General features: G+C 41.4%; 1 protein-coding gene, 1 non-coding gene and 1 pseudogene across 2 annotated transcripts; 2 read left to right on the forward strand and 1 right to left on the reverse strand.

Annotated features, from left to right (window-relative positions):
- Positions 1-3,077: 3,077 nt before the first annotated feature.
- On the forward strand, positions 3,078-6,530 carry LOC140586890 (HMG domain-containing protein 3-like; annotated as a pseudogene).
- An 11,816-nt stretch (positions 6,531-18,346) lies between these two features.
- On the reverse strand, positions 18,347-58,656 carry LOC140586891 (protein O-mannosyl-transferase TMTC2-like; the record flags this gene model as incomplete). Its single annotated transcript, XM_072708380.1, has 3 exons — positions 18,347-22,917; positions 38,421-38,484; positions 58,542-58,656. Coding segments are annotated over 3 exons (374 nt in total), but the record flags the coding sequence as incomplete, so codon positions are not given.
- On the forward strand, positions 28,589-28,751 carry LOC140586892 (U1 spliceosomal RNA). Its single transcript, XR_011988684.1, has one exon. It is a non-coding gene; the product is annotated as a U1 spliceosomal RNA (small nuclear RNA).
- Positions 58,657-61,668: the final 3,012 nt, after the last annotated feature.

Genomic DNA, 61,668 nt, shown 5'->3' on the forward strand with positions numbered 1-61,668 from the left:
TTTTAGAATGAACCCCCCCCCTTTTCATCATGCCCTGCTTTAAGCTATATTCTCCTTTTCCTCTATTCATTGTATGTTCTTTATAATTCTATTGAATCCCACACCACCCAAGGAAAGGAACCCTTCGGGTTGTGTTTGATTGTGGACCCACGTTTCAGGGTGCGTCCTTGAATAAAGAGCTGCTTCAGGGCCCTAATTTTACCAGCTCACTGCTTGGGGTCCTGCTTCGCTTTAGGGAGGAACCTGTGGCATTTATGGGTGACATACAGGACATGTTCCACCAGGTAAAGGTTGCTGAGGAAGACCGGGACTTTCTCCGTTTTCTGTGGTGGCCTAATGGAGATGTCATTCAAGACCTGGTGCAATACAGGATGACCATGCACCTGTTTGGAGCTGTGTCTTCTCCAAGTTGCGCAAGCTATGCGCTGAGGAAAAGTGCTGATGATCATCAGTCTGAGTTTGCGGTCTGTGTATGTCAAGCGGTCAAGGAAAACTTCTATGTAGACAATGTTTTGAAGAGCTCAGCCACTGAAGGGGATGCTATCCAGATGATCAAAGGCCTAACGGGATTGTGTCAGAGGGGAGGTTTTGCCTTGCAAAAGTGGATCAGCAACAGCCGCGCTGTTTTGCAGGCCATCGCAACAGAACAAAGGGCTAAGGATTTAAAGGAATTAGATTTGGATCGAGACAAGCTCCCAATGGAGAGAGCTCTGGGTCTGCTATGGTGCGTAGAAACTGACTCTTTCAGATTCTGGATTGAGATAAACCAAAGGGCATTTACCAGACGTGGTATGCTATCAACCATCTGCTCAGTGTACGATCCTCTAGGCTTACTGGCACCTGTGACACTGCCTGCAAAGGTGATGCAGCAGGAATTATGTAGAAGAGGTTGTGCATGGGACGATTCCTTGCCACATGTTATCTTAAGCCTATGGAAAACATGGTTGGAAGATTTAAATAAGCTTAATACAGTCGAACTTCGTTACAGCGTACCTCGGGGGACATTAAGAATTTGTACGTTATAACCATAGTACGTTGTAACCAAGTCCCTCAAAAAGAATGATAGAACACAAAATGTATATAAAAAAACTTTTATGAAACACCCCTCAAGTTGACACTATGACATACAGCTTGTATAGTTTGAAAAATATAGTTCCTATTCTGAATAGGAACTATATACTTCAAACTAGGTTAATATCAGTTACTCATAGACAGCCGACATAACGCAAAATCCACTGCCGGCTTATCGTTCAAATCGCCTTACTGTAACCTAATGTCAAACCGAAATTATGCACCTGTATGATTCAATTGGCTGAAATAAATTTCGATACATGTGTTAGACATCTGTCTTTTGTTAATTTCTTTCACTATATGTCACACAATTACCCCAATAACCACACAGTTTCAGAACTTAGTTCGCGTCGGCAGTATAAGGCTGCCATGTATAATTCTGAATTATTTGAGAAGGGTCTGGCTGCAGACATCCACTGAGGCTCACGTCCACTGAGACGCAGGAAGTCCACTGAGCGCCCGGAAATGACATCACGCATAAAGTTTGGTGGATACTTCACTCACGAGCGTTAGCAGCGCGTCCATTGTTTAGCAAGACATTAGCGAAGGAAAGTAGAACGGTAAGTTCAGTTTTAATTGTTTAAATATGTTCAGTTATTAGTTATTCAGGAAGGATGGGAACTTTGCTATGTTTAGAACGGTTGGAATTGTTTTTTTGTTCGCTATTGTTTGGCTGCTATAAAACACAATTCGTGCTTAGGTTGTTGCTACATTAAGTTAATAAACTTATTTTCATGCGTGGATTACTCTGATCAGTTGAACGGTTTTCATGCAACTGAAATGCATATATACAGTAAATGTAAGTTAGCCAGACTCAAATCGCTGTGTTGCTTAATTGCATTCAAGTACTCACACTTCAAAAGCCCATAAATGCATACACAATCGTTTTCACGGTGTTTTGTTTTTCATTTTAACCAACAGATGCAAAGGTCAATTTGGCGAAGGAATGCCGTGCCTCAGTTAGCAAGATGTGCTAACTGTTGCAATAGTTTCCTTTGCCCTTTGTGCCCAGTAACGATGTTTAAACCGACAACGTTACTGCGAGCCCAGGTGCATTTAGATTCACACGCAAAGAATGGAATTTCATTCCAAGGTATGTAATCTGTAGGAATTTCTGGTTTGTAAAATCATATTAACATAACTAGAATTTCCTAAACTCTGGTGTATGAAGTAGATATGTTCTCAGAACAGTGTTTATTTAACTACATCTTACTAACATTTAGCATTCCTTGGTACCCATTTGTGTTTGTATCCATTTGTACCATTTCATGCATCGTATGTTTTGATCTCCTTAATTAAGACCGACCTGCAACTTTTTGCAAGTAATGTTCTATAAAAGTCTGTCAAACTGACAATGTATTCCTTTGTTAAATTAAATTCCTTCAACAGAATTCATAATAAATAGGTGCAACCTTGTCTGCAGGCATGCTGGCCATTACCACTGTCCCTTTTGCTCAAAGACAATTATTCGGAAAGATGCAACACTGGAGCATTTGAAAATTTGCCAAACAACCACATCAGATGCATCTTTACCCTCACCTATCAAGATCACAGAGTCAGCCACTTTGAAGGACTCTTCGCTACCCCCACCCCCCCCTCTCAGGATCACGGAGCCAGCCACTGTGGTAGAAGCTTCACAACCCCCACCCCTCAGGATCACGGAGCCAGCCACCGTGGTAGACCCCTCACAACCCCCACCCCTCAGGATCACAAAGCCAGCTACTTCAGAGCACGGGCACATCCCCTTTCAGCACTCTTCTCCATTTCCCACGGCACTTGAGAAGGTTAAATGCCCTCACTGTTCATGTACTCTTCTACAGAAGAACCTGGCAGTTCACATTTCCAGGAAACATCTAGATGTACAAATGGATGTGACTGCTGCGTCACATTTGCAGAGTGTTTGTGTAGATGAAGCTCTGGGCAGATCTGCTGTACAAAGGAGCAAACATGGATTTTCTGTACCTGTACACGTTCAAAGGAAGGTTTGGGGCAAAAAACACTCTGTCATGTGTGACCTTGACATCTGCATCCAGTACCATCAGCTGGCTCGGAGAAGTGGGTTGATTTTTAGTCTTTGTGAACACATCCGTTCCCTTGATTATTGTTCTGTGACTGCAGCTGAGGAAATTCTGGATCCACTAATCCTGACTGAAATGGTTGAGCTCAAGCTTTTTAGTGAACAGAGGAAAAATGTTCTTTTGAAAAGACAGAAGATGGCTCTGCAGACTCATGTCCCATTTTCTGTGAAGGTCCCACTGACTTGGTCCTCGAAAAATGTATGCCTGTCCGTCCATGAGCCTTCTAGAAAGCACTATAATCACATTGGCAGAGTCATTGTGACTTATAATGTTACAAACAATACATGGCACTGTCCCTGTGCAAAACCAAGGAAGTCATGCATCCACAAATCCACAGCCAAATGGCATCTTTTTCAAACACAAAGGGACTTGTTTGCAGAAACGTCTGTTCCAAGTCAAGCATCTACAATGTTAAAACCTTGCACATTATATCCACCATTGAGCAACCTAGAGCAACTTCTTGCATACATCTACAATTACAAGAAAATTCCATACGACCTTCCAGATGATGTGAAAGTTTTCAATCCCTCGCACCATTATTCTGGATTGCTTGTTCCAGCAGAGATCACATGTACCTTTTGTACTGGGCACCCCAGCCTTGGACAGTCAGTCCTCATAACAAACAAAGCCAAGATTGTTGGCATTGGTGGAGTTATTAATGGTAAGTGTGGTGTTTTTATAATTCAGCATGTTATGTTTTTACCATGACACTTTGTATGATGTGTAACACATTGTGCTGTATCCCCTCGCCCCCCAGATGTGTCAACATACTTCAAGCAATGCTTGTTGTGCCAGAGGTTGTATCGCTATTGAGTGGAAGGCAGGACTACACAACTTTGACGACCACGTCATACTTACACTGGAGCTTTGCCTTTTTCTGAGGCACTCCCTGCAGGTATCTTATATTGTCTTTGGGTGTTTTTTTTTTAATTTCAAGTCAATCTTTGACTATTATGTTTAATAGCCAAGGTTGATCTTTTTGTCATACAGAATCACACTGCAGTTTCAAGAACTGATGAGATCCTTGGAGGCCCTGCGAAATGTTAGGTTTCCATCGAATGACACCATTTTGCATGGCTACTGTCATTTTGAAGCTCTTACTAGCCATGATTACACATATACATGTGTAAACTGTGGCTATTACCCTCCACTAGTTGTGATGGACCTCCATAAGAAGGGTGTATTTAGCATGGCTGGTAAGTAACCAGTAATTTGTCTTATACTAGAGATTCCAGTGAGGTTGTGACTTGGTTGTTGTTAATAAATTCATGCATGATGTTCTTCACAATCGCTTTCTGGATGTGTTGTAAAAATATGCTACTGTCAACATATTTACTGCAGTTTGATTTGCCCATAATTTACATTTTTAGTCCATGAAAGTTATTTTTCATTTACAGTCAGTGACCTTAAAGAACCTGCCAAGAGTTTCAATGGAGAAGTGAACATTGAAGAATTCTGGGAGTCGATTAATATGGAAATGAGAGCTCGTGCCTTCTTCCCAAGTAAGTGTGAAATATCTTTTCTTCTATTATTTAGGACTATAAGACAATATCATTTGTTTGTGTGTGTGTGTGTGTGTGTGTGTGTGTGTGTAGAAGGCCATTCATAGTTTTATTTATTTTATTCTAGGTCGCGCAAGAAATTCTTATGCTGTTCATCCAAAATACGAATACTGGGCTACTTGGATTGGCAGGCATACCCGAAAAGGCACATTTGTGTTACACACTGAATTTGAAAAAGTTTCAACAACTCAGACAAGTTCAGAGGCTCAACTCACTTTGGTGACAGAGGAGCGCCTTTTGGATGAGTTGAGAAAGCAGAAGGTAAAATTACAAAATCACCTGAAAAGCATGTCAGCATTTCGCCTGAAAGTTGAATGAATGTGAGACTTGAATATTTGTTTTGTAGGTTGGCACTGTGCGTAAATTATGCAAGGCATGCTGGATTGACTCAAGGGGATCCCGTGATGACCTTATTTTAAGATTGCACAAAGAAATGGCAAGCAGGTATGCATACGATAAGATCTTCCAGAAGATCTGGGGTGCTTCCTGTGAGAATTTTGCTGATGTATACGCACTATATGGCATGTACAGTTCTTGTAATGAGTAAAAAGTGTTTGCCTTTGCTTATGGTCCTATTCCTCTTGGTGTTTCTAATAGGTGGCTGGTGTGTGATCATGTGCCCTCATGGAGTAGTGTATTCTCTGAAGTTTACTTTACGAGCAGAGAGCCTAAGGGACTTCACCGATCTACTTATGTCTTGGAAGCACATTCCCAACATTTGTGTGTATGACTTTGCTCGAGGGTTGGCTACTCATGCCAATCTGAGATTCCCCAACATAATCCCCTTCAGGCCACATGAAGGGAGACTCATTGAGCCAACTCCAGAAAACATACATGCTGCTCAGAGTGGAAGACTTCAGGTGTCACTTCCTTGGCTCATCACAAAGACTCAAAGTACAGACCCTGATGCCCATCCCATAACAGGATCTACGTGCCATTTCGTTTTGTATGACCGACTTCATGAAGCCAACACAAAGGATAAGCGAGATGTCCTGCGGAGGATCAATCTTGTTCCTGAGCTCCAGGGATTGGTTAATACTCAAGTGGCAGAGCAGATGTTTTCCACCATGCGGAAGAACAATTATTTCCTTAACATGGCCTCTTCCACCCATGTGTTCATGATGAGGAATATAATTCATATTAGAAACAACAGCACAAACCAGAGCTTCTTGGAGGGACAGCTAAAAAGTGGATTATTGGAACAGCAATTTGCCAACATTGGTTTCAATGACCTTGGTCAAGCTGTAAGGAACTACGTTTTAAAAAAATAAAATTTGCTCTCAAATGTTGAACAGGAAGTTTTATTTATGTATTGTATTTCACAGCACAAATTCTGGGCACTGAAATCTCAGATGTAGAGCCAAGAGCAGGTGACATGGAGGAGGTTCCCTCATCTAGTTCTGGTAGGAAACTAGATGGTCATTTAAAGTTTATTCTGTTCTTCTAGCAAGTAAGTTGTCATTTTGATGGAATCTAATGTCACATGCTTGATTATAAACTACAGTTGAACCACAAGGTGCCAGTGGAGCTGTTGGACAGCCCACAACTGCTATTTGGGACAGGGAGACGACAAAGGATGAAGAAACCATGGTATGTATTATACCTATAATATTCGTCTCAATTGAAATGTAAAGGATGTGTGTGTGTATGTATGTGTGTATGTATGTATATATGTATGTGTGTGTGTGTATATATATATATATATATATATATATATATATATATATATATATATAAATATGCTTGCTTATTCTATTTTGTCAGCTGGCTTATATTCTGGACTCCAAAAGAAGCCTCAGTGAGCCTTTATGCCAGATTGAGTCTACTGTCCTACAAAGAGACTTCCTGACCCTTGGCTTGCCAGAGGAGTTGGAGGCAACAGTACGTGGGCTGTAATATTGTGTTTGTCAGCAGTGACCATGGAACATTATGACATGTCAAGCATTTATATTTTAGGTTGCCAACTGCTGCATGAAGATTATTGTCCAGATGGCAGCACAAAGGGTATTTTAATGACTGTTTATTGATCTGTTTTGACTGAACACACTGGAAGTGCATTCACAATACTAGCTACTATAAATACATTGGAATGCTTAATAGTTCACCAGTTTCCATGTACATAAAATGTTTTATCTTATTTATAGGACAGATGTGTCTTCCGGGTTGATGCTTATGTGGTTGTCACCTGGTTACCTCCATACAATCAAGACCCATTTCTGTCTTTCCCAGTAAGTGAACACTTTATAATATTGTGTGTATGACACATTTGTATCGGGATAAGTGTGTACCTTGTTTTGATAGTAATTACATAATGTATACTCCACCTACAGGTGGATGTGGCATCGAAGGACCTTATCATAATTCCATCCTGGCAGCCAGGCCATTGGACACTTTGTGTGAGTACAGAATTGTGCATCCTTTTTTTGGTTTGTGTTTTCCTTGACTGGTTTCCATTTATATGTTCATTTTCTGCATTGTACCTGAAAGTTTTGATGTCTCCATTCTGTATCTGCACCATATCTATGCATTGACCTATTATTTTGCTGTGCATGAAATGAAATTCACAGGTAATGAATCCCAAACTGCGATTCATCCGCTTTTTTGACTCTACAAACCTTCATGGGTTTGGAGATGGCCGTTATGTCGATTTATACAGGTTGTTCAACTGTAAAGTTCCTGCGCAGCTGCGCATCTGTATTCACTTCCTTTGCCTTATTGATACTAAATGTTCCACATTGTTTCATGCCATTCATAAATAATGAATAATTGGACCGACATAATACCAGAAACTTGGTGTACTACCATTGTTAAGTCATTGTGGAACATTTTTCTGCGGTTGCAGACCAGGACTGTGTGTGTATGTGCATGTGACAGAAGGTGTTCTGTGTGTCCATTAATTCTTGCATAAAGTTTTAATCTTGCTTGCATGATAAGCTGTAGTCATAATGCCACTGACAATTCCAAATTTCTAATTGTAGCAAACTGGCAAACCAAATTGCCACAGGAGACTGGAAGCTACTGAAAAACATGGTAAGGTGGATTTCAGCATTTTCTATTGCTACATTTCTATTGGAAACAACTGTCCTTAGTATCATGCATTGTATTTTGTAGGATGTTCCAAAACAGATTGGATCTGTGGACTGTGGTGTGTTCATGTTGATGGTAAGAAGGACCACCTTGAATTGTCGGGTGTAACACTTGTGATATACTTTCAATTGATGGTTTTACCCCCCTTCCCTCCCTTTTGTCAGTATGCACTCTGCATGGCCTTGGGGGAACCATTCCACTTTACTGCTGTAAGTACGTCATTAAGAAGATATTCTTTGTGACGCTGTAGAATGTTGCATAGTTATCTATACGAGAAAAAGGTGCCCTTTCTAACATTCTGAATGCATGGTTTTTCTCTTTTTATATTCAGTCTAACATGCAAAGGATAAGGAAATGGTGGTGCCTAACTCTGACGAACAGTGGTCTGGAAAAGTATGTATGGAAAGCATCGTGTTCTACATTGAGATGCATTCAGATGCAGAATCAAGTGCCCTTTCTTTGCAGTGAAGGTGGTTTCTGTCAGATATAGAATACCGGGTAAAGCTCAGCAGGGAGGCTTTTTAAGGTGATATTCCATTAATTCATCAGTGGTAGTGCATTCAGCTAATGGAGAGGTTTTGCATATATGGGTATTAACACCATTGATGATACATTGAGATATTGAAACATTATGTCTTGGTAGTGTAAATGATGTGTACTTGTACTACTCAGACATGGACTGAGGAAGACTGAGGAAGCTTCACACCTGCTGAAAGCAAACTTGGAGCCTCTCTCGAGGGTGAGCACTCCTGCTGTTCTCAGACCTGGTGGGCAAGCTGTAACTGACTGCTCTACAAAGTGTAATAGTGGTGTGTGTGTCCCTCATTTTTCTTAGGTGGTTTCCTGTTGATTACCAGCTGCACCTGATTAACTTATTCGATCCCTGATATTCACTTCCAATGTCATATAGGAGTCGCACATCATGAGGGACCTCTGCAGTGCCGTGTGCTGGATTCACAAGAATCACTCCCTCTTCCGTGGAGAGGTGACTGAACCTGCTGTTTTCCAGATGGAGGCTGAGGATCAGCGGGAAGCACTAAGGGAGGTCCTGGAGGGTCAAAGTGACAACAGGAATGACCCATTCATGTTTATTTTTAATAATAAGGAGGACATGGAAACCTTGCTCTCCAATTGCGTTGATAGGATGGGTCTTAAAATTCATGCCATGTTTACATAAGGAAAAATTTGTATTCTTTTTATTCTGTTCCATATACTTTTTTTTTTTTTTTGCACGTTTGTTCAAATTTATACATCAATACACTACAAATAAAATGTTTGCCAAATTATCTATGTATAGTGATTTATTTATGTAGGACGTACATTATCTTCGAATAACAGAAGTATGGAGAAAAGCTCTGCGAGAAGCATAATTCTGCAGTCTTTAAGTAAGGAATAATTGACGACGGGCCGTTGAATTATTAGAAAAATAATGCACACCCGAGGTGGTAATGCGGCCACGACGGATACTACGGTTGCCACACCTCAAGACATCGATCAGATGATATATTTCAAGGGATTCGTCCGGTTTTTCTACTTAAATCGCTATTGTGAGTAGGATTATTTCTTCCGCATCTCATCCAACGACTCTTTTGCTAGTTCCAAAACGTCATTAGCTGTTGTTTTTTTGGTGTTTTCTTCGTGTTTTTCTCCCTCGAGTATGTCTAGCTGTTCTTCGCTGATCGTTTTATGTCTTTTGTTGTTGCTGGCTGCCTTTGATGTCCGCTTCCGTTTATGTTGTTTTTCATCTGGACTGTCTAATACTGCTGCAGCCCAGTTGTTGAAAGTTTCATATTCACCGTAAATATTAAAATTTACTTTCGGAAAATCGTTTGTCATGTTGTTGTTTTTGTTAGTCCTGTGTGCTGTATAGGTACTGTATGCTAATTTCCGTTATTAAAGTTAACTATGCGAAGTGATATGGAACTGTAATATGGTCAAGAGAGCTGCCTGGAACTACGTTCGCCGTGCGTTTCCCTGAAAATAATTGCACACCTCAGAACGTTCGTCAGCCAATCAGATTCAAGCATTCAACGGTCCCGTAGTATAAGGCTTCAATGTAATACTCTGGGGGGGGGGGAAATCTGGTTACCATTGACAGTTACAATCAGGACTACAGGTGATAAGTACACAATTTTATAAAATTTTATCAAATTATAAGTTATGCAATTCTTAATTATAAGTACAAACTACTTTTATAAATGTATAATTCAAATGTGATAAGCACAAACTATTTTAAAATATTTTTTATGATTTAGTAATACAGTGGTCCCTCGTTAATCGCGGGAGTTACGTTCTAAAAATAACCCGCAATAGGCGAAATCCACGAAATAGGATTCTTTAGAAATCGAATATTTTCGTAGTTAGAGCATTGGAAACCTGTTTACGACCTTCTAAATACGGTTTTTAACATTATTCCATGTCTAGAGGGCTCTAATAACATCCTTTAGTCACCAATAGTTTATGACTGCTGGACAGGGAAGCAGGAACGGGGACAGGAGGAGTCAGGATTGAAGGGTTTATTTGGAATCTCTCCAAATGCGGGACAGGAACATGTAACATCAAAATGTCAACGACAGACCTGGGGTTATAGACACTGACAAAAACAGAATCAAATTGACAGAAAACAATCACAATCAGGGTTGCATATGTGGTTAATAAGGGGGCGTGGCACACAAGAGGATCGGACAGGTAGGTCATGAAAATTACACTCGTATTACCCAAAATATTAGAAAAAATAATAGAAAATAAATATTAGACATTATAATTGTTATTATACATCTAATTACGAAGAGCAAAGATGCTTCCGATGCGTAGCGGTGTATCATTTTCATTGTCTCGATCAACTTTTTAATCAATAGACAAAAAACCGCGATGGAGTGAAGCCGCAAATGAAATAATGCATTACGCGAATTTGGGACATCGAAATTTGAACGTTGTATTGGTGTAAATGTTATAAACGGGGTATGTTGTACCAAGGTTCGACTGTATCATTAAAATACCCAGATGTGTCAAGCCCGTGGACTTCGGTGAAATAGCGCAGGCCCAATTATATCATTTCGCTGATGCCAGTGAAACTGGTTATGGATCTGTGACATACTTGAGGATGAAGAATCGGCAAGGGCACATGCAGGTCGCCTTTCTGCTTGGCAAGGCTAGAGTTACACCACTGAAGGCCATAACAATTCCATGGCTTGAGCTGACTGCGGCAGTCCTGGTTGTGAGAGTGGACTCAATGCTGAAGATGGAGTTGAATTTAAGGTTGGATGATTCTGTCTTTTGGACAGATAGTACTTCAGTGTTAAAATACATAAAAAATGAGGATAAACGGTTTCACAAATTTGTAGCTAATAGAATATCAACCATTCGAGGGGCATCAAAACCCTGGCAATGGAGGCATATCTGCTCCAAGGACAATCCAGCAGATGACGCGTCGAGAGGATTGAAGATGGCAAACTTTTTACAAACCACTAGGTGGTGTAGAGGTCCCACGTTTCTTTGGAAGCCGGAGGAGGACTGGCCCAATGTTACACTGGACTATTCCTTAAGGCTTGATGACCAAGAGGTGAGAAGAGAGGTCTCCACAAATGCCATAGATGTGTGTGTTTTAGTTAAGCCCACTGACCAGCTTATTGGGTACTTTTCTGACTGGAGAAGGCTCAAGAGGGCCGTAGCTTGGTTTCTCTGTTTAAAGGCCATGTTGCTGGAGAAGGTTCGTTGGAGAAAGGGGTTGAAGGGTTCTGTGGAAAGGTTCATGGTGACGCCATGTAAAACCCTGATTGTGGATGATTTGTTGAAAGCAGAGGCTGCAGTGATTAGCTATTGCCAGCAGCAGCAATTCAAGAAGGAGATTGATGCATTGTCCTCTAAGAGGGCAGCAGTGAGTCACCAGAGTCCAATATACAGGTTGAACCCAGTTCTGGTTGATGGCCTATTGAGGGTTGGAGGTAGACTGAGCAGAGAAGCGATGCCTGAAGAGTTTAAACATCCCATTATTCTTTCCAAAGAACAACACATCTCAACACTTATACTCAAACAAGTTCATCAAAGTTTAGGTCATGCAGGACGCACTTACACATTGTCGTCGGTCAGAAAGAGATTCTGGATTACCAAGGCAAATGCAGCAGTGAGGAGAATGATTGCTGGCTGCAGCTTTTGTAGGCGATACAATGGACGTCTCCTGGAGCAAAAAATGGCCGATCTTCCATAGGTAAGAATCCAGCCTGATTTACCTCCTTTCACCAACACGGGAGTGGATTATTTCGGTCCCGTAGAAGTGCGGAAGGGGAGAGGAAAATGTAAAAGGAGTCATATTTACCTGTTTAGCCAGCAGAGCTGTACATCAGGAAGTTGCAGCTTCTCTAGAGACGGATGCTTGTATCAACGCTCTGTGGCGCTTTATTAGCAGAAGAGGTCAAGTGACTCATCTGGTGTCAGATAATGGCACTAACTTTGTTGGCGCAGACAGAGAACTAAAGGAAGCTCTTGCTGCAGTGAACAATCAGCAGATTGAAGGAGTTCTCTCTCAAGTTGGAATTCATTGGTTTTAATCCACCAGCGGGTTCCCATCATGATGTTGTGTGGGAGAGGATGATCCGCATTATAAGAAGAATCCTTAGTTCTGTTCTACGTCAGCCAGACGCTGGATGATGATGGTCTACATACAGTGTTCTGTGAGGCAGAAGCCATCTTGAACGATCGACCGCTTACCAAGCTGTCAGACAATCCCAATGATTTGGAACCACGTATTCCTAATCATCTTCTTTTTCTGAAAGGAAACCCAGCTTTGCCACCTGGAGTGTTTGAGCCTCATGACATCTATGTAAGGAAGAGATGGAGGCAAGTGCAATACCTCTCAGACTTGTTTTGGAAGAGATGGATACGAGAGTATTTGCCTTTACTCCAAGAGAGGCAAAAGTGGAATGAGAAGAAGAGGAGTCTGAAGGCTGGGGACGTGGTTGTTATCATGGATGCCTCAGCTCCTCGTGGTTCATGGCCACTCGCCAGGGTACTTGAAGTTTCTTCTGATAAACAGGGTCTGGTGCGTTCTGTGAAGTTACAGACAAAATCTAACGTTATTGAAAGACTTGTGACCAAGCTTTGTTTAGTGTGTGAGGAATAACTATTGAATGTATTGTCTTATGTATCACATGTTTTTTTTTGTAACATTTGTCTCTTTTTGTTTATTTTTGTTTGAATTGTTGTGTCTGGTGCCATTAACAATTAGGGGCCGGTGTGTAAGCACCAAATGTTGCTTTTGTTAAATGTTGTAATGTCCTAGGTGGAACACAGGGTGGCGCATGTAATTGTTTCAGGTATAAAGGTAGCAAATTCAATGTTGTGGGCAGGGGTTTTGACCCGGAAGGGCAACGATTTGTTGTGCGGCTTGTCACCGAGCTTACTGGTGATACTGTACCTGTTATGTGCTGCATTGGAATAAATGGACATCTTTGTATTCAACATCAAGATTCGTCTAATTGCGTAGCATATACAGCAACCAAAGTTAACTAGGTTAAGTCTAGCATCGTTACCATCAAGCGTGTCAGCCAAGCCATGCCCGGTGTCAGGCACCTCAGTAGTTCGGTATTAGACCAAACTCCTTTAATAACATGTGTAGGATCACACATGCACATATCACAGGGCCTAAATTCCAGGTGGCCTGAGACAAGGCCGAGCCTGGTACGAGAGGCACCAAAGGGGGGTTACACACATAAACACACACACACACAGATAACAAGGGAGTCCAGCACTCCAACTTTTATTGCCCAAAGATTTAGGGACCTACAGACAAACAGAGTGGACCTAATGGACAGGGGTCCTTCGACTTGGCACACAACCCCCTCCCCATACATTCTGCTTTACATATCACTCACCCAACAGACGAACACCCTAAAGGAAGTTTCATTTAAGTTTGGTTTTTGTATACCGTGTATATTGATTTACTCACGACTACTAGTCTCAATATACAGATAGGTTATGTTTGTATGTGTCCTTAGACAATCTTAGTGTTTTGTGTGCCACCCTTATAACCATGTTCACGGAGTATCACCTATTTTACCCCTTTGCACTTGAACACATATAAATTTAAATAAATAGATAGGTATAGCTACCATTGTATATATGTTCTCATAGTATACCAGATGAATATGGAAAGTGAGAGTAACCAATGTATCATAACTTTTAAAGAGTCTTCTTTGTTAAAAACCCCCCCTTCTCTTCCAACATTCCTTTGTGGTCCTTATCTGATCTTGGTGGACCGTTACCAAGTTTCTGTGTTCTAACATGCTATATTAAAAAGAACTGAATAAAGGTGTACATTATCCATTTTGGAGAAGATCAATTAGAATAAGCCACACCAACCAAGATATGCTGTGTCCAGATGTGCAACTTATATTGATATTACCACAAATTAACGGCCACGCCTATCTATGGATAAGATGTGCTGTTTGTAATATGAATATTTGATGTAATATCTGCACAAAGTGTAACATCTGTTGAAGTGCAACCCAAAACACCTGTATCCTATACTGATGTGAATCAGTCACATAGATAAAATAATTAATTGTTTAATCAATTAATACAGATGGTATGAGGTATGTACCTGTGAAGCTGGTATGGCATGTTTGGTGTCAAACTGATTGTTAATCACTCCTGATTCCAAATCTGGTCAGTGATTACCATAAAAGTGGATGTATCAAAAGTTATAACAGCTTAATGAAAATCATCAGTAAAGGGAGAATCAGTCGGGCCATAAATCCCAAAAGGACTGATACAGACCCCCTTCCGAAAGCCCGCCAAATGGATGGCCAGCCATTGGGCCAGGAGTCGAATTCCTGGTCATCCCTATTCATGAACTTTAGACCATAAAAATCTAGCACCTCAGAACAAATGGGCGCAGAGAACAACCAGCAGCAGCGCAGAGAATAACCGCCAGCCCGAAGGAGAACATCAGCCGACAAGAAGCCCTCCGGTGAAGGCCCAGCTGAACAGAGAACAGCACCCAAGACAAAGCTTCACCAGGAGAGAGAATCTAAAGGGACTCCACTCCACTGCTCCAAACGCCGCGCCTTCCTGAGTGCCATCAGCTCAGCAGCTCTGCCATCAACTGCCAAGACCCCCCCCCCCCACTCTTCAACCAAGTAAACCAACTTCCTTTCATTCTAACAACTTAAGCTGTTCTGTTAACCTGCTATAAGACTTTAGGGTCGTGTTTCCACAAACTGTGCTTGCTTTGCAGAACAGTATTTCCCATTTAAGGTTACTCATTTAAATCCGGTCATTGCATTTTCATAATTACATCGTTTGTTTTATTCCGTTATTTCGTGTTTGTTGTTTGTGTTAGGTGTAATGTCTGTCTTATGTTAGTTGTAGTGTTAGTTAGGAATAAATGCATGTCTTTTACACAACTTCAGCCTCCGTCATTGAGTACTCACACTAAGTTCCTGCCTCTGTGCGATCTTGCTACACGCTCTGAACCTCAAACTCGCCTGAAACATCGCGAGACTCTCTCTCATCGGCCGTGAGGGGAGCTTCGCTACCAATCGTTTACATTACCTGATGATGCAGCTCGCTGGACGAGCCTTCTAACCTAGGTTATAAGTGATATTGGTAATTAGTCAATCCTGTTTAAGTCTCACATTAACAGACTTACGGGGATACTTCAATTGAGTTTGGAGGAGCCGACCATTCGGCATAACAATTGGTTAATGATCAGCATTAAATAATACTTACAGTTTTTTTAAATTGTTTTGGTACTATTTTCATAAGTAAAGTGTGCATTATCAAATCTCTTAGTACAAAACTTGTAACTGATCACATTTGTAACACCACTAGTCATTCTTTCAAATCTGATGTCATGATTTCATTGTATTTGCACATATTTTCATTCCACTTAATCATTGTTTCAGAACACATGATCATTGTGATATATATATTGAGAACATTTGCTTTAATCACCCAAACAAAACAGTAAGATCTTTTTTCAACTTAGTACTTTTACCAATCATTTCATTCAGGAGCAAATTCATTTCAAATTGTCCTTGGTGCTGAATGAGTGTAACTGAACTGTAAAAATTTACACAGCAAATATTACACTTATGTTCAGGAAAAAAATAAACAAATATATATATAAATTTTCATCAACATCACAGTGGATGTCTTCGTTGTTCAGGCACCGTGGGAAAAATCTCCTGGCATGACGAATCCAGGCTTGACATTGCTCAGCAGTTATATCACCACAAGCTTCACCCATGGCTTGAAGGAGGGAGACATGCTCATGGGGATGGCGATCATACACCTTCCACCTCCATGTAGAGAAGAATTCCTCAATTGGGTTGAGGAAAGGGGAATATGGTGGAAGATAGAGGGTCATGAAGCGAGGATGTGTTTGAAACCATTCCCGAACCTGCTGTGCATGGTGGAAGCTGACAATGTCCCACACAACAACATAGATGATGTCTTCTCCCTGACAGGCCTGCTCAAGCTCATTTTGAAAATCCATGGACATAATGAATGATTCATTGATTAAACATTAAGATCAGTTGAATGAAATGACAGACAAATGTATTAAACTGAATAATAAGAGATCAGAAATTTGGTAGTGATAACATTATGAAAGGTAGTTACTGTGAACGAAACATTTATTTAGATGAAACACTTATTTTGTGTAGTGAAAAGGATATTTTGTGATGTGTATTGTACTAACACAATTGAAAATATGCTGAAATGTTTGAAAAAAGTGCACTTTTGATGATCTGTTGTGATATAAGTACTAAGAGTTTTGAAAATGTACCAATTGCTTGTGAAAACTGCGCCAAACCAATTAAAAAAAACTGTAATTAAACTTTAATTAATTTCAAACATATTGGTGGAGAATAAATTACCTGAGCTAATAATTCCTACACATGTTTCTAGGATGAGAAAATGCCAACTGTACAATTATTTGTTTATTCTGTGTTGATGTGTAAAGTCATTTTTGGTTAGTTTGTAGTCAATTAAAATGCTTCCAATCATGACACAATACATTCTCATGTCTGCTTGTGCTTATGAACCCATTTGATGCCTTCAGCCAATCAGATTCAACTGCCGCCATCAAGACCAAGTCCTTCAACTTGACAGGAGCTATCAAAAGAAAAATAGCATCCCAGGGGATTTTCTGCAAGGGTTTTGCCTTAGTGAGAAAGAAACTCAAGATAATATAAAGAAATGCTGCTATATTCTGACTAAGCAGTAATGTTCATTTGGACTCGATTTCTCACAGTTACAAATATGGATCGTTAACCAACAAACTTCTTATTAAACATCTAAATAAATAGTTCCAGTACTAAAACATATCACCTTATGTAGCCACCACTTTTTGCATGGCACAAAAATATTTAAACTTTTTTTTTGTGTTTATTTTTACTAAACACTAAATGGAAAAATATGTATAATTACATCATTTACATACATATTTTTTGTATGTTTTATGTAAGGGTTAATGCATGACCATATGTAACCTGTTTATACCACAGTCACTATTCGTTTGGCAAACACGTTTGTACCTAAAGACATCATTTTAATTTTTACAAGCTGAAAATTCATTTATTAGTAGAAATACATTCTTCATGCAATGACAGTAAAAGACATTCTATTATATTTCACATTTCTGTTTACCTTTTGTTTATTTAAAATCGTGTTCTACATTTGTAATGTTAGTTAGAATTAAATATTATAATCACACCTCTACTACAGTGATTCACCTGTGTGGTTATAGAAAATTAATCGAACAGATTTGAGAATTCAACAGTGCTGTATTACGGAATATACACACATATTTTAAATGTAATATACATGTATACGTACACCTCACTTAAATATTGACTGACATGTCCCAGTATGCTTTATATTGCTAAGAGGGCCAGTGTGATGTGTCTAACACTTTGAGCAGCAAATGGCTCTGATGCCCTGGAGAGTGCCTGCAGAGGCAGTGGACCCCTTCTCCATCCCATCATTCCATCTTCCTGCTATGGAGTGATGAGAGCCATCAAAGCTGGGGCAGAGCAGAGGCTCCAGTAAGGCGGAGGCAAAGTACGGGCTGAAGAAAACGCTCCAGATGTGTGGGGCGAACAGCTGGGAGTGTTTATAGCACAGTCCTGTTACGCGCGGATGAAAGAAGAGGCCTCCAATTACAGCTGACTCCTATTATGTCTTGCTGTCATTTGAAAAGGGGCGCTGGAATATTAAAACTGCAGTGGTGTGTGGGGGCCTCCTACGTGCTTCTCAGGAAATCATTATGGGATGGTGAAATGTAGGAAGTGGTGGAAAATGCGTGGGATGAACTGGAAGGTAGAAAGCTTTCATCCGACCTTAAGTGCAGAGGAACAAAGTTAAAGCAGTAAAATATGTAATATAGGCATGTTTACCCTACCCTACAATCATACATTCAGAGGATAGTTTTGTTCATAAATACAAAGCATTTGAAACAATAATTTCTGTTATTTTCAGATTTAAAAAATGAATAAAATGAAAATAATAAATGAATTAAATAAATAAATAAAAAGTTGACCAGGATTTGTTTATGCAGAATATAATCTCACTGATTGGCTTTATTTCAAACAAGAAAAACACTCAGTTTAGACATGACACCATTTTAACTTTATTTTGGGGGGAAAAAAACCATCTTGGATGACCCAGTATGGCACAGAACGTTTTATATTACAAAAGGAAAGGCTACAAATCTTTTTTTTTTTTTTTTACAAATTTTTACTAATATGACCATTTTCAAAAAAATAAAACTTTGAAGCAAACTCTCCCTGTACTATGAGAGCACAGCTCTGGACAAAGTCACCGTACAGGATCCCTGAGCAGACACAGGGAGAGAGACCTCTCCTTTCCTCCCAGTTTGCTCTTGTTCTGAATATCAGCCACCCTGGGGCTGCATTTGCAATGGCTAACATCTGGCCACTGGCGACATGGTGCCAATACTGTCACCATGGTAACCATGGCCACCAAAGACCCATGACCACGCTTGTTAGCTTGGTTTGCTGAGAATGACCAGGAAAGCATTAAGGGTTTCCTTAAAAGGGGTTTCCTGACTAATCTCTAGCAAAACTAGGCATGAAAAACAAAATCTACTACTAGGTTTTTAAGAAAAGAACCTATAGAATTGAGTCCCTAAATATGACGTGGCCCAAATTCCCATTCTTCTGTGAATCCCAAAAGGTGTAATAGCTGGCTAACATACACAAATACAGCACAAGATAAAGGAGTTTCTCTTCCGCTGGCCAAAAGCAGAGCAAAACTTCAACACAATTTTTAAATCTCATTTTGGGACTGCTAGATTTTTTTTTAAACATAGGCACTCAGAGTGGGGTGTGTCTGATGGAAAGCCAATCATTTTAGGCTGTAACAGTTGAACACATTAACTAGATAACGACTGGGTATCCTGCAAAGAAAATGCTTATTTCATCATTATTAATTGCAACACCTCCTTTGTTTCTCCACCTCAAAAAATTTAAATACTAAAGGGCAAAAGCATGCTTACAAGCCAAGATTACACGCTGCAATAAGTTAAGACAATGTTTCCAAATAAGACTAATAGCTTCACAGAGACCTGTGTGTAATCCAGTCAGGACAATGAAAAAGTCAAAGTTTTCCTGGGAGAAATACGGACAAGTACTCAAATGAGGAATGAGAAACTAATGAGTGGACTGCAAGGTGGATATGCAAAGTCATTATTCCAGGAAGGTGGGTGTGTAAACCCCCCACCCCAAGTGTTCTATACACTGTGCTATGAATAGACACTAACACTACAAGAAAAATAATGATGACAGAGATTCTCGTCCAAAAATGACTGATTGCGACTGTGATAAGGTTGTGCTTCTGTACAGGTTTTTGGTTTTCTTTTTAATTCAATGCTGTCACACCTGATATCTGTTTACCAGAAAGATGGAATAAAAACAGGGGTGAGATGAGTGACCACTTTTCGTGCACTATGGCTTTTCCAAATATCAGAGAGGAAGCTTGGAGGCAGCAGCCCTATCTCTACCACAAGATGCATTAGCAAACAGAACCATGAGCTGCTACAGTAATAGGGCCTGTTCTTCTGTGAGGGCAAGAGTCACTCTAACTGACATGAATTCTCAGTTCCAGCTCTCTGTGGCTGCACTGATACCACAACTCATCTGCGCCCAAAGAGCAGAGCCCAAGTTCAGAACTGAAACCAGGCTGACTTAAATAGCTAGTGGAGTCAACTGAACCCTAAACACAAAACAAGTAGCAAATTTCCACATATGGCCACGAGTTCTTGTATTTGAACTAATGCTGAAGTAACTATTCGGTTGAACAGCATCCAAACCTGTTAGAATCTTATAGACCTGGATCATGTCCCCCCTCAGTCTCCTTTGCTTGAGGCTGAACAGATTTAGCTCAAATAACCTTTCCTCGTATGACATTCCTCTAAGACCAGGAATCATTCTTGTGGCCCTACGCTGCACCTTTTCTAAGGCCGCTATGTCCTTTTTAAGATATGGTGACCAAACCTGCACACAATATTCTAGGTGAGGTCTCACCAAGGAATTGTATAATCTTAGCATTACCTCCCTTGACTTAAACTCCACACACCTGGAGATATACCCCAACATCCTATTGGCCTTTTTATTGCTTCCCCGCACTGGCGAGAATGAGACATGGAAGCATCAACATGCACACCAAGGTCTTTCTCATAATCAGCTACCTTTATTTCAGTAGGTCCCATAAAATACCTGTACTTTATATTTCTGCTCCCTACATGGAGTACCTTACATTTGTCTATGTTAAATTTCATCTGCCAGGTGTCAGCCCAGTCACTAATTAAATTAAGATCCCGCTGTAGCTGCTGAGCCGCTAGTTCAGTATGTGCTACACCACCCACCTTGGTGTCATCTGCAAATTTCACCAGTTTACTGTATATATTGGTGTCTAGGGTGACCACCTAATCCATGTCAGGAGGGACACTATGAGCTACAACAGGATTTGTAAACTACCATTTCACCCATTTCAATTAAAAGGACCAGGATTTCACTTAAGCACTGGGTTCTTGCCGTATGCTGATTGGTCAGTCTCCTATAATCATGCATATGTGTCAGTAATGTTAATGCGAAACAGCTGGATGAGTCTTTCAATCTAGGAACTAACCAAACATTTTAGCAGAGCACAGAACCCTTTCAGCTTTAAAGTAGTTCGTAAAAGATGAAGTAGCTCATAGTGTCCCTCCTGACATGGATTAGTTGGTCACCCTATTGGTGTCTATATCATTTATGTAAATTAGGAACAAAAGTGGTCCTAAAATTGAACCCTGCGGTACCCCACTATGAACGCAGGCCCACTGTGACATTGAGCCTCTTATAACTACTCGCTGCTTCCTATCCGTTAACCAGTTATCAATCCAGGTCGCTACAGTTCCTAAAATACCTGTCGCTTTGAGTTTAAGTGAGAGCCTCTTGTGGTGGAACAACATCAAAAGCCTTTTGGAAATCTAAGTAGATGACATCATAGGCCTTCTTATCATCAACTTCCTGAGTAGCTTCCTCAAAAAACTCCAACAGATTTGTTAAACAGGATCTACCTCTCCTAAATCCATGCTGGCTATCCCTCAAAATGTTATTTGAGTCCAGGCGATCTACCATTTTCTCTTTGATTATAGCCTCCATAACTTTACCAGTTATACAAGTTAGACTGATTGGCCTATAGTTTGACAAATTACTTCTATCCCCTTTTTTGAAAATGGGTGTTATGTTGGCATGCTTCCAATCAGAAGGTACCACACCTTCAGATAAGGATTTTTGAAACAGTAATGTTAAGGGTCGGCAAATAATATCCCTCATCTCTTTTAACACTATAGGTAAGATGCCATCAGGGCCCTGTGATTTATTTATTTTGAGCTTAGCTAGGCTTTGCAAAACATCTGCTTCAGTTATATATATATATATTAGTTATAGACGATGTTGGATTAGTAATAAGAACTGGTAAGTTACTAGTGCCCTCAACAGTGAATACCCGTGCAAAACTATCATTGAACTCATTTACTATGTCAATGTCGTTTTCAATTATAAGACCCTTACTATCCTGCAGATTAGTAATTTCAGCTTTTAGAGCTCTTTTAGAGTTAAAATACTGGAAGAAACTTTTAACGTCATCCTTAGCCTCCAATGCGATCTTCCTTTCGACATTCCTTTTAGCTCGTCTAATGTCATTTTTTAATTCAGCCTGTAGATTTAGATACTCTTGCTTTATTATGTCATTATCAGTTAAGTTCTCCCCAAGCTAGCTCGATGGGCCGAATGGCCTCCTCTCGTTTGTATAGTTCTTATGTTCTTATGTTATTTTCCATCTCTGGAACAAAGCCCTTTTCCTCCTTACTTTATACTTTATTTCCCTATTAAACCACCTAGGTTGCAATTTCCTAGATTTATTCTTGCTGGAAACAGGTATGAAGTCCTCTTGCACTTGCAATAATGTGCTTTTAAAAAATTCCCATGCCTCTTCAACAGTTTTGTTATTTAACTCCATGCAGTTCACAGTTTCTAGTTTTAATCTCATACAATTGAAGTTAGCCTTCCTAACATTATATATTTTTGATTTGGACTTTGCTCTTCGGGCACTAAACTTAACCTCAAATTTAACCATGTTATGATCGCTACCATGAGAATTAGCATCAGAATTTAAATGTAGTTCCAAAAAATCCATATCTAGTTTACTGCAGAACTTCATGTACATGTCAGTGGCCTTCTTCAGGTTCACTCTCTGGACTTTTGGAGAGAAGGGGGGAAAGACAATGTCCAAGATGTGTTTCCTTATGACCGGCGACTTCTGAAGAAGCAGTTGTTCCAGGAACAATAGATCCATGTGCATGTCTCCACCATCAAAGGGTCAATAGTTTATCACCAGCATGTCCAACTCCCCTCCAGTCAAGTGTCAGGGGTCAGGGGCCTTGAGGCCTTGAGGCCCTGCCTCTCCATGATGTTCCACAGCTTGCGCAGGTTGGACTGCGTGATGATGTCATCTGGTTTGAGCTCCAAGGCTCGGAGGTAATTGGCCTCAGCCTCCTGTAGTTTCCCATTGAGATGCAGTATAGCACCGAGGTTCATCAAGGCTGCAGGATGCTAGAAGAGAGGTAAATGCCAGACAGAGCCTTAAAACCTGACACTTTCATTTCATATAGTCCCAGTCAATCCACACTGTACAGCTCGAAATGTTATCATTCATGGTAGTAATAATTAGGAGCGATTTGTAAATGATCTATTTCAAAGATACAACAAAAGCCCCCCTACATGTTAACTTATTAAGCTGTTAAATAATATGCTAGAAAAAGCATAAACACAGAAAAAGCATAGACACAAACACCATACTCAAGGACAAGCATTGATATAGTCACTTTTAACTGCTGTTATAAAACAAAAATCTACTGTTCCCCATTTTCCACACATCTGATTTGTGATTCCCATCATATGCAGTTCAGATTGGGTTACATTTTACAGTAAAGGGAAAGGCTGGAAAGATGGACGCATTGACCACAGTGTTATTTTTGTTGCCTTTTGGAGTTACTTGGGTTGCCTTTTGAGTTACAGAGTCTGTCATTTAATGACTGAATACTGGTTGACAGCATGGTGGATTATACATACCAAAGGTTTCTCCTTCACCTCATATTTGCTGCCCATGTCATTGGTTTATTTAAAGAAGAATGCAATTCCTTCCTTGGGTGGAGTTAGGAAAAATCAGAATGTCCCAACGAGATTACACAAGCATATCTGGGCTATAAAATTAGCATGAACCAGTCTTATAAAGGTAGAGATCCTGGTTATTTTTTAGGTCAATATCTATTTAAAACATTGAACTAAAAAACTGCAGGGTTTTAGCACCATTTCATCAGTTATGGGCCATAGATTCAAAGTGTAATCATCTACAAATGCACCCCATGCTGGTGGCTCCTTAACTATTTATCAGACCAAGTTTAATCTCACCATGACAATTCAATTCCATACAGAACCCTAGAGGTTTGTCAGCAGGGGGTAATACAGTACATGCTTGTTTCTCTATACCCTTGATGATGAGGCCACTACCTGCACACTCATAGGGTTGTACAGGACCCTGTTAATGACTGCTTTCAACTGCCAACCATCACAGTGAAAGCTCACCCTTGGCGTTATGAAATTGAGAACTATCCACAGTTTGCACAGGCTCAAAGAACGCCATCACTGGTCCATTTGGGACTGGGGTGTAAAGCTGGCCAAGTTCATTCTTTCCTGCTCCAGATCTAACTTAATAGACTAAGCGAAACAGACATTGCATCGATGCTGTTTAACCCTCTGGACTCTAGGTGTAGGGAACACATTTTCACTGACTGGGGCATGGTCACACATTTCAAAACTTAATTCAAGGCAAATAAATTATTTCTTATATATTTGTTTTGGCATTAAACTCATCTTTATCTTAGTGTATGTTGTAAATATGTCAGATTTATGTTAAGTTTGTAATTTGACATCAAAATGCAGTTTGGAACAATTGCAGACACATTATAAAAGTACATAGTAAGCAATGCTGGCAGTTTGTTTTGATCCCAGATATCTGATCAGCAAAGCCTTGGCTACATAAATGGTGTAGTTGCAACATTCAGTTGGATAAATGAATAAGAAAAAACGAACTCATGTCACTATTTCTGGCTCCTTTCATCGAATATGTAGCGAATTTCATGTGTATGAATGAGCCATTGACACCTGGCCACGTCCCTCCCCCCCTTTTATGGTGCTGATGGGGATGTATCTGGATCACGTGCATATTTAGCTGGGGGGAGGGTGAGTGGGGGATCTCTGCCGAGTGCTGTGTGAGCCCGCGCACAAACAGAACACGGAGGGAAAGAGCGAACAAGAAGTGAAACTTATCATCTCGTTTGTGCCTTTTTCAGTGGATTTTTCAGCTACTGTACCAAATCTTGTCTATATTCAGTTTGTGGGTAATCTATAATTTTCTTCCTCAACTTCTAAAAGTTTGATATAAGGGGGCAGGACGTTTGTTTAAGGGGGCGTTGCCCCCTCTTGCCCCATCGTAGAGCCGGCCCCGGGCAGTGGTTGGGGTGACCCCCCCAGAGGGAGTCACCTGGGAAGTCAGGGTAATCCCCGAGGGGTCCCATTCGAGCTCCTCCTCTATTTCCACCAGGTGAGTAGGAGCGATGGTTCGTCTGTTGGGGACCTCCTCAAGGACAGCAGTCAGGGACATGGGAGTAGGGTCCAGAGTAAGAATCTCAGGGGACGACGCAGGAACGTCAGGGGACGGAGCAGGAATGGGTGGAACAGGAACCTCAGGAGACAGTAGGAATCACAGGAACGGGCAGAGCAGGAACCACCGGCGCAGGAACCGCGGGGGGCGGAGCATCAACCGCTGGAGCAGGAACCACCAGGGGCAGAGCATCAACCGCCGGTGCAGGAACTGCTGGGGATGGAGCTTCTCCTACCAAGGGAGCCTGTGCCGTCCTCAATAGGAGCAGCTTCTTTAGGGTAGTCTCTGCTTTCTCCAGCACCTGTGGGGGTGAATCCGGGCAGCCCCTGGGGAATCACTCACCACTGGTTCATCTATTACCCGCCAGTAGAGACCCTCGAGAGTAAAGAGGCATCTAGCTATGGTCTCGGATGCAGGTGAAGCAGCGGGCAGACGAGCCTCAGGTGTAGATGAAGCAGCGGGCAGACGAGACTCAGGCTCAGACAAAGAACCGGCAGACGAGCCTCAGACGCAGACAAAGCAGCGGGCAGACGAGCCTCAGGCGCAGACGAAGCAGTGGCAGATGAGCCTCAGGCACAGACGAAGCAGTGGGCAGACGAGCCTCAAGCTTCTTCTTCGGAGAAGCAGCAGCAGTGACTTCAGGCATGAACACCGCCGGATTCAGGATAGGAAGGGGTTCCCTCAGACACCTGGCAGGGGAAGCCACGGAGATTGAAACCGTCCGTAAGAAGACCTCCGGCTTGTCTTCTTGCTTTTCCGCTTCTTTTTCCCCCTGGAGGATAGAGGCAGAGCCGGGGGCACATCGGGCGTGTCCGCTGGTGGATGACTAGGTAGTCCGCTGTTTCGGGTTACCTGCTGCAGCATGGCCTCCGCTACTCCGTTCCTCAGCAGTCATATGTTTTCGCATACCTCATCGGCTAGGTGCACGTCTTCCGGCAGGGACATCCCCTTGAGGATATCCTGGCTTCGTCGAGCTAACGCTCGAGCTGCAGGATCCTCCTGGACCTCAGGCAGGGTTAGCCAGTAGATCACCTCATCTCCCATGTCGAGGTACTCCTTCTCGGTGAGGCACAGTGATTCTTTGGGGAGCCCTGTCATTCTGTTGTAACCAAATCGCAGCAGGTTTACCTGCGTAAAGTGTCACAAATCCACCTGCGCCAAATGCAGGGATGATGGTCACTGGGTCAGCAAACGCTGCAAACACAGACTTTGAAACAGACAGACTGTGTGGGAGAGTAACCACTGAGACAAAAGGCAGAAAGATGATGAAGTGATGAACCTGGACCTGAGGGACAGATAAAAATGTTTTTTTTCCAATTTTTGTTATTTTTACATGAACAGCCAGAGGAGAGAACATGCAAAGCTGGAGAGATCACACAAAAACAAAATTCACTTTTGGTTTTATAATTCATTGATGGCCAATCAAAATCATTATTTCCTTCTATATGTGTATGAGTATGGAAGTAAATTAATGACAAAAGTCATTGATGAAAAAAAACACGTTGAATTACACTTATCGAATAAAAACGCATTACATTAATGACGCTTAATGGGAGGGGAATAGGGAGGTGGAGGTAGTCCAGCATAGACAAACAGCCATCCGTTCCTGCAGCAAATCCGCGCTGTACAAGGACCTGCTCGTTAACGCTGGGGGTGTCAAGCGGCGAAGGCGTGGGATGGGGGTAGGGTGTCCTTGTGGTTGGGGGAGAGGAATGCAAGAGAGTCTCGCTGCCTTGTTCTTCAGGGGGAGTTGTTGAGCTCAGCAGAGGCCTTGGCCAAGGCCCGTGCTGATTAGGGGGTAGCCAAAAGAAGATAGAATAGGGTTGTTTGGGTTTTTGTGCGAGAAGCTGTAATTTCGCAGCTCCTCTAATGTCTACGCTGGTCCCCGCCATCTAAAATCCTGTGCAAAGCCTTGAGCTCCTCCGTGATGTTATCCAATCTGCGGTCCATAGTCACGGTGATGTAATCAAATCTACGGTCATTTGACACTGTGATGTTATCCAGTTTGCGATCTATAGCCATAGTCTGAGCGCCAACAGCTCTGCCAAGACCGTCAATCAATTTGGCCAGCCTAGTGGGGCTTTGAGCGGCTGTCACCGTTTTCTTCAATTTCCGATAAACCAGGGTGATGCCTAAATCCAATCAGCATAAGACCCGTTATCAAGGTTCCGAATAGGTAGATATCTTCGATGTTCTCCACGGAAAGAGCTGCCAGACACACGACCCTCCACTTCTCCCATCCGTCCATCGTGTAGCCAGCTGCGTACGTTCCTGCAGGACAGTCAGGTTCCCCCGAACCTGCGCTCCTCTGCGAGAAGATGGTGTCAATTGCATTGAGAGACCAGTTGATGCAGCACGTCTCTAAAATAAAATTTTACGTTACGTGAAATTTAAAAATAATCTTATTAGACCTACTTTGAATGACAAAACGAATTTATTTGATTACCAATATTTACTTTATAGGCTTTTATACTTTAATTTACTTTATAGACTTGATATGCTACAACCATATAAAACTTGCACGCGTTTTGCTCTGGCTTCCGCTTGTTCGCGTAGCACACTCATGTTTCTGAGAAAAGTGATTCCAAAGTGAATCTTTACTCACTGAAACAGTTTCACCACATTGTTGTTCTTGCTGTACATTCTTGTCATCTATACGTTTGATAAGAATAGTACACTTGTATGATTTATCAGTTTCCTTTGTGAAATACTTTGCGAATTCCATCTCGGCCAATTTGTGTAACAGTCTTGATAATTGTACAGATGAATTCTGGGTAGATTTGGGCACGCCTCAGAATTGTAGTGTGAGCGGTATCGGAGCGAAATTGGAGCGAGACAAAGCGACCGCTCCAGCCTTAATTAGAAAACCCGCTCCGCGCTCTGACCAAATTCCGCCCGCTCACATGCTCTGGTCACTATATGGGATGTAATGCACAGGTAAGGTGCGGCACCGCTTTCCATTGTGTCGTGTTCCACTGTTACAGGGAACTGTGAACCTAGCCTAAAGCCCCCCATACATTTACAGATACACTGGCGATTTTTCGGCCGTTCAACGAGTCATCACGCGTCAAACGCCTGAAAAATCATCTATTGTGTTCTCAGCTCCGTCAGCTCCCCTTCGCAATGCGCTAGTGAAGGGGGCCGAAGGAGGCGAGAACACAGATCTCCCTACCTGTCTCCAGCAGAGGCTCGTTCTGCTGATCAGCTGGCCGGTGAGTGACACAATGCACTAAACTTCCGGCTGGCTGACAGAGGAGACAGCCACTGCAGCAGACAGAGGCATCACATTACTTTGGATGGGGGCGGTGGTTGAGATTTTCGGCAAGCTGGATCTGCCCGTCCATGTGGACACCCTCAATCTGCGGCCGCCAATCAATTGCCGCGATTGTACACGCACATCGGTCGGTGGCAAAATCCTTGTTTTCATTGTGTTTGTCTTTAATCTGGCATTATAGTAGAGTGTTGGCTTCCTAGCCAGTAGTTCTGTGGTGAAATGACATGTATGTTGCCTTCCTTTCTTTCAATGGATGTAGAAAATACATTAGCATAGTATATACTAATATACTCCCTGGCAGGGGAGATACCATGATCACGAAGGTGGTTCACCCAGGGTGAGGCCCAGCCATTGCACTGCGGCTGTGCTGACTCCTGCGAATTCCCCAAATGTGGGAATCTCGACTGCATAATTTCTGGTAGTGGGGGACTGCGTTCGCGCTCTCCCCTGATTATCGAGGAGCCCCCGCCTGCCACTGTTTATCCGGGAGCTTGAAGTGGAGAGGGTGAGCAGCTTTAAATACCTGGGCATCTACATCTGTGAGGACCTCACCTGGACACTGAACACCACACAGCTGGTCAAGAAAGCTCAACAGCGGCTGTATTTCCTGAGGAGGCTGAGGAAGTTTGGCATGTCACGCAAGATCCTCAGCAATTTCTACAGCTGCATTGTGGAGAGCACACTGACCAGCTGTATCACCGCATGGTATGGCAGCACAACTGCTATGGACCGCAAACGCCTGCAGAGAGTGATAACAACTGCGGAGAAGATCATTAGGACTCCACTGCCCTCTTTGCAGAGCATTTACCATGGCAGAGCACTGAGGAGAGCTGCCTCCATCCTCAAAGACCCGACACACCCACAACACGGACTGTTCACACTCCTGCCCTCGGGACGAAGGTTCAGAAGTGTGAAATCTAGAACATCCCGGCTACACAACTCTTTCTTCCCCACTACAATCAGACTCCTAAATAGACGACCTACCTCATTTACATAACAGATCACTTTGCATATCATGACCTACCTCATTTGCCCAACAGGTCACTTTGCACTTTAAGCTCTTTTTGCACTATTTTTCTCAAGTATGCTCTTTTGTACTTGTAATTTAATTTAACCTGGCATTTGTGAGTGGACAGCAAAGTAAGAATTTCATTGTACTGAGAAATACTACTTTTCTGTACATATGATAATAAACGCTTTGAATCTTGAATCTTGAATCTACATACAGAGGAGTCGGAGTCGGGGAGTCGGAGTCGGAGTCGGAAGATTTAGAAACTGAGGAGTCGGAGTCGGAGCATTTATCTACCGACTCCACAGCCCTGATTTTCACTCTATTTTTTAGAAATAAAACAGACTTGTGTTTCCATATATTTTGTGAATGTGTCATATTTTGTATAGATATGGCGGGCTTTTGTGAAGGTTTCCATGTCACACACATAGGTTTGGGCTACCTTAGATTTGAGCTAAATAAATGCAAATGTGTCAGGGTTCACAGATGATTAGTGTGTTTGCACAATAAAAACAGGAGGACAATGGAGCTGAAGGCCTGCGCAAATCTGCGCTGGCTTAGTAGTTGTAGGTATTTTTCACCAGAGAATAAAAATATCAGTAATAATCAGTCACAAGAACGTTGAAAGCTCTTCAACTTTTGCCCACCAACATGCATGAGTCTGAGGGAGGGATTACCTGCCTCCAAAAAGAGAAGAGATACAGGCTCGAGCAGGGCTGTCAAAGACCACCGGCCAGAGTAATTAGCACAATGGAGGGAAAAACTGGAGAAGAGAAGGCAAAATTTCCATATGACTGGCTGGAGGCTAGTAGCTCTGGGAGGGCTCACACTAAAGATCACCGCCATTCCACTAGATCATAATATACCCTAACAAGGCCACTACAGACCCGGGTTTACATGTGTGCCCAAGGGTGCACAGCACCCCCAGATTAATAATGTGCATCCTCAGGTGGAAGTCAATCAGTCCATGACTGCAACATGGTTACAGGTATTGTGCTCTTTCCCTAATATCAGATGCATGCTTAGTGATTTTGTTCTGAAGCCTACAGTGGGCCTCAATGTCCACACACTCTACCCTCTCTGTTTTCCTCACTTCGTCGAGCACCTCTGTCCACTTACCAATATGCCAATAAGGTACAGAGGGCAGTAACTTTCCAGAGAAAATTAAATCAGCAAATAAATCAGGCAGCACTGAGTCGGCTTAGAGTCCTCATAAAGGCCTGCCAGGCTCATCATGTACATAAGAGGCTGCATTTGTCATAGAGGTCGAGGCCAAAGTAAACTCTGGCGTGATGACAGTAGGCCCCTCACATAATCCACATACTGCTGCATTCGTGATTCCACTGTGTCTGGCCCTATAGTAATTCAATTCTGAGAGATTAAATATAGTGTTCATTTAACACGAATGAAAGAGGAAAATGTTTCACTATGTGACAGTAAAACTGCTGTGCGCACCTTAAAAGGAGGCCAACATCCTGGAGCAGTCTTTCTCTAACGTTTATTGTATTTCTCAAACTGTGCAGGGGGGAGAAAACCAATATAGAAATAAAAAGCTCAAATATACTCTGTAATAAGCATACAGCTGTGTGACAAATGTGATTCTGTATTTAGCAAGCTCCAAGCAATTTCATTTATAGTCAAATATAATCTGTCCAAATCATGTCCAAAATACACTGTAGTTTAACTATACTGTAGATTATACTTTATAAAACTGTACTTACTCACTTCATAATAGTCAAGTAAGCAAGTCTGCCTGGGAGCATTTGTACGGAATTTATTCTGGAAAAGGTACCCAGTAAATCATTTATAAGTATTTTCGACGGAAACTGGCTTTCTCGTTGTATTAGACACTCTCTATTGTAAGGTTTTGGGAGTGGCCAATGACAGATCTCGCTCATGAGAGTTTCACTTACACAAAACAGTGGGCCAATGACAGATCTCGCTCATGGGAGTTTCACTTACACAAAAATGTTCTGAGGACAGATGGAGAAATGATTGGTTCAGGAAGATAACCAATCAGATTGTAAAGGAGGTGGGTCCAAGCAACTAGAAGAGGAGGGACAAACCAATTAGATGTCTTACAATCTGATTAGTTATCTCTCTGAACCAATCATTTTTCATTCTGACCTCAGAATATTTTTGTGTAAGTTGTAGGATCACACATGCACATATCACAGGGCCTAAATTCCAGGTGGCCTGAGACAAGGCCGAGCCTGGTACGAGAGGCACCAAAGGGGGGTTACACACATAAACACACACACACAGATAACAAGGGAGGCCAGCACTCCAACTTTTATTGCCCAAAGATTTAGGGACCTACAGACAAGCAGAGTGGACCTAATGGACAGGGGTCCCTCGACTTGGCACACAACCCCCTCCCCATACATTCTGCCTTACATATCACTCACCCAACAGACGAAATTTCATTTAAGTTTGGCTTTTGTATACCCTGTATATTGATTTACTCACGACTACTAGTCTCAATATACAGATAGGTTATGTTTGTATGTGTCCTTAGACAATCTTAGTGTTTTGTGTGCCACCCTTATAACCATGTTCACGGAGTATCACCTATTTTACCCCTTTGCACTTGAACACATATAAAATTAAATGAATAGATAGGTATAGCTACCATTGTATATATGTTCTCATGGTATACCAGAAGAATCTGGAAAGTGAGAGTAACCAATGTATCCTAACTTTTAAAGAGTCTTCTTTGTTAAAAACCCCCCCTTCTCTTCCAACATTCCTTTGTGGTCCTTATCTGATCTTGGTGGACCGTCACCAAGTTTCTTTGTTCTAACATGCTATATTGAAAAGAACTTAATTAAGGTGTACATTATCCATTTTGGAGAAGATCAATTAGAATAAGCCACACCAACCAAGATATGTTGTGTCCAGATGTGCAACTTATATTGATATTACCACAAACTAATGGCCACGCCTATCTATAGATAAGATGTGCTGTTTGTAATATAAATATTTGATGTAATGTCTACACAAAGTGTAACATCTGTTGAGGTGCAACCCAAAACACCTGTATCCTATACTGATGTGAATCAGTCACATAGATAAAATAATTAATTGTTTAATCAATTAATACAGATGGTATGAGGTATGTACCTGTGAAGCTGGTATGGCATGTTTGGTGTCAAACTGATTGTTAATCACCCCTGATTCCAAATCTGGTCAGTGATTACCATAAAAGTGGATGCATCAAAAGTTATAACAGCTTAATGAAAATCATCAGTAAAGGGAGAATCAGTCGGGCCATAAATCCCAAAAGGACTGATACAGACCCCCTTCCGAAAGCCCGCCAAATGGATGGCCAGCCATTGGGCCAGGAGTCGAATTCTTGGTCATCCCTATTCATGAACTTTAGACCATAAAAACCTGGACCTCAGAACAAAGGGCAGAGAACAACCATCAGCCCGAGGAAAGACCATCAGCCCGGGAGAAGAGAAGCCCACAAGAAGCCCTCCGGTGAAGGCCCAGCTGAACAGAGTACAGCACCCAAGACAAAGCTTCACCAGGAGAGAGAATCCAAGGGGGCTCCACTCCACTGCTCCAAACGCCGCACCTTCCTGAGTGCCATCAGCTCAGCAGCTCTGCCATCAACTGCCAAGACCCCCCCCCCCACCACTCTTCAACCAAGTAAACCAACTTCCTTTCATTCTAACAACTTAAGCTGTTCTGTTAACCTGCTATAAGACTTTAGGGTCGTGTTTCCACAAACTGTGCTTGCTTTGCAGAACAGTATTTCCCATTTAAGGTTACTCATTTAAATCCGGTCATTGCTTTTTCATAATTACATCGTTTGTTTTATTCCGTTATTTTGTGTTTGTTGTTTGTGTTAGGTGTAATGTCTGTCTTATGTTAGTTGTAGTGTTAGCTAGGAATAAATGCATGTCTTTTACACAACTTTAGCCTCCGTCATTGAGTGTTCCACAACTAAGTCCCTGCCTCTGTGCGATCTTGCTACACGCTCTGAACCTCAAACTCGCCTGAAACATCGCGAGACTCTCTCTCATCGGCCGTGAGGGGAGCTTCGCTACCAATCGTTTACATTACCTGGTGATGCAGCTCGCTGGACGAGCCTTCTAACCCAGTTACTAAGCGATACTGGTAATTAGTGAATCCCATTTAAGTCTCACATTAATAGACTAAACCATCACCTGACTGGTTTAGATCTGTGGACTCCGCCATCTCTAAATTCCTTTGGAAAGATAAACCACCGCGTATTAGCTTAAAAACGCTGCAAAGGACCAAGGACAAAGGAGGACTAGATCTGCCTAACTTTCACCACTACTTCTTAGCCAACAGGCTTCAAAACATCTCAGGATGGCTAAAACATACCCTCTTAGATGAACCTTGGCTAGACGTAGAACAGGCTCTATGCAATAACATAGAGATTTCGGATCTACCATTCATTAGCTCAAACATTAAACGACATGAATGCTTCAAAAGCATCAGTATCAGCTCTTCTCTGACAGCATGGTGGGAGTTTCTTAAAATGACTGAGTCTTCATTAATCCCATGCAAACGTACTCCCATCTGGAACAACCCTGACATACTACTAAACAATAATATGATAAATTTCCCGGATTGGAGTTGTAAAGGTATTAAATACTTGGAACATATATTCGAAGAAATAGACTTTATCCCCTTTGACTTATTAGTTAAAAGACATGGGATTAACAAGAATAGATTTTTAGAATATCAACAAGTTAAATCTATAGTAAAAAGGAAATTCAAGTCTAATCAAATCAAATTACAAATACCACCAAGGGTGGCAGAATTCCTTAATCTCAAAACCCCTAAATTACTGTCTAAAATATACAGGACACTTTCCAAAATGGATGATTCAATATCCCTTCCTATTGCAAAATGGGAGGCAGATTTATCAATCAGCTGGAACCACAATTTCTGGTCTAAGACATGCTTAAAAACCTTTGAACTGATTAGAAGTCCCAATTTACAATTAATACAATACAAAATCCTGCATAGAGTGCACTATACAGGGCATCGGATGTTCAGGATGGGTTTTACATCTTCTAACAACTGCTCACACTGTCAAGGGGATACACCTGACAATTACATCCATGCTCTTTGGTTCTGTCCACTTGTTCAGATGTTTTGGCGCAGGATTTGTGAGGACTTATCAAAGTGTCTGAAATGTACCATTCCAGCCTCTCCTTCAGTCTGCTTGTTGGGTGACTTAGATGGTGTCACTACCGAGATTAACACAACCCACATGGCTTTCACCACTTTATGCATTGCTAAGAAGACTGTCCTCATGAACTGGAAAAATAAAAATAACTTTAATATCAACCAATATAGAGAGAGTTTGCTGGACCATATTAGTCTTGATACAGCTTCTGCCGCCACATTAGACCAATCTCTCTGGGCTCCTTTGATCAGCTCCATCACCTAGTGGCGGTGGGGGGTCGCAGGTTTGTCCCGCTTCGGTCTTTGTTGTTGGTGTGGGGGGGGCCTATAGGCTTGGGGTGTCTGGGGGTTCCCTGGGGGGGTTCGGCGCTGGGACTGCGGCCCTGGCCTGGATGGGGCTTTGGTGGCTCTTGGGTGGCGTCTTTCTGGCGCTGCTGGGGTAGCCTGTGCCGGCGGACGTAGGGTGCCAGCCTGGCGGCCTTGCTGCTCCTGGGTGGGTCCGGGGCGGGCTTGGGGTTCTGGGGGCGCTCTGCCTCCGGGCTGGGGTTCCGGCTGGGCTGGGGGGGCTTGGGTCCTGGTGGGTGGGTCGCCGGGGTGTGGGCTGGCGCGTGCACTGGGGCCCGGCCCCGGCGCGGGGACCTTCGCCGCATTGGAGGGGCTGGGGGCCTCTTTACCTGGTGGGGAGGTTGTTACCATCTGCCCGCAGGTGGTCCCTGCCTTAGGGGTATCCACTCTGCGGGGTTGGGGGGGAATCCAATAGAGTAGGAGAATGGACCCAACCTGGGTGTCTATTGTCTTATGTAGTCTGGGAGTTGACTGAATGGTGGGGTGGGTGTAGTTTTTCCCTCTGTGGTGGGGTCTGGTTGGCTGCCCCGGGCTCTGTGGTGCCCGGTGGTGCCGCTGCTCTGGGCCCCCGGACTGGATGGGCCTCGGCTCTCCCGCCCTGGGTGGATTTCGGGGAACGGGGGTGCTTATGGGGGTCAGCGGGGGGGCTGGTTCCAGAGGGGGGGTACTTTGCCCCCCCCCAATCCTTTCCTCCCCATCCCTAAATGCTTCCCTCCTCCCGCTCCGTCACCCCAACAAACATATAGGGCTTTGAGGTGTAGGTGCGTCGCTGGGATGCAGGGGAGGTATTCCTCCTCTGTCCCCCCGTGACCACCTGTGTCTCAGTCACACATCACAACTTAGACACTCTCATTACTTACTCTCTCATGACACATACATTTAGGGCCTTGGGGGTGGGCACAAGGAATGGCGTCCAGAGGGCGGTCTGTTCATTCAGCCATACCTCTGGTGCCAGTGCCCACTTCTCAATTTTAAGTTGCACATAGACATTGAGGGTTCTGGGGAGGGGCCAAGCTGACACCAGCTGCTGATTGGCAGAGGGTGGTTAGCACCATGCCCTTCCCCTGTTTTAAAGCACTTTAGAACAACACGCACCAACACCACATATGAGCGGGCGGAGGGAAGCATGGGGTCTTTTCACACCCCCGTTCTCTGTTCACCATCTGGGGCCGGGGGCTGGGAGGAGCTGGCCGTCCGGTCGGGGTCTGGGCTGGTGGGCTTCTCGGCTGCTGTGGGGTCCGGGGTGGTCTTCTTGTCCCCATGCCAGAGGAAAAAAGGGATCCATCTCCGAGGTCTGGTGGCGGATTGCCCCTCTGGGGGCGGTGGTGCCTAGATCTCGGAGTATAGAGTATATATGGGGAGTGTGAATGTGTGTACGGCGTTCATTTCTGTGTCTTCATGTTGGGCGAATGGGTGAATATTTGTTTATGTGTGCATGAGGGTGGGAACGTATGCTTGTGTATGTGTACGCCTGTTTGTCTATACGTATGTGTCAGGTTGGGTCTTAGACTCCACCTGAAATAACATCTCGCCACGGCCCCCTGGGGCTCCTGTGATGTGGCTGCCGGATGGCCCCCCTCCGGAGCGCTCCTCTGCCCTTTTCTGGGTGGGGGCTGCAATTGTCCCTGCGGTGGTCCTCCTGGGGTTCCCATGCCCTGGGGGGCCTCTGGATATCTGGGGCCCGGGTCTCCTCCGTGTCGACTTCATGTCCTGGGTGGGCGGGGCTGTGGCTCCCCACACACACTACTAGACAATTACATGGAGAAACCTTAGGAACACCAGCCCGCTGACACACAGGTGTACACACAGGTGCTCACGGACACATGCTCACGGACACACACTGTCTTGATCGGCTGTTGTTTCTGGGCATGGGTTGTAAGGCTGGTTGTGTGTGCTGTTCAACAACATTTAACGTTTGATGGTCGTTGTGATTAGTACAGATGTTGTATGTTGTCTTTCTCTTTTCAACAGACATGGAAGCAGATTATCTGTTTTGTTTTTTTCTTGTTCTTTTGTTTTTTTTCTGTTTTCTTTCCATTCCTCTCTCTCCCTCTCTCTCTCTTCCCTCCTTCTCCTTTGCCCCCCCCTCCCTCTCCTTCTTTTGAGGAAGTAAATAAAAATATAAAATAAAATTTAAAAAAATAAAATAAATAATAATAAAAAAATAATATTAATAAAATAAATTAATAAATAAATAAATAGATACAGATAAAGTAGTCCCCCGCAGAGGGGGGGTGGAGGAGGGAATATATAAAAAAAAAAAAACATTAACACACTCACAGGGATACTGCAATTGAGTTTGGAGGAGCCGACCATTCGGCATAACAATTGATTAATAATCAGCATTAAATAATAATTAATTAAACTTTAATTAATTCAAACATATTGCTGGAGATATTAAAAATTACCTGAGCTAATAATTCCTACAAAGTGAAACTCCCACAAGCACAGATTTTCCTGCCCCAGAGAGTGTGGATCAAGGTACAGTGATCAACCAATCAGTGAAAATAATGCCTCAACAAGGAATGGCTTCCAGAGCAACGGAGGTCATTTGCTCTTGATAAACATACTGTGTAGGTGTGGGGAGACGAACCAGGAGGATGAGACCAAGCAGGGACAACAGACATAACTCCACCCTACAGCAGCATCTTAGCTGAGGACAGTGGGCCAGCTGGGTGGATGTTGGAGGCATTTCCCCATTGACAGCCCCATCTTAGTGTCTCTGCTGGTTTCTAGTGAAGGTACAATTGGAAAGCCTTCCATATTAGAAAGGGCTTCCTAAGGCAAAAGGACACGGTCCCCGTGCTCAGAGGTACCCTAGTCTGCACAAGTCCATTACAGCACATGCTCATCACAAGATATCCTAAAAGCAGAATCATCTGCACCACTAACCCCACAGGAAAGATGCACGATCAATATACTCATCCTGAATTAAAACTTAACATGGTAAAGCAGCAAACACACAGCTCACATTTAGAAAGCACAACAGTATCGCCATCAGCGAAGAAGGATTTAATTTCATCGATGGCTGGATATTACCTTCACTTAGCCGGTGTACCAAATCCTACTAACAACTTGTGATGAATACCAATTATACATGTACCTGACGAATTGGAATAGAAACATAAAAACATTCTTCAGGGTGTGTTTTGAAAGCCAATATATTGGGCAGTGAGGGAAAACATTACACTATATATTTCTATATAAACTTTCCTATAATCTTAGCAGCAACATTTGAATAGGAGTGAAAAGAAAAGTAAATAAATGGCTAAATAAACAGGGACTTTTTTCTGAAGCCAAGACTGACACCTCAGTGACCCCATATTTGTATTTCACAGTCCTTGTGAAATTAACCTGCAATTGGTGGTCTATTCATTTCAAAGTCACCATCCATCCAGAGTACATTTCTTTATTCTAAAATCTTCTTTAAAGTTTTCCAGGCTAAACCCTTCATGGTCAAGTTTTTGACTCTTTAAGCAAGCTTTGATATTTCAACATATTCCTCATTAAAAGAAATGTGAAAATCTTATCTGCAGACCTTTTATTAAAGCCATTTCACTAGTGACAGGTCAATGCCATACCAAATACGTACTTACACTGGGTTTCAGGCTCGCAGCTAGACAGTAATACTCCTCTGCTTCTTTATTGAGACTTGCTTGTCTGTAAAAGAGAAGAATAAAGTAAATTGCATTTAATAAATTTATGTTATGAAACACACGTTCTGCATGTCTGGCTTTCATAAAGTTGGTAAGTTACAAACAAAAGACAGCCTTCAGAACAGACAGGGGCTGTATTTATTTCCTGGGTCATGACCTTTGACCCAAGGTGGCATGTCAGAATCACCCTAGCCATTTCTCAGGAGAACATCGCCTGTCAAGCTATTCTGTGATTTTCATAGCTGCCTGAAAAAGTGGGAGGAATGGGAGGAAGCAAAGGACAAAAACAACTAATGTTCACATGCCCTGTTAGGCTCTGAGATGCACTAGCAAACACAGCAAAACATTGTGGAAGTGTTCAAAGACACATTTCTCACAGTAAAAATAATGTAGCACCAGCGGGGCACATGTCCCAGCATGCCCCACATGCAGTTGTAATTAGCCCTTGTTGTGTTGTTGTTAATGTTAATGGTTACAATTCCTTATTGTTGCACATGTGTTTACCCGTGTCTTGTGTGTACCCGGTCCAATCCTCATGTGTAATTAGCTTACGTAAATCTCCCACCATGTATGAGTCTTACAGTTCGATGTCTGACAACCTTGTGTTTCCTATGTGTAATTGGTTCGGTGTTCATTGGGTGCCTGATATAGTCCTTTTCAGGACGGCTAATACAGAGCATATTCTCCCCGGAAAGCCAGTCTCCGAGTCTCTTTCTGCTCCCGCGATGCCTCGGTCCGCCTGCCGTCACAATAATTTCAAACACACGACAACCAGAAAAAGGCATAAGTTTTGCAAAAGGATAAAATCTATATGATCTTGGCAGAAGCTACTGGGTTATGCTTGGGTCGTGTACCTGTATCCTCACAGCACTGGCAGCAGATCATCAGACTCAGGAAAAGGCTTCAGATATCAGAGCTCAATTCCAATAAGTCAGGGATGAAGTCTTAGGTGACATGAAAATGACATGGGAACAATATGGAGGTAAAGGAAGGCACAATAATAGAATGTAGGTTGGAGGAAATCTGAAATAAATACTAAGAAAAAAAACTCATCAAACCCAGATGCTGTTATATATGGAAGCCCGTTTCCGCCAGGTAGTAAAAAATATATAAGCCACGGAATCTTGCAATTGCGACTTAGTAAGTCACAATTGCGACTTTATATCTCGCAATTGCGACTTAGTAAGTCACAATTCCGACTTTATATCTCGCAATTCCGACTTTATATCTCGCAATTCCGACTTAGTAAGTCACAATTGCGAGATTCCATGGCTTATATTTTTTTTACTACCTGGCGGAAACGGGCTTCCATAGTTATAGAATATACAGTGGTAAGAAAAAATATGTGAACCTTTTGGTATTTTGTGGTTTTCTGCATTAATTTGCCATAAAATGTGATCTGATCTTCATCTAAGTCTAGGGTTTTGACAAATATAATGTGGGTATAATAATAACACAAAAAAATCCGATATTTCATGTCTTTATTGGGAATTATTGGGAACTATAAAAAAAACTCATTGTGGTAGTAGAAAAAGTAAGTGAACCCTTGAGTTAATGACCTCAAAAAAGCTAACTGGAGTCTTGAGCATATGTAAGCATACCTGGAGTCAGGCCCGGCTCCAGCTCTCAGTAATAGGGTGGGCCAGGAAGATTGTTGGGGGGGGCAATTATTTATATGGGGGGGGGCAATTATTCCTATGTCATATATGTCCTATGACAGCGAATCATGGCTCCTAATTTCCAAGCATGTACACTCTAAAGTTATTTGACATCTTATCCAGTGTGTGCACGTGTGCAGATGCATATGAGTGTAGTTATGTGAGCATGTGTGTATGTTTATATGCATGCATGTGTCTGTGTGTGTGTGTGCACCTGTGTACAGTATGTAGCTTAGGTGTCTGTGTGCATGTATGTATGTGCGTGTGTGTGGATCATCCGCCATCATATATACTTTAAGTAGTACACAACATTTCTACTAAAACAGAATATTTAAGACAGGAAATAAAACTTCTGCACAAAATGCTGCCTAACTTGAGCACTTTATTGGCTACTTTTAAGCTATATTATACACAGAATAGCACTGAACCTTAAACTGAACTGCAAAACACAACTAATACATGACAACTGTTGTACTTGACAAACTAAATGCCATTGAACAGAATAAACCTCTAACAACACAACAGATACAGTAAAAACTGATCAAAGTAAAGGCTCTGAAGCCAATATGAACAAACTAGGACCAAACTGGCAGGAACAAAACTGCATTCACCCAATAAAAGCATGGGCTATCTAACAACAAGCTATGAACCCCATTGCATTATAAGTCACAGAATGTGCAATATATTTAATCAAATCACTGGCTTTTGGCAAACTCTTGCACAAAATCATCCATGGTCAATTGTTGTGTGATTGCTTTTTCATAAGCCAAAATCATCAGGTTTCTCTTTCTCTCGTGGACCATTGAGCGTCGAAAGGGTGTTAGCACTCTTGTGAGGGTAGAAAAAGAGTTCTCACAAGACGTAGTGGAGGTACCGATTACTAAGGCAGACACATACAGCTTATGCAACCGTGGAAATGCATCTTTGAATACCTGCAGGTATTTGCACACATTGGAGCACTCTGCATTTTCAGGCAGATTTTTCAACAGCAATGATTTTGCTACAAGAAGCTCACTGACAGTCTCATTCCTTGAGACACCACTAAGTTCCCAGAAGGGCTGTAATGTATCAACATCAAGAAACAAGTCAGATTTTGGGAGACAGCAGGAAAAGGCTCTCATCAAGTATAAATTCTTCTTTGAAAATCTGCTCTGCATCTCTGACAGTGCCCTGTCTAAAATGCTCAGTAATGGCTTCCTTAGAGTGAAACCACACCCACACGAGGAGGTGCTGTCTAAGTTAGACTGCCCCACTTTGGAGAAAACAGAGTCACCTAAGGGTTTACTCATTGTTCTCTGGTGTTTTGATGGAGGTTCATTGGGGATTTCACCGCAAATTTGGGCCAAGTCAGCATCATTCGCATGAAGACTTTGCAATGCCTCAACTGATGCCTGAATGACCTCACAGGTACTGCACATATCTACATACTATGACTGTAAAATAACATTAGCAGGTTTCAAAATGCCAAGAACATGAACTAAAAACTTGCCAATGACAAAGAACTTGTGCTTATAAAGCTGACATGTAAGCCCTGCTGCTTCTTTGCCCAGATCAACAGAGGCACCCTCATCATCTGCAACTTTTGCCAAGATGTCAAGAATCACCTCTTCATTGTCTACCACACATTTAATCACCTCATAATGACTAGTCCACCGAATTTCTAGTAGCCTCTTGAGGGAGGGGCAGCTGTAATCCTATATGACATAATGGTGTTGAAAAAATGAGTGTAGTGAATCTTCCAAATCAAAAACCTTTTGGCACAGAATTCACTTTTAAGCAGTGAATGTACGGAGTGCATCTGCCCAAGTGTCTTTGGATTTTAGCCTCCACTCATCACTGCTGCACCATCATAAAACTGACTCAAGAAGTTTTCTGCATTAAAGCCTGTATGTGACAGGTGATCAAGAATTTCAGAGGTAATGTACTCAGCATCAAGCTGCTTCAGTTCAAGTAAACCTATCAAATTTTCCTCTGGTATCCCATTGCATACCAACCTCACCATGACTGAAAGGTTTTCTAAATTGCTCCTGTCACTTTTTATGCAGTAGCTTTGTGAATCTGCCTGTGCATATCTGTTCCGGATTTCTTTGATGGCCATTTTGGCAATTGTGTAAATTACTTTATTCAATAGTTTTGGAAGTGTATTTGGCATTTTTTGGAACCCGAGGTGCTATGTTAGCCAGTGTTTTATCTTTTTCAAGTGTATATCTAAATAATTTCACAAACAGACCAGCAGCCAGGCCATTAGAGCATTCCTCATCATTCACATTTTCCTGATCACCAAGTAAGGGAAGTTCATAAACTACAAGAAATTTCACTACCTCTCCAATACTCTTTAAGTAGTATCTGTTTCCAGCAAGAATAAATCTAGGAAATTGCAACCTAGGTGGTTTAATAGGGTAATAAAGTATAAAGTAAGGAGGAAAAGGGCTTTGTTCCAGAGATGGAAAATAACTGATGATGACATAATAAAGCAAGAGTATCTAAATCTACAGGCTGAATTAAAAAATGACATTAGACGAGCTAAAAGGAATGTCGAAAGGAAGATCGCATTGGAAGCTAAGGATGACGTTAAAAGTTTCTTCCAGTATTTTAACTCTAAAGGAGCTCTAAAAGCTGAAATTACTAATCTGCAGGATAGTAAGGGTCTTATAATTGAAAACGACATTGACATAGTAAATGAGTTCAATGATAGTTTTGCACGGGTATTCACTGTTGAGGACACTAGTAACTTACCAGTTCTTATTACTAATCCAACATCGTCTATAACTAATATATATATAACTGAAGCTGATGTTTTGCAAAGCCTAGCTAAGCTCAAAATAAATAAATCACAGGGCCCTGATGGCATCTTACCTATAGTGTTAAAAGAGATGAGGGATATTATTTGCCGACCCTTAACATTACTGTTTCAAAAATCCTTATCTGAAGGTGTGGTACCTTCTGATTGGAAGCATGCCAACATAACGCCCATTTTCAAAAAAGGGGATAGAAGTAATTTTTCAAACTATAGGCCAATCAGTCTAACTTGTATAACTGGTAAAGTTATGGAGGCTATAATCAAAGAGAAAATGGTAGATTACCTGGTCTCAAATAACATTTTGAGGGATAGCCAGCATGGATTTAGGAGAGGTAGATCCTGTTTAACAAATCTGTTGGAGTTTTTTGAGGAAGCTACTCAGGAAGTTGATGATAAGAAGGCCTATGATGTCATCTACTTAGATTTCCAAAAGGCTTTTGATGTTGTTCCCCACAAGAGGCTCTCACTTAAACTCAAAGCGACAGGTATTTTAGGAACTGTAGCGACCTGGATTGATAACTGGTTAACGGATAGGAAGCAGCGAGTAGTTATAAGAGGCTCAATGTCACAGTGGGCCTGCGTTCATAGTGGGGTACCGCAGGGTTCAATTTTAGGACCACTTTTGTTCCTAATTTACATAAATGATATAGACACCAATATATACAGTAAACTGGTGAAATTTGCAGATGACACCAAGGTGGGTGGTGTAGCACATACTGAACTAGCGGCTCAGCAGCTACAGCGGGATCTTAATTTAATTAGTGACTGGGCTGACACCTGGCAGATGAAATTTAACATAGACAAATGTAAGGTACTCCATGTAGGGAGCAGAAATATAAAGTACAGGTATTTTATGGGACCTACTGAAATAAAGGTAGCTGATTATGAGAAAGACCTTGGTGTGTATGTTGATGCTTCCATGTCTCATTCTCGCCAGTGCGGGGAAGCAATAAAAAGGCCAATAGGATGTTGGGGTATATCTCCAGGTGTGTGGAGTTTAAGTCAAGGGGGGTAATGCTAAGATTATACAATTCCTTGGTGAGACCTCACCTAGAATATTGTGTGCAGGTTTGGTCACCATATCTTAAAAAGGACATAGCGGCCTTAGAAAAGGTGCAGCGTAGGGCCACAAGAATGATTCCTGGTCTTAGAGGAATGTCATACGAGGAAAGGTTATTTGAGCTAAATCTGTTCAGCCTCAAGCAAAGGAGACTGAGGGGGGACATGATCCAGGTCTATAAGATTCTAACAGGTTTGGATGCTGTTCAACCGAATAGTTACTTCAGCATTAGTTCAAATACAAGAACTCGTGGCCATAGGTGGAAATTAGTGGGAGAACATTTCAAACTGGATTTAAGGAAGCACTTCTTTACACAGCGTGTAGTCAGAGTATGGAATAGTCTTCTTGATAACGTAGTGCAAGCTGAATCCTTGGGTTCCTTTAAATCAGAGCTAGATAAGATTTTAACAACTCTGAGCTATTAGTTAAGTTCTCCCCAAGCGAGCTCGATGGGCCGAATGGCCTCCTCTCGTTTGTATAGTTCTTATGTTCTTATGATATTTAGATTGAGTTCTAGGTCAAACTGGTTTGTTCGACTTTCAAGAAATTCGAGTTCTAGTGAGTTTGAGAACTGAGGTACCACTGTATTGCAATCTGGTCGAAAGAACTGATACAACAAAAAGATTAGGATGGCATGGCAAGAAATTTAAAAAGTATTTTCTTTAATACACTAGGACAGCATGCATATACAGTAGCCCACAGTGCTAGCCATGTGGTTTTATTTTAAGTATAGCAATGTGATTTTGTTGTAATAAATATTGGGTTATTTATAAAACAAAAAAGCAGTTCAAAAAATTTTCACAAACCCCTCTGAATGGATGAAATAACAAGAATGCATCCAGGTTTTTTCTGAAGCTGCACGCATATTGTATTCTGAGTTCATGCAGCACCAGATTAATGGTGTGAGGTTGAAGACACAGGCCATGTTAGGCCCCATTCACTTGGGCCCGTGCAGTAATACGTAAACCACAAACTACAGTTCGCGAGACACACTTTTAAATTCAGTGAAAAGTCTGAGGTAAAATTCACAGTGGAAACTGTGTGATCTTTTGGTCTTAAATCTTCATGTAAATATTACAAAAATGTATATATTCATTATTTGTGAGTTTAGGATAGGCTATAATTATGGAGTCACAGGAGTGTCATAAAAAGTATAAATCTGTAAAAAAAAATAATAATAAGGAAATAAATGTTGAATAAGAAAGTAAAATAAATACAAATAAAATAAGTAAAATAAATTTAAAATAAACTAATAAGAAAATGAATGCTTCCTTATTGTCACGTTTGTCAGCGGCGAGCAGGAAAAGGAGGCGAGAGCAGCTAGGTTGACGGACAAACGGGGTTTATTAAAGTTAAACAGACAAGACTGGTACTCACACATGGTATAGACGAACATATAGGACTAGCACTCACAAGCATTTAGACGATGACAGATCTGGGGGAAACTAACCGAGACATGGACTAAATACACAGGACAGGTTTGAATTAACTAAACATAGGTGGGAACAATCAGGAGTCGACATGAGGTAATGAGGGGGCGTGGCACACACGAGGATCGTTCGGAGCTGAACGTGACACTTATTGCTTTTAATTTTACCGGATTGCATTTAATTCTACCAAATTGCTTTTATTAAAGGCTGTCAATCTGCTGGCTTTAGACATGCCTTCCTGCCCAGGCTGAGTATTCAATTCCAGCACATATGAATATAGCTTTCGACTTGTTTTCTAATTTACAATTTTGTGCTTAAATCAAAAATGGATCACATTCTATTTTGTTTTTTCGTCTGACACAAGAGACGTTACCCTTGAATGTAACAAGTTACTTGTGGAAAACGTTGTTAAATTTTGGTCACACTTTATTAATTCCATCCCACAATATGCTAAAACGTGGGCACGTTTTACTAAGGGCACTTTAACACAATAGAAACTTTTTGAACCAGAATTCTTTTCTGGAACCAGAGACTTTTGTCAAGGTCACACTGTAGGAACTCGTCTCAATTGTAGTTGCTTGGAGGCAGTTTGAACCAGAACCCTTTTAAGTACCTACTCCAGGCTAGGTACTTTTCCTTTGAACACAAACTGGGGAGATGCAAGGATAAACTTGCTGACTGGTTGGTTGACAACAAGCACCGGTGTTAACTAGGAAGTTATGCAGAAGTACAGGAAGAGAGATAGTAGTGGAACAAAAATTGAGCAGATGGAATTATTTGTAATGTACCTCAATCACATTTTAATGCATCAGTTAATACATTTTTACTCATGGCTCCATATTTCTGCATCTTAAAATCCTATCTTTAACTTCAGTCTAATATGAAACTTGCCAGTACTTATTAGTGGGACCACATTACATTGCCTTTCATTCTGTGGTAAATGAAAAATACACCTGCTGGCCAGATCTAAGATCTAATAAGAATCATGAACATATAATGGGTCCTATAAGTAAAGCAAAGTATTGTAGGACCCGGCGGACCCAGGCACTGCAAGAATAACGAAAGACGAGGAGATTAGCTTGCCGGAACAGAACATGCTCTTTATTACAGTCCTGAACAAGACTGCAGCAGGCACCCAACTAGCACCAAACCCAAATACATACAGCGGAAACACAAGGTGGTCAGACACCAAACAGCAAGGTACACACATGGTGGGAGATTTATACAAGCTAAGAACACGTGAGGATCAGACAGGGTTCACATAAGACGGGGGCAACATACACGCCACAACCAGGAAATACAACCATAAATGGCAACAATATAACAAGGGCTTTTTACAAGACACAGCCAGAGCTATTTACAATTGCACGCTAGCATGTCGGGGTATGCTGACCCCCGCCAGCAATACATTATAAAAATAAAAGGCTGTGTCCTGCTATCAATCCCCCAATAACTAACAAATAACTACTGTAGCTAACAGAATGACCTACAGAAAGAACCGCTTATAGTGAATACTAAGCCTAGCTAAACTCAAAATAAATAAATCGCAGGGGCCTGATGGCATCTTACCTTTAGTCTTGAAAGAGATGAGGGATATTATTAGCCAACCTTTGACTTTAATATTCCAGAAATCGTTATCTGCGGGTGTGGTACCATCAGATTGGAAGCATGCTAATATAACACCCATATTCAAAAAAGGGAATAGAAGTAATCCAGCAAACTATAGGCCAATCAGTTTAACTAGCATTACTGGAAAAATAATGGAAGCTATAATTCAAGTGAAAATGGTAGATTACCTAGATGCAAATAACATTATAAAGGATAGCCAACATGGATTTAGGAGAGGTAGATCCTGCTTAACGAATCTGCTTGAGTTCTTTGAGGAAGCTACAAGTGAAATTGATCACAAAAAGGCCTATGATGTGATTTACTTAGATTTCCAGAAAGCCTTTGATGTTGTCCCCCACAAACGGCTCTTGTTAAAGCTTAAAGCTGCAGGAATTTTAGGAACTGTGGCAGCTTGGATCAAAAACTGGCTAACTGATAGGAAGCAGCGAGTAGTTATTAGAGGCACTATGTCACAGTGGGCCTCCGTTTATAGTGGGGTACCGCAGGGTTCAATTTTAGGACCACTATTGTTCCTAATTTACATTAATGATATTGACACGAATACATACAGTAAACTGGTTAAATTTGCAGACGACACTAAGGTGGGCGGGGTAGCAGATACTAATCTAGCAGCAGAGAGGCTTCAACGGGATCTGGATTTAATTAGCGAATGGGCTGATACCTGGCAGATGAAATTTAACACAGATAAATGTAAGGTAATCCATGCAGGGAGCAGAAATATACAGTACAGATATTTTATGGGTTCCACTGAAATAAAGGTAGCTGATTACGAGAAAGATCTCGGTATGTATGTTGATGCTTCCATGTCCCACTCTCGCCAATGTGGGGAAGCAATAAAAAAGGCGAACAGAATGTTGGGTTATATCTCTAGATGTGTGGAGTTTAAGTCAAGGGAGGTGATGTTACACTTATATAATTCCTTGGTAAGACCCCACCTAGAATACTGTGTGCAGGTTTGGTCACCATACCTCAAGAAGGACATTGCTGCCTTAGAAAAGGTGCAACGAAGAGCTACGAGAATGATTCCTGGTCTTAGAGGAATGTCTTACGAGGAGAGGTTAACGGAACTGAATCTGTTCAGCCTTGAGCAAAGGAGACTAAGGGGGGATATGATTCAGGTCTATAAGATTCTAACGGGTCTGGATGCTGTTCAGCCAAATGACTATTTCAATATTAGTCTAAATACTAGAACTCATGGCCATAAGTGGAAATTAGCGGGAGAACATTTTAAAACAAATTTGAGGAAGCACTTCTTTACACAGCGTGTAGTCAGAGTATGGAATAGTCTTCCTGCTATTGTAGTGGAAGCTAAAACCATGGGTTCCTTTAAATCAGAGCTAGATAAGATTTTAACAACTCTGAGCTATTAGCTAAGTTCTCCCCAAACGAGCTTGATGGGCCGAATGGCCTCCTCTCGTTTGTAAATTTCTTATGTTCTTATGTTCTTATGTCCGTCTTGGTAAGATTAATCACAATATGCGGATGATCATAATAACCAAATTCTTTATGTCTAAGGCAGATTACCATGTAATTGACATTTGGATATTTAATATATGAATATAAGTTAATAAAACAGACAGCGTACATAAAATATAGCTTATACAGGTGCTTGTTTTTGTTAGTTTATCATAACCTTTGAAGAGTCTATATTTGTCACCGACAGAAAATTACTTTCTTTTTCCTTTCATGTTTTCTGTGCACGCAGCATTAGCCTCATGTAGCCAGCCAGAAGAAGATGCGTTACTGTTAGGCAAATCAGGCTTATAAACCTTATGTAAAAACGCATCATATAAAACTGTGTGCATTGTTCCCCAATGTTTAATGCTTAAAGCACGCTTCACAGGACATGTCTGTGCCATTTAGGTTTATACTTATTAGTCCATAAATACATTTTATCTTTGGTCCTTTAAACCAGCGGTTCCCAACAGGGGGGTCCCGGCTTACAAGGGGGCCTCAGCGAGCTCTGTGGGGGGTCGCATCATATTTAAAAAATTTTTTTAGAAGTGGCCAATCAGGAGAACGATCATGTTGCCTTAGTTAATTTTATCCCCTGGCTGACCAAAAAATGGACAAATTTGTAATTCGTCCTCCACAAAAAATCTCACTGATTCGCCTTCAGCAGCTAATAGTAATGACCCAAGCATACTGGACCCAGGTGAGGAAGCTCCAAACATTTCGGGTCGCAGCGCTAGCAATACTGGAAATACTGGTTTTATTCCATTTTCTCAAAGCAAAGAATCCCTGACCCAGCCACAGTACATTATCTGCGCTAAAGTTCTTGCTAACGAATGCATGAGGCCGTCCAAATTAATAAGACATTTGCAGACGACTCATCCCCAATACCGCGACAAGCCCAGAGCATTTTTTGAGTACAAGGCAAAAGAATTGACACACACCCAAAATGAGATGAGGGATGTCACAGCTACTGACAAGAAACTTTTAAAAATATCATACACAGTTGCTGAAAAAAATCGGCAAAGCAAAGAAAGGGCATACAATTGCAGAAACTTTGATTTTGCCATGCGCAACAGAGATTGTCAAGGAATTATTTGGAGAGGATAAATCAGAACAACTGGCCAAGATACCATTATCAAATAATACGGTCAAACGTCGCATCGGAACAATGTCAGAAGATGTGAGGGATCAGCTTTGTGTGCGACTTCGTGGTAACAAATTCGCACTTCAAATGGACGAGTCTACCGACGTGTCAAAAATGGCCCAACTCCTCGCATAAGTTCATTATGAATGGGAAAATGAGATAAAAGAAGATTTTTTGTTTTGTAAAGAGCTCCGTACCACGACGACGGCAAACGATATTTTTGAAACTCTTGATAATTTCATCAGAACAAATGAGATAAACTGGAGTGACTGTATTGGGGTCTGTACTGATGGAGCTGCCGCGATGACTGGCAGGCAGTCCGGGATAGTTCAGTAATTCAAAGAGGTTGCTCCGCTTGCCGTCTCAACGCACTGCTTTCTGCACAGAGAGGCACTTGCTACAAAAGAAATGGAACCCAGTCTTCATGGAGTTTTGGATGTGGCCGTAAAAATCGTGAACTTTGTAAAAGCCAGAGCCACCAACTCCAGGTTATTCACTGCTCTCTGCGAAGAGGTCGGCGCTGATTATCATACCCTGCTGATGCACACTGACGTGAGATGGCTGTCCAGAGGGCGGGTGCTGATGCGTCTGTTCAGCTTGAGGGAGGAGTTGTGTGATTTTCTTGCAGACAAAAGACCAGACCTTGCAGAGTTTTTGGACGATGACAAATGGCTCGCGCAACGCAGCTACCTTTCAGACATATTCGGTGAAATGAACAAGCTTAACAAAGCAATGCAAGGTGCAAACATAAACACTGTGGTGCAGCATGAACGAGTAGAAGCTTTCAAAAGAAAACTACACATTTGGAAAACCCGTGTCTCTTCTGGAATCACTGACATGTTTGAGCACACCCATGCATTTATTGCAGACAGACACTTGAATTTTAAAATCATTCAACGACAAATAACAGTGCATCTATCAAAGCTTCTGGAGAAATTTGAAAGTTATTTCCCAGCTCTAACTGAGGAGCAGGCAGCTGATTTTCTGTGGATCAGAAACCCTTTCGCCGAGAACATTGAAACAAAGCTTCCAACTACACTGCCTTCAAGACTTCTGGAAGAGCTTATAGAAATATCTTCTGATGCCAGCCTGAAAGCCCATTTCAGTGAAGTTTCACTGGAATCATTCTGATCTGAAATTGCAGAAGAATACCCAGTCTGTCACACTGCTGCATTGAAGGTGCTGATTCCCTTTAGCACCACCTACCTTTGTGAAGCTGGGTTTTCAACCATGACAGCCCTTAAAACCAAATACAGGGCCAGACTGACCCTTGAGGATGATATGCGTCTTGCCCTGTCAAAGATCTCTCCACGTATTGACCAAATTATTACTCACTGCCAGCAGCAATCCTCACACTGATTGATAAAGCATAACAACATTCAAGTATTAAATTGTAATAGCCTATATTAGTTTTTTCCCTTATACACCAGTGTGAATACTGATATTTTTGTTATTGAATTTCAAATAGGGCCAATTTAAAGGCCAAAGGCTTACATTTTTCAGTTATAAATGGCCTACTGATGTTTTGCTTTTATATTTTACATTAGGCTATTATTTGTGCATAAACATATCTAGATATAGCAATAAACACACCGTTTGTTTGAAAACAACATTTTTTGTCATCCTTACTGCAAACTTATATGAGCGATAATATCATTAAATGTGGAGGGGGGCTTTACAATATTTTCTGGGGGAAAAGAGGGTCTCAGGCAAAAAAAGGTTGGGAACCACTGCTTTAAACAGACACAGCACAGTTATTAATTGTAATAGAAAAGTTTTGTGAAATCTTGAAAAATTCCATCTCACCTTTTCGAGATTTCAAAAAGGTTGGTATTTCGAGATCTGTTATTCTTTTTTTTCTTCTTCAATCACTGATTTTTTCCCCCCTCCGTGGGATGAATGAACAGATGATACATGGATTCCACCAAAGCAGGATTCATGTGTGCAGGAATTGACTACTTAGCCTGGGCAGGAGTTGATTGACAGCTTGTGCCTTTGAGGAAACGCAATACGGTAAAAGTGAAAGCAATTTGGCAAAATTAAAAGCAATATGGTAAAAGTAATGTAAAAGCAATACAGCAAAAGCAGTATGGCAAAATTAAAACCAATACAGGTAAATGTAAATGTGATCCGGGAAAATTAAAAGCAATCCAGGAAAATTATTCCTTTACTTTTTTTAATACACAATTATTCTTACTTCCTCCCTCACCCCTTCTGGGGTGTGCTCCATGGAGCACAATGTCGTTGAAGAGTTTATGCCTCTGCGGCCTGCAAGACAACTACCTCCACCTCCGGCAACTACCCTCCAACCTGCCTGCCCTTGGCTCAACACGATGCCTCGCCATCCATCCTGCGGCTGTGTGTCTATTAATCCTGCCATCGTGCATCAAGCACCACGTGCCTGCACCGGTCGGCCGCTGCATTGAGACATATATTTCAACCCCTGTATTAGCTTAGTCATTTCATCTTGTCTGTATTAGCTTAGTCATTTCATCTTGTTTGTTTGACTCATCTGCCGGCCCCTGGAGGATGGGCTCCCCCTTTGGGTCTGGTTCCTCCCAAGGTTTCTTCCTCTTAGGGAGTTTTTCCTTGCCACCGTTGCCTTTGGCTTACTCAATGGGGGGTCCTTACGAGGCAGAAATGTAAAGCACATTGAGACAATGTAATGTTGTGATAATGCGCTATATAAATAAAATTGAATTGAATTGAATACTTTTAATTTCTTTTCCTTATAATTTAATTTTCATTTATTTCACTTTCTTATTGAACATTTATTTCTTTTTTCTTTTATGGATTTGTTCTGTTTTATGGGACTCCTGTGATTTCATATATAATCTCAGTTGCATGAAAAATGAATGAAAAAATACTTAGACAGGTATAAAACATTCCATTCATTTAGCTGCTGAATTAATCAATTCCATTCAATCTTATACAGACAGAATGATCATAATGATTTGGGTAATTTCAGTAAATTTTGGGTTATTTTTCAAAGGATATTTTTAGACATCCTAAGGTAACATGAGAAGCTCCTATTATTGGTCTGTTTTGCCAAATGTGTTCAGTATAACTTTACTGTATTGGCCACTTAAAAATACAGTTTTCTTTTTTACATCATCAAGTTTTGTAAAACTTCATAAATTTCCCACTTTGGCTATAGTTGTCTCAATATATATGTTTGTTCTCCATTTACAGTTCTCTTCAGAAGTCCTGCTGCAACCTGTGCCAGTACAAAAACAACACCTCCCTAAAATAGGTCCTGGTACAAAGCAAATTAAGCAAAGAAATTTAAGCCCACATGGTTATTTAGTCTTCTTTCTGCCATATTGCCAATTTTTTTTTTTTATAAATCAATGCTTTTTTATAATTGAGTAATCAAGTTTAATTGCGTAATTGTGACAGCTTTAGTTACATGGAATAAATAATGAGTCAATGTCAATCAATTGTAATGTTTACAGTAGGTTCACTTTAGGAATTATCCTTATAAAATCACAATAAACTGGTGTACAATTACTATGAATAAATGTAAGGGCAAAGTACCATTTTATACAGCTACAATTTGACTGGACAACCATAAGTGAAAGCTTAATTTCTAATAAATACTGAAATCAGCGTTGACCAAGCAGAACGAACCTGGATCCCAACTGTAAAAAAAACTGTGTCTGTTTTGACCATTGTACCCATGGGAAGAGGAGAGTTCATCAATTTTAGCACATTTATTCAATTCTGTATTACATTATCATTCCCTCTCTGGTTTAAATATTGAAATTTGAAAGGAATAGCGTTACATAATAGAGGGAAAATGGATGACCCCAAGTGAGGTGCCTTTCAGTATTTCTGCATCAAATAAGAACAAGTGCACTCTTTTGCAGAGCCTCCAGGTAAACTGACACAGCGACTACAGCTACACAAAGCTAAGACTGATCAAACGGTCTGATGACTTCATCAGAAAACACTGTCAATCATTTTATCTCCATAAGACGGCTTATAAATATACTACTTAAACCAAGCATTTTGAATATCTGCTGTTTAAGACTGTCGGGAGGCCTTACACAATGCACCTGTGCTTGTGATTGCTGGAGGAGGCTGCTTCCTGCTGTCTCTCCCACATATCCTCAGTTCTCCTCACAACTAGCTTTCATAATTCAGTCAAAATTGTCAAGGACACAAAACCGAATGTCATCATGTGACAAATACGTAATTGAAACTCACTTCTGGGAACTTACTAACAATGTCACAATAGGATCCATTTAAGAAGTATGGTCAAAACAGTGCTCCATCACATATATACCAGTTTTTTATCAAGAAATCAAAATATATCTGTTGAATTTACCCATTAACAGCAACCAAAATCCATTCATATGAACCACCACATATAAAGTGGCAACCACTTAATTACAATGTTGTAAAAGTAACTACAATTTAAATCACATGATTTCCAAGCAATTTCAATATCTTTGGTTGGGGAAAGTTTATTAATTCAGGTAATCCATAACCCTGATCCCACAAGTTCAATGGATAAATTAAATATCAAATACAGACAGCAAGTCAAGGGTAAAAGTTGTCCTCACATGATACGGTGAATATCTAGACTAGAAGGGAAGGAAATGCAGGTGAACATTTAAGATGACCATTCCACAACTTGAATTTTAAGTGTGTGCCTTTGTATTCATAATAAATTAATAATTCATGTGAACGACGCAGTTATGCACATTTTGGGGGAAAAATAAAAATGGATTTTTGCTTATGCCAGGAGACCACTTCATCACAAATTGATCAGCCTCCCACATTTTCTGAGCCTAGAGGAGGAAATGTTGTGATGTTTTCGCTAAGAAAATTGCATTTTATTAATTTTCAAACGTCTTTGAGAAACCACGATATAAAACATTCTTATACACTAAGGGAAAAAAATCACATTAAAAACTGTTACCCTGAATATCAAGGCTAGCTAGTACTGGTTAGGTCCCACTTTTGCCTACAGAACCACATTAAGGACAAATAAACTGTGTTCAGAGAAGCCTTTCTTTGCACAGTTGCAGTACTGAGTTGTTATTTTTGTACTTTTCCACCTTTTTTGTACTTTTATTTTTGACCTTCCAGTTAGCTTTAACAAATCTTGCCATTCTCCCCTGACCTCTCTCTTTAACAAGGTGTTTTCAGCTACAGAACGGCCCGTGACTGGTTGGTTTTTTTCATCACATCATTCTCTGTAAACTCTTGACACTATGCTGTGTGAAAATCCCAGGAGCCTGGCCATAGAGGTGCTGGAACTACCATGTCTGGCACCAGCAATCACAACACCTTCAAGATCACTTAGATCAAGCACCTCAGCCATTCAAATGCTGAATCGAGCAGTAACCAAACCTCTAATCCTGTTTCTATGCTGTGTGTATTCAGTTGCAGCCACATGACTGGCTGGATTTGTTTAGAGGAGGAGCATTAGCAAACAAGTGTACCCAATGAACTGACCAAAATGGATTCAAATATGAACAATATAAAACATTGAATTTCTTTCACTATTTTGAATTAGGTCCTTATATGCCACGTAAAATTATTCGTATACAGTTACAAGTTTCTATCACGTTTGTTTAAAACTTTTCAGTAGCAAAGTCAGAATGTATAGTAATGGCTGGTATGACCAACTTAAAGCTCAGTTTTCAGAGCAAAATAGACACATAAACAGGACAAGTGCTTCTTTAAAATAATTTTCAAAAACTTGCATGCAAGCTAATAGTCGAGAATTAAGAGATTTGTGAATTAACTGCTGTTAGACGTCCCGTGGAGAGGAAGTGGGGCATGGTTACTGTTGCTACTTTTAAGTAACGAACATAGCCCAGCTGCCAGCTGAGAGCCCTGCTGTTAAAGGCTTGAAATATAGAGGCATCTGACAAGCTTATTTAAAACTGTTTTTGTCACAAAGGACTGGCCACAGAGGGCATCACTTTTAGAAATTGAAACGCCAGGGACTTTAGTAAGACACAGATTCACACAAACAAAAAACGAAAAACACTCTGACAAATACAACAAAAAGGTGTTATGATTTTCACTAAGCAACAATCAAAGTTATCATCTAGTATCATGCATTTGCAAAAACAGTGACTTACAGCAGTTTTCCATGTAGATTTTGTCAGGTAACCACTTAACATGATAAATGTATGACACATGTAAACTGGTACAGGACCAGTGTCAGTGCCATGTTTAGTATGGTCCCTTATCAAAGACATGCCAAATTTCCCACTGGGACAGAAAGTAAATGGAGGCGCCTCCATGCTGACAGTACTGTGGATGGTGCTATACACATTAACGTTGGATTCACTGCATGGAGGCTGAGCAATCTTATCAACGCAAGTTCATTCAGATACACAACCCATCCATCCAGCTTCAATAATGACTAATCGAAATGGATAAAGGGATCAGTGACTGGGAACAAGGCAGAGTATCCATATCTTTGTGGGGACCATTCATTCATTTCTTTGGGAGAAACCATAATCCCAATAATGACAACCCTAACCCCTACAAACTGCTTACCCTGGGTACTGAACATGGTCAGCAACATGAATTTGGAGAAGCAATATTACATATGGATTGATTATAATATGTACTGTATTTAATATTTTACATAACAACAAAACACAAGCCTTTTGGTATTTTTAGTTTTTTGATTGCAGTCACAGATTTTTATAAAATTGAATCCCCACAATGTCAAACAAATGTTTTTGGGAACATTAGGTCCTCAAAATGTAATCTATATCTGATCCCCTCCCCCCTCACACACACACACACACACACACAATTGTAAGAAGCACACCAGGGAAAACCATATAAAAAAAGAATACAAAACAAGAAACATGCAAACTCCTCAAATATACATCTAGGGCGGGGTTGAACCTGATACCCTTCAGATGCAAAGCAACATGAAATAGATGAAAGTGAATGTATAAAGCCCTTAGACGAACAGAATAAGATCCTGAGATCTATGTCTGAAAGACGTCCCTGTGAGATCTCCAGTCCAGTATCCTCAGTGTCCCACCCAGGGTCTTCTGTATGACATCTCCTGTGGAGACTTACCGAGTACCCGTAAACACCTACATTCAGCTGTTCCGTTTCACTTAAGTTGATAAAAAGGTGCAAGTTATAGTGGAGTACCAAGTGAAGGAAAAGGCACCAATTTACAATATTCATTAGCCACTTAGTATTATCATAAAGGGCTTGCAAGGGTCATGCACATGTTTACTTGTTTAATTAAACCATATACATATCCCTACATGTCACGCTGCCCATGAGTGATGACAGCTTCCAGAAACCATTGCCACTATGACACTTTATTTTTGTTTTCATGTTCATGTGAACAGTGAATTGCACTGTTTGCTTGAAGTTTCACAAACTATAGCTTAGCATTTTGTAACTTGTATATACGTACGAATATTGTGTGTAGATTTTAAAACAAAACAAGAGTTAACTGTAAGGTTACCATACGTCTGTATTTCTCTGGACGTGAATTTTCGTGTCATTAATACTCATATGAGACGCACTACCTGACTGGCCCGTGAACACAGAATCTCATTATTATTCATGAGAGAAGTGCTACCTGATTGGTCAGGGAACATGACAAGTCATTAATATTCTGATCCCAGGACATCTCCTCTTTTTTGTCTCACCAAATGTGGTAAACTTTACCATTACGAGGTGAATAAAATGCTACTGGCTTTTAAAAGCCCAGCATGTAATTCTGAAGGGGAGGGGGGAAACTACACTGGAAAAATAGACAGGTCTGAGTAGCGTGGCCTTAAAGTCCCAGCACACTGGAATGCTGAGCTGTATCCGACAGGCCATAGAAACTCTGTTCAGGGAAGCAGCCTCACAACTGTAAAACACAGGAAATCAAAGGAGCAGAGGAGTGGTAGACAGCCTTGGGTGACGCTTCCTGTGAGAATGTGGGAGGAGGGAGGTGTGCAACAAAATCATGGGAACACAATAAGGCTACCAAGCCAACGTGTGGCTCTGTGGGTCAGGAGTCTGTGTCTGCCTTAGGAACGTTATGGGTTCATATCCTGTAGCCGACAGAGTGATGCCACTGCTGGCCACTTCAACAGGACCCTTAATCCCACAAACTGCTCCAATTAGGTAACTGAATAAATGGCTGACCCTGTGCTCTGACCCCAGCTTTTGCTCTCAGCCGTATTTGTGGTTCTTATAAGACAGAATGAGGGGATATGCAAAGACTGAATTTGTTTGCTACTTGTGAAATGATGATTAAAGCATTAGGTATTCTAGGGCTGCTTCTAGTTGTGGATTTGTACACATCCAGGTGATATCGGCACTATGAAATCCCCCTTGCTTCACCTGATTAGCGGGGGATCCATCATATTCCTCCAGGGCGTCAAGGGCAGTCTGCCATGCAAGATGTTAAAAGGGCCCCTGTTTATCAAGTTCACAACAATGTCGGTAGAATCAACTGCATCTGGCCCGCTATAAGACACCTCTTTTATATGACACATTTAGGCCATATTTCACTGTTAAATAGCATCCTGCTAAATGACACTGGGTAAATTACATCAGGTATATTATATTAGCTATGCAACAAATACTAATTGATATTGTACACCAAATTAAACAGTTCAATTCAGCAATTTTGATAATATAAATAGAACTATGTTGGCTAAAGCACTCTGAGTAAATTACAATACCTATATTAATTATGCAACATTTACTAAAATATCTTATATACAAAATTCAGCAAACTGAACAATATGAATTACAGTAACTAAATTACATTAAATAGAAACAAATGTTGGCTTCTATGCAGCAGTGAAACTAGACTACTGGGTAAAATGTTTGTTACACTAATGGTCCCATGCCATGCTTCGCCATCACCACAGCAACCTCACCTGAGCATATGGGCTGCATTGAACACCACGTCAAACTCAGTGCTGTCCAGCCACACGGCCTTCTGTGCCATCTCAGCGGCCTCCTGCACACGAGCCTCCTCCAGCAGAAACTGCCCTGGGGAGGGGGGACAGAGGGAAGGGGTCAGGTGGGATACAGATCCCCAACATTTCGCCACTGCGCTTACAAACAAGCAGGTCCAAGCTGACACACGCAATGCTGTTTAACCCACAAGAATCTTAGTAAATAATCTGGATGGAAAACATGTTCTCATCGGCCACAGTGTGAGGGCACCGTGAAGAAATAAATCTTGGAAAAAAGCCTCACCCTGTTTAGTCAGATCTTGAGCTGCTGTTTATGGAGCAGCTGCAAATAAAACAAAAATAATCTAATACATTTACTTTGATCTCTATAACTAAGACTATTATTCTGGTTCTGGAAATTTTGGGAAAAAGGTTTAATCAATGTCTAATATTATATTCCTTTACAGGAAAAGTGAATTTTAATATTTTATGTAATGAACCAAGGACTTTCATGGTACATATCTTGCTACCTATAAAAGCTGGACTTCTATTACCTGAAACATTTAGGTTACAAGGTCAGACTTTAACCGATACCAGTGTCTCCAAAGACATGTCCCAAACTGTCTGCTTTTATGTTAATTTCACAATCCTAAATTCCTAAATCCCAGAGGGACTCATTAGCAGTCCAGTTTGAACTAAGGGCCTGAAATAGTTAGTATTTATTCTAAAACTTATTCTAAGATTTTTTTAAGGAGGGGGGTGTAAGAGGGGCCATAATTCATATGGAGGGACCAAACTTTTCATCAACCAATGAAATGCTTTGAATTGGTGAGTGAGAGGGGAGGGGGTGCTCCAGGGGCCAGTCAGCTTTCAGCTGGGGCCAGTTCCCCTGTGGCCCCACCCCTGTACACTGCCCTGGTTAGTACTTGGTTAACACACATCTAAAATGGAGAAATAGGAAGGACTTTCATGAGCTGATTGTCAGTAACTGCCCTGCGATGGGCTGGCCCCTCATCCAGGGTTGTTCCCTGCCTCGTGCCCATTGCTCTTCCGGGATAGGCTCCGGACCCCCCGCGACCCAGTGGGATAAGCGGGTTGGACAATGGATGGATGGATGGATTGTCAGTAACTAAGTTAAACTTCTTGCAGGTCACCTTACAGGTTCCCACTGGATGATAGGCAGACAGTGACTGGCAGGGAAATATTACTGCTACACACTATAGGTCACAAAACCTTATTTCACCAGTAAATTGTGCTGGAATGGAAAGGCTTAAGAGAGATTAAGTGAATTGTAATCTGTAAGCATTAAAAGATAAAAGCAACAAAACTCCCAATAAACTGAGAGTATCACTAAAAACATGAAAAATAAAAATTATAATTTTTACATAATCATTATACACTGGTCAAAAAACTAAGGGAACACTTAGGCCTCGTCCACATGGACGTTCGAAATGAACGCCCTCTGAACACCATACGTGTTTTTCCTGCGTTTTGTAGCTGCGTTCAATTGGCATTTGACTGGTGTTCGCTTGACGCTGTTTAACACCAGCCTGACGCCCAATCTGTAGTTTCATGTATTTACCTGTGGGGGCAGTAATTACTCTGTTCAGAGTGTTTACACGTGGGTCATCTTGGTTTATAGTTCTGAATTGAAAACATGGATCCCTATTCTTTATTAAAACTTAAGTTCGACATTCTTGTTTTAAAAATCCACCTGATATGGCGCCGTAGGCAGGAGAGGAACAAACATCGCCGCTGCTACTGGGTTCACCCTCTTACTGCGCAACGTCAGACCAAAGGGACGTTTTTTGTGCTTTTTGAAGACATGCAAAGATTTCCGCAGAAGTTCTTCAACTACACTTGCATTTCAGTATCTACTTTTGATTGTCTACTGCGACTGGTTCAACAGCACATTACACGGCACTCAACAAATATGCGAGTGAGTGTTAGTCCTAAAGAGAGGTTACTAGTCACCTTGAGGTAAGCAATATACAAATAGCATTGAAGTGTGCATTCATCTGTCATTTTGTAATGTCATTAGCACAAACTTACAATCTTTCGAATTATCAGTTTTTATTAATATTTTGTTTATATACGACTGTTAAGTTAGTTTGATTTTCCTATTATGCACTTAAACCATTTCAGAGGATTATGTAAAATCAACTGTGCAGCACACAAGAATTTTTTATATAAACAATTATATATGTACGCAGTTGCCGTAAAGAATCATGGGACATATTCGGTCCTCCAGAATGCCAACCAAACGCCATGTAAACACAATAACATTGTTTTCCTTGCGTTCGTTGTGATTTTGACGCCAAGAAAACGTTGCATGCAGCGTTTATTTGACGCCACCTGAACGCGTAGCCGGCCGAACGCCGGTGCTGAACGCCCGTGTGGACGCCCGTGTGGACGCTTTGATTTGCTCCAATGAGCAGAAATATGGTCGGCATTCAGTCGGCGCTCACCTGGCGCCACGAACGCCAGAAAAACGCCTGGTACAGACGTCCGTGTGAACAAGGCCTAAATCATCACAGTATAACATCAAGTCAGTTAAACTTCTGGGATATCATTCTGTCCAGTGTAGGAATTATTAGCTCAGGTAATTTTTAATATCTCCACCAATATGTTTTGAAAATAATTAAATTTTAATGAATTATTATTTAATGCTGATTGTTATACCGAATGGTCGGCTCCTCCAAACTCAATTGCTGTATCCCCGGGAGTCTGTTAATGTGAGACTTAAATGGGATTCACTAATTACCAGTATCGCTTAGTACCCGGGGTTAGAAGGCTCGTCCAGCAAGCTGCATCACCAGGTAATGTAAACGATTGGTAGCGAAGCTCCCCTCATGGCCGATGAGAGAGAGTCTTGCGATATTTCAGGCGAGTTTGAGGTTTCAGAGCTTGTAGCCAGATCGCACAGAGGCAGGGACTATTGTGAGCATTCAATGAACAGAGGCTGAAGTTGTGTAAAAGGCATGCATTTATTCCTAACTAACATGACAGACATTACACTTAACACAAACAACAAACACAAAATAACAGAATAGAAACAAACAATGTAATTATGGAAATGCAATGACCGGATTTAAATGAGTAACCT

The sequence above is a fragment of the Paramormyrops kingsleyae genome, unplaced genomic scaffold (genome assembly GCF_048594095.1).
Source record: "Paramormyrops kingsleyae isolate MSU_618 unplaced genomic scaffold, PKINGS_0.4 ups81, whole genome shotgun sequence".
NCBI classification, from domain to species: domain Eukaryota; kingdom Metazoa; phylum Chordata; class Actinopteri; order Osteoglossiformes; family Mormyridae; genus Paramormyrops; species Paramormyrops kingsleyae.